This window comes from Eretmochelys imbricata, chromosome 6 (genome assembly GCF_965152235.1).
Source record: "Eretmochelys imbricata isolate rEreImb1 chromosome 6, rEreImb1.hap1, whole genome shotgun sequence".
Classification (NCBI taxonomy): Eukaryota; Metazoa; Chordata; order Testudines; family Cheloniidae; genus Eretmochelys; species Eretmochelys imbricata.
Genome location: NC_135577.1, coordinates 104,969,216 through 105,022,215, shown reverse-complemented (window position 1 = coordinate 105,022,215; position 53,000 = coordinate 104,969,216). Strand labels below are relative to the sequence as shown.

Genomic DNA, 53,000 nt, shown 5'->3' with positions numbered 1-53,000 from the left:
GCAGCTAGGCCATGATGAGCTGCCTATATGCAACAGCCATTTCAACTGCATCTCTAGGCAGCTGGTGAAAATTTCATAGGCATCAGGCAAAAATATTTCTTGGGGTGGGGGCTGAAACAGTTCTGCATTCACCCCTGCAGTGGCAGCTCCTGTCCCAGAGGGCTGGGCCCAGCTCCCCATTCCAGCCTCTTGCTCTGGCCACTCAAAATGTTGGTGCTTGCCATAGTGTCATTTGATGTGCATGTCTGTGTGGAAGTAGGACCCTCCCTCACAAATGTCCCACCCTGCCCCCTTCCTGGCACTGCTGGATGTGGGTCCTCAGGACTTTGCCTCCTCCCCTGGGACTACCTTTCCCCTTACAGTCACCAGCATTCCCCCCTTCCCCCAGGAATCTCCTTCCCTCCCAATCCCCTCAGCAATCTCCCCAATCACGTCATTGTTTCCCCCCTCTTTCTCTGGGACTCTCCTTCCCCCTGATCACCCCAGGGCTCCCCCTCCTGCTATAGTCACCTCAGGATTCCACACACCCGAGACTCCCCCCAATCACTTCAGGATCCCCCCTTCCATTCCTGGGAAGCACAGTTCAGGAGCCAGCACCCCCTGCTGGGACTGAGGAATCTAGCTTCCACCTGTGGGGAATCTACAGCGTAGGTGGGAATGGGATCCTTCCAGTGCATCGCTCCACCTCTTTGCTGGCCCAGCACTGCCAGAGATGGAGTTGAGAGGACTAAGGCCCATCTAGCCCTAGCCACTCACCACCTATGACGTTGGTGGCTGGTCATCTCATTTTTCTGTAGGACTCACTGCTCTAGCTACGAGACATGGTTATAGTACTGAACTGACGGTTGGCACGGGTAGGTGGTTGTATGCTAGCTAAGTGGCTTTTGTGCATGCTGGTTAGCGCTGTAGGTCCTGTTGCCTAAGCAGCTTTGGTGTGCTAAAGGTGATTGTCAGCTGGTGATGCCAGTGATTGCTTGTGCTGATAGCTGTATGATGCCTCACTTCTGACAGGAATATTTCTCATCATGAGACCAGGCTTGCTTCATGGGTTGTGATGAAAATATCCACACCAGAGAGGCTGGGAGTTGCAAGCACCGTCAGGTCATACTCATGGTCTGTTGAAGCATTGTATTGTGAAGCTTGTCAGTAAACAATTGCACAGCACAGTGTTTCAGATGCTGCATGACAAATAGCATATACCAGTTGTGACAAAGTTCTTCCTCTGCCTTGGTGGGTCCTGCACTTTTTGGCGGATTTGCTTGCCTCAGAGGTTCACGGCAGCCCTCAGCTTGGCCGCTTCTGCTAGAAGCTCAAACCTGCCATTCACTCAGCTAACCTCATCACTGGCCAATATGGGATAAACAGAGAACAATCCCCACAGTCTCTGTGTCCCACCTAGTAGGTTGGGGACAGGCCAGATCCCTTTCCAAATTAGGTCTTCCCTTCTGGTGTTGCTCACAGACCAGGTCAACTCCTCCTGTGTCCGATCAGGAGTTGGGGGGATGGAGGAACCCAGGCCCACTCTCTACACTGGGTTCCAGCCAAAGGCCCTGTGGATAGCAGCTGTCTACAATGTCCCCTGTATCAGCTGCATGACAGCTACAACTGCCTGGGTTACTTCCCCATGGCGTTCCCCCAGCACTTTCTTTATCCTCACTGCAGCATCTTCCTCCTGAAGCCTGATCACACTTGTACTCTTCAGTCCTCCAGCAGCACACCTTCTCACTCCCTGCTCCTTGCATGCCCTCCACTAACTGATGGGAGGTCCTTTTTAAACCAGGTGTCCTAATTAGCTAGCCTGCCTGCCATAATTGATTCTAGTAAGTTCTTCATTGGCTCCAGGTGTCTTAATTAGCTTGTCTGTCTTAATTGGTTCTAGCAGGTTCCTGATTGCTCTAGGGCAGCCCCTTCTCTGGTCACTCAGGAAACAGAAAACTATTCATCCAGTGGCCAGTATATTTGCCTTCTACCAGATTCCTGTACAGGGTGAGGAGGTTGGCCGATGGAGTCTCCTGCGACTGCGGGGCCTATTTCCGATCCTCTGTCCGTTCACGCCTCCGAGCGGAGTTCCTCTGGGCGGCGTCCACTGACTCCCTTGACGCCTTTGAGGAGCGGTGGGCGCTGTCCGGGGTTCTCTGCTCGGTGTCCCCGTCCGGTTCCCTTCGTTTGACCCTTTGACCGCACTCCCGTCCCTGTTTTTCATTAGTTGTCCCCCGTAATTAGTTGGCTCTCCAGGCCCTGTGGATCTCCCCCTTAGGCTGTGGGGGGCTCCTTTCGTAGTGGACGAGCTCCGCCCGCCCACTTCCTGGATCCCAATAGACCAGATTCCTGTACAGGGTGAGGAGGTTGGCCGATGGAGTCTCCTGCGACTGCGGGGCCTATTTCCGATCCTCTGTCCGTTCACGCCTCCGAGCGGAGTTCCTCTGGGCGGCGTCCACTGACTCCCTTGACGCCTTTGAGGAGCGGTGGGTGCTGTCCGGGGTTCTCTGCTCGGTGTCCCCGTCCGGTTCCCTTCGTTTGACCCTTTGACCGCACTCCCGTCCCTGTTTTTCATTAGTTGTCCCCCGTAATTAGTTGGCTCTCCAGGCCCTGTGGATCTCCCCCTTAGGCTGTGGGGGGCTCCTTTCGTAGTGGACGAGCTCCGCCCGCCCACTTCCTGGATCCCAATAGACCAGATTCCTGTACAGGGTGAGGAGGTTGGCCGATGGAGTCTCCTGCAACTGCGGGGCCTATTTCCGATCCTCTGTCCGTTCACGCCTCCGAGCGGAGTTCCTCTGGGCGGCGTCCACTGACTCCCTTGACGCCTTTGAGGAGCGGTGGGCGCTGTCCGGGGTTCTCTGCTCGGTGTCCCCATCCGGTTCCCTTCGTTTGACCCTTTGACCGCACTCCCGTCCCTGTTTTTCATTAGTTGTCCCCTGTAATTAGTTGGCTCTCCAGGCCCTGTGGATCTCCCCCTTAGGCTGGGGGGGGGGCTCCTTTCGTAGTGGACGAGCTCCGCCCGCCCACTTCCTGGATCCCAATAGACCAGATTCCTGTACCCCACTGATCTGGGTCTGTCACACAGTCTATAGGCGAGGTTTGTCTGTTCATTGCTATCACCATGATACCCATGCTTGCCCCTTTAGAGCCTCTTCTGAATGTTGGTACAGGTCAGAAAATTAAGGCCATATTTTCAAAAGAGAGTGTTGGCCCCTCTTTTGTGAGGGCATTTCATGCCCGCAAAACTCCACTCTCAGTTTGTACCCAGAGTGCAAAAGAATGGTTGTGGTCCCATTGCCTTAAAACTACAATACTCACCTGCTGAAGTGAAGAACCAGATTGACAGAGCCAGAAGAATACCCAGAACAGGTCCAACAAAGAAAGTAACAGAACACCACTAGCCGTCACCTTCAGCGCCCAACTAAAACCTCTCCAACGCATCATCAAGGATCTACAACCTATCCTGAAAGACAATCCCTCACTCTCACAGATCTTGGGAGACAGGCCAGTCCTGGCTTACAGACAGCCCCCCCCCAAACCTGAAGCAAATACTCACCAGCAACCGCACACCACACAACAAAAACACTAACCCAGGAACCTATCCTTGCAACAAAGCCCGTTGCCAACTCTGTCCACTATTTATTCAAGGGACACCATCATAGGACCTAATCACATCAGCCATGCTAACAGAGGCTCGTTCACCTGCACATCTACCAATGTGATATATACCATCATGTGCCAGCAATGCCCCTCTGCCATGTACATTGGCCAAATCGGACAATCTCTATGCAAAAGAATAAATGGACACAAATCAGTTGTCAAGAATTATAACATTCAAAAACCAGCTGGAGAACACTTCAACCTCCCTGGTCACTCAATTCCAGATCTGAAAGTCGCAATTCTCCAACAAAAAAACTTCAAAAACAGACTTCAATGAGAAATTGCAGAATTGGAATTAATTTGCAAACTGGACTCCATTAAATTAGATTTGAATAAAGACTGGGAGTGGATGGGTCATTACACAAAGTAAAAACTATTTCCCCATGCTAATTTTTCCCCTGTTGTTACTCACACCTTCTTGTCAACTGTTTGAAATGGGCCATCCTGATTATTACTACAAAAGTTATTTTTCTCCTGCTGATAATATCCCACCTTAATTGATTAGTCTCGTTACAGTTGGTATGGCAACACCCATTTTTTCATGTTCTCTGTGTATATATATCTTCCTACTGTATTTTCCACTGTATGCATCCGATGAAGTGGGTTTTAGCCCATGAAATCTTATGCCCAAATAAATTTGTTCGTCTCTAAGGTGCCACAAGTACTCCTAGGTTTTTTTGCTGATACAGACTAACACGGCTACCACTCTGAAACCTGTTAACCACTGTGATCACTGGCCACATAATGATAGCTAGTCTGTTGTTTATAGTGATCTGGCATATGATATGACTGTTTTGCTTCCCATCTCTGTGACATGACAGTGTACAGCTATAATTATTTTTACAGCCTCATAACTGAATGTGATGCTTGTTGGTTAATGGTTGATTTGTGATATATTTTGATGGTTGTCATCGTTCTTGCCTCCTTGCGTAGTACTGAAGATTAACGAGGAGTTTAATGGCAACTTCTTCAAACTACTTCATATTCTTCAAATATAGTGGTGTCTGAAGAGATGAACACAGATTGTGTCCATAAGTGCCCTGTTTGTGTGTCTAAATCAAATATCTGGGTTTACAATTTCCCCATGCTCTTTAAAACTAGTTGACTCACTACAGGTTTCTAAGCAACATGCAGTAACGAATTCCTGCATATAAACAGGAGGCTTAGGAGGTGCTTACTTATTATTATTACCCAATATTCTGTCTAAAGCAAAAAATATTTGTTGTAAAACTTGAGCGTGGGACAAAATATCTGCCAGCATTATTTTGGGGAAAGATTTGTTTTAGTAAGATATTATTGTGAGTTGATTTTTCATTAAGATGTAAATAGCTATTTACTAACAAGTCACAGACACAGATTTATGCTGTGTGCATGAAAGAAAGAAAGACCAGGTATATGAGGCTATACTTAAATCATTACAATATTTAAAGGGAGTTTTATCTCTAAAACACAGTATGACAATTAAAATGTTTTTCTGTCTTTACAGATAATGTATTATATTAGACAATTTTTTTAAACAAGAAGAAATTAGTGGAGTGATGGTAGAATTACTATGAATTATTAGTCTGAGGTGATTATGTACAGTATTATTTGAAAGGTAACTTTATGTATCGAGGTTAAATTTTTAAAAAGCACCTATGTGACTTGGTGGCTAAGTCCCATTTTCAGAAGCAATCTTTTCCTCCTCTCTGCCTTTTTTCCCTTCCTTCCTCCTCTTCTGTTCTTTTTTTTTTTTTCTTTTCTCATCTTGCTTGCTATCATTCCCCAGTGCTTTTTGTTTAAAACTTTTCATTTATTTCCTTACCTCTCTCTTTTGGTATGGTTTGACAGTATTCAGTATTCTGAAAGAATAATACAGTTTCATTGAGTAAATCTAAAAAAGGGTGACACAGACAGCATTGCTGAAATATACGGTGTATGTTATATTTACTATGCAAATTCCTGATTATTGGACAATGCGTATTTTGGTGATCTAATTATTATAACAATATTTCCCTCCTTTATGTTTGTGATTTTGTATTTTCACTTCTTTCCCCCCCTTTTCTGTTCTCTCTTTACTATTAGAAAAAGGGAAAGAAATCAATAAAATATAAATGAAAAAAATAGCGCCATTGGCACTTAAGAGCAGAGCTGGTCAAAACTCAGAATTTCCAAACTGTGAGAATTTTTGACTTTTTTTGTTCCAATTCATAGTGAACACAAATAGTTTCAAAATTTCCCACAAAACAAAATTCCTGAAAAATTTCAGTTTCAAAAAATGTTTGTTTTGGTATTTTGGAATTTTATTTTGGAATTTCAAAATTCTGTTTCAAATTTTATTTTATGGGTTTTTATTTTGATGATATTTTTATTCTTTTTGTATTATTTCATGACAAGTCAGCTAGTAGTAGTGCATAGTACTCTGTACTTTAATATGTACTATTATTAACATGTCGTTATATGACATAATATAATCGTTGACATTTTATTTTAAAAATAATTAAGCAGCAGCTACTTAGTACTGATTGAGACATCTTGTCTAGATCACAGTGTCTTCTGTTTGTATTGTAACAAAGCAGTTTAATACTGTCAAGGTGTCAGGTAGAGTGGGGATTTGAAGCTAGGTCTGTCACATGCAGAATGAGGGCTCTCAGCACTTTTGTTAGGGGGTGGGGGGAACACCACTACCAGTGTCACTGGCATAGGATTGCCAATTTTGATTGGAGGCATTCCTGGAGGTTTCATCACGTGACATAATATTAATCTTTAATTCCTTGAAACTGCAGCACAATCCTGGAGGGCTGGCAACCCTACTCTGGCACCAACTCTTTCTTGCTTTTTCTCAAGCAACATCTGACCTGGCATAGGCCCCCTAACTCCAGAAGAGAGTTCATTGCTGTGAGTGGAGATGACATCTCCATATGACCCAGAGTTAGGTGCCTTTCTCACTTCGAGGGATAAGGCCTAAATCACACCCTCTCAGCATTTCCTACTGGCTAGCTTGGGCAACTTCCCACACAGCGTGCTGGCTTCTGTGAATCCCATTCTTAGGCACCTATACTTGGGCACCTAACTTGGGGCTGTGTATTCTAGTAGGTGCCAGCATGCCCCAAAAGTTAGGTGCTGCAATATTAATTGTTGTAATGCCGAAGTCCCTCTTGTGAATCTAGCTGCTAGTGGGATCTTCAAAAGTGCCTAAGCAGATTAGATGCCTGATCTGCTTATGTTCTTTTGAAAATCTTACTCGGCGCCTCTCTGCATCTTGAGGTTCTTCGATACCTTTAAACACCTGTCCTCCTCAGTGTGTAACTCACTTTTGAAAACTAATTCTCTTCTGGAACTTAGGCTTCTAAGTCACTTAGGTCTGATCCACATTTACAACCTAGCTATGGTGTTGAGGGGTGTGAAAAATCCACAACCCTGAGAACCTTAGCTCTGCCAATGTAACCCATGATATAAATGCAGCTTGGTTCATGGAACTATGCTTCCATGAACCTACCTACCATCACTCAGGGAGGGGAGTTCCTACTGTGATGGAAAAGCCCCTTTCATTGCTGTAGACTGCACCTACGCTATGGGGTATGCTGACATAGCTACAGAGCCATAGCTATGCTGCTGTAGTCCCTGTAATGTAGACTTGGCCTTAGACACTTTTGAAAATGTTACCCTGAGTTGTATTCTCAAAGTTTGCTCCCTTGAGCTGAGGCATGGGAAAGTTAAGTTTAAGGGACTGCTGACAATGCTGTTTCTGTCCCCAGAATGCGTGTTTTGGTAGCCACAGTTTTTCTTTTAGGAAAGTGAAAAAACTGGAATGGTATATTTAGAAGATCTATAAAGGAAACCCCACTTAGGCTTCCAAATTCAGAGTCTAAATGCTTTAAAACTGGCAGGAGACAGGAGTGGAATATGGAATTTTACCCCCTTAATGAATTTAGAAATGTGCATTAATCATGATTTCAGGTGGAAGATGGAACCTCACTATCCTATTATGTGTGAAAAGCTGAACTGTTCTCGGATCAAAAGCAAGAGATACTGTCTGCCATTTGTATGTTTCATATTGTTTGTGTTGGGGTATGGCAGTCTGACTGCTGTCTCCCTGGAACTGACAAAAAATAGAAATGGGTAACTCAGGGAAACCATCCCAGTGAGCAAAATTGTAAAGTAAGACTGGGATTTTGAAAGGCGCCTAAGAGAGCTTGGCACCTAACTCCCCTTGAAAAGCCAAGACAAAGTAATTAAAGATGGAAGTTTCTCTATTGACTTCTAAGGGTTTTGGATTAGGTCCCTGCTCCACAATAACCAGAATAGAATACTGCAATCTCATAGGAATTTGCAGGTAATGCCTACCAAGTTTGCAACAAACAATAACCATGGACATACAAGACTGAATTCACATGACTGTGATCATGGGGCTTTGCACTTGCATGAGCTGTTGGTGAATTTACAGTTTGCTATGTGGACTGACAGGAAGCTGTGCATACCCCAATAGGGGTGTGATTCGAAGAAAGCCCTTTGAAGTCAACAAGAAAGGTTCCCATTGTTTAGTGGACTTTAGATGAGACCCTAGGATGGCGTCCAGAACAGCAACCACCAGCAAACCCCTCAAGAATGTGGGTGATTTGTATCCACACCCCCCACTCCCGAAAACTGCCAAAACTCCACCTGTTTTAGCAGCTGCTGCTGCAAAGGATCCTTTCATCTTACAGCTGTTGAGCAACTATTGCATTTTTATTCTCTTTCCTGCCACAGCCCTCTGTTAGGAAACTTTGTATAAAATATGTAAAATGGCTGGCTGGTGCATTGGAGGAAGAGATACAAGAGATAGGTGCATGGGACAGGTTTTCGTCTTGTTAAGACCTAGAGAAACAAAGCTGTTGGATGTTTTTGTTTTCTTTCTCTGAGACCCATGCTTCTCTCATTATGGCACTTAGAAATATTTGGTGCCAAATTCAGGTCTGAGCTACCCCCATGCACTGGAATCAATGGTGTGGAGTGTGTGTGGGGGGGGGGTGGGTGTAACTGAGAGCAAAATTTGCACCAGATTTTATCTCAGTCTGAAACCTTGTAAGTGCCGGAGAGGGAAATGTGCTCACCCAGTGAGCTGCTCATACACATGCTCAGCAGATGAATGGCCAACAGCGAAATCATGACCTGGTATCTGCAGGGTCTATATGTAGACATGCTGTGGGTGGAGATTAGTTGTGTCCATAGCAATGGTGCTGAGCCTTCCTCCGTGCTACTGAAATGAGGAGTACAGAGGTCATTTTCGTGAGGAACCAGTACTTCTGCATGCCAGTGGTGTGCAGTCTTGCCTCCATGGAATGCCCTAAGCTGAGCAGCCTTCTCATGATTAATGCCATTCCTATTGTACCTCCTTCTGTCTGTGTTGGAGTAAGTGCACGCTGTGCTATGTCTGAAGTATTTTGGAAGGTTGCTGCCAAAAGCCTTTTGTGAAACAAATTGATCTGAATCATTTGGGGACAGAGAATGTGGTCTGGTGCACCGAGCACAGGATTGAGAGCCAGGATCCATTTAACCTCCCTGTGCCTCATTTTTTCCATCTGCAAAATGGGGATAATGATGCTTCCAATAACTCTCTATAGTTTTTTGCAAAATAAGAATACTGTAATTTGAGAGTGGAAGCTACCCTGGCAAGTTGCACACAACAAGAAGTATTTAAAATATGTATATTTTGGAAATGGATTCCTGTAGGAAAGGAGGATGAGTGCTAAGGGAGGAAATAGATCAGAAAGAAACAAAGGAAAGCTTCAGTGGTCATCTGGCATGTCAGGGTATTTAGTATTAAATGCCCCATTGTGGAGATTCACGTTGTGCCAGAGAGTTGCCAGTGATTTGCTGGTGGAGGCTGCTGTTAAAATTCCACAACCAAACTGGAGGGAAGACGAGAGTCATTTTCTGCCTCTGATTCAGCTCGCCCCTAACCTATCTCTAACTACTGCTATAGCATCTCTGGCAAATTTGACATCCTTGAGGCTCTTGGAGTTACTTCTGAAGAACAAAATGTTGCATTATAATGCACCAGCGTGCATCCACTAGCATGTGCACACACCTTGCAAATTGCAGGAGCTGAATGCTCTACTTCACTATCAAGAGACTCAGTATATTTTTCCAAGGGAAAGTATACACAGCTCCAGCCACGTGCAGTTTGGTATAAGTCTGCGTGTCAAATCTTGTTGCCTCCCTCTTTAATTATGGTTGTGGGACAACAAATTAAGAGACTGCTCAATTTCCAGATTAAGAGACTCCTCTGAAATCACAAACATCCCTAATGTATTGGGTTTAACACAGGCTAAGGTGGAGCCTTTTTGGTGCCATCTGTACAGGAAATTTTATCAAAATTCCCCACTATTGCAAACACTGGTTCAGTGCCACAGAGTATATCAAAGTTGGGAGTCAGTCCTAGTGTAGACAGTTCTCTTGTTGACAATCCTATGTTATGGAACCCTTCTCAAAGCAGATATAATCGATACAACACGGGGGGCAGTTGGTGGTCCATCTACACTAGGGCTACTATTGAACCTATGTTAGCTGCAGTGGGAACTTTCAGAACTTTCCCAAGTGTAGACAAGGGCTCAGTGGGAGCACCTTGTTATGTTATTAGCAGCACATCTCTGGCACCTGCCGGCATAGTTTTGGAATATCAGGTCTCAAAAATTGAATGAAATGGTCAAATTCTCTGTGAATCAGTGTTCCTAGCTATCATCTCTCTAGATTTTAGTATCGTGATGGATGTGAGTTTGTTTCTTATTTCCTTATTCCCTGTCCCTGGTAGTTGGATTCTGGGGATTATCCCAGCTGAAACTCAGATCCAGAGCTGGTATGTTAGTGTCAGGAAATTCTCATTCCCAGCATATCAGTATAAATAGCATTGATTTTCTTTTCTCCTCTGTGTGCATGTGTGTGCACCATGTGCTCCATGTAGCAGCTTTCCTCCTGAGAACACTTTGAGGTGTGGTCAAAGTGTGTTTGAATATAGCTTACTCACTGCCATCACGTTGTCATTATCATGGCGTCTATATTTAATTTGGTTTACATTCCTCCATCAGAAATCCGTCGCTGCACAAGGAAAACTACAGCCCAATTCTAAAAGCCAGTTCTGAGTGAGATTGGTGACATTTACACAAAATAAGAAGCACTGAAAATAAAATCATAAATGCTGTTCCAGGTGAATACTGTGCCCTTGTGGGATTTAGATTCATCACATTTGAGTCAGCTTTGTCTCCAAGAAAGCCTTCTATTTCTCAGTCCTTGGTTCAAGAAGCCATTTATGTTTCTCTTTAAGGGGTTAATTCTCCAAGGCACTGAGTACCTGCTGTGAGGTGCTAATCACCCTCAATTTTCATTGATCCAGTCACCATGAATTCAGTGGGTGTTCAAAGTGCCTGGCATTTCACAGGTCAGGCCTTTATATAGTCCTTAGAAAATGTTATCTGATTATTATTATTAATTATTTGTACCACAGATGTACCTAGTGGCCCCAGCTGGGATCAGAGCCCCATTGTACTACACTTTGATCATATACATAGTCAGAAATGGTCCTTGCCCTGAAGAGATTACATAGATAAAACTGACACACTCTGGGAGTAAGGATATATTATTATTCCAGTTTTGCAGATGCAGACCTGAAGCACAGAGAAGTTAAGTGACATGCAGGGAATCTATAGCAGAACTAGGAATGGAAGCCTGTCTCCTGAGTGCCAGTCCAGTGCCTTAACCATGTGTTCATCCTTTCTCTTTAATTGCACATCAGTTGTAAGTTGTAAAAAATAGCAGGTTATGGAGGGACCCTGTAACAGATTCTTTAAACCAATGTCATTTTTGTATATAAACACGCAGAGGAAATATCTGGTTTCATACTCTTATGTCTGGTTTTGCATTAGTTTCTGTGGGAAAGCATAAGAAGAGACAGGCACATGTTCAAACATAGCAGGATAGATTCTCTGAGCCAACTCAGCTACACTGGCACAGAATCAGAAGTGTCTGCTCCCCCAGTCCCAGGCTGCCAGACAACAGCCTAGTCCTCAGCATAAACATAAGAATGGCCATACTGGGTCAGACCAAAGGTCCATCCAGCCCAGTATCCTGTCTTCTGACAGTGGCCAATGCCAGGTGTCCCAGAGGGAATGAATAAAACAGATAATTATCAAGTGATCTATCCCTTGTCACCAGAGGTGAAAGTAAGCCGGTCCAGTTCAGTCCGGTGTACCGGTAAAAGCCGGTACACAGTCAACCGTACTGGCAGGGCCGCTGATGGTGGGTGCGGGCCTAAAGGGGCAGCTTCCCCAGGGCCCGGCAATTTAAAAGGGCTTGGGGCTTCTGCCAGCGGCCGGAGCCCCTGGCACTTTAAGTTGCCTCCAGAGCCCCAGGGCTCCTGGTTGCTGGGGCCGCTACCATGGGACTCCGGTGATGATTTAAAGGGCCTGGGACTCCGGTTGCTGCCACGGTAGTGGCAGTGGCGGCGGCCAGGAACCCTGGGGCTCTGGCAGCAATTTAAAGTACCCCAGGCTCCCGGCCACCGCCAGCGCTATCCCAGGGCTCCGGTGGTGATTTAAAGGGCCCAGGACTCCCAGCTGCTGGAGCCCTGGGCCCTTAAAATCGCCGTCAGAGCCCTGGGGTAGCGGCGGTGGCTGGGAGCCCTGGCACGCTGATGGCGATTTAAAGGGCCCAGGGCTCTGGACCTTTAAATCATTGCTGGAGCCCCAGGGTAGCACTAGCGGTGGTGGCAGCCAGGAGCCCCAGGCGGCGTGGGCCAGGCAGCGCTGAAGGGCTGGCGGGGGAAGTCTGGCCCCAGCCCCACCCCTTCCAGCGCTGCCCCCCCCACACCTTGCTCAGGACCCTGGCCGCCCTGTGTTACTTTCACCCCTGCTTATTGCCCATTCCCAGCTTCTGGGAAACAGAGGCTAAGGACACCATCCCTGCCCATCCTGGATAATAGCCATTGATTGACCTAAAAAAGAAAAGGAGTACTTGTGGCACCTTAGAGACTAACCAATTTATTTGAGCATGAGCTTTCGTGAGCCACAGCTCACTTCATCAGATGCTGAAGTGAGCTGTGGCTCACGAAAGCTCATGCTCAAATAAATTGGTTAGTCTCTAAGGTGCCACAAGTACTCCTTTTCTTTTTGCGAATACAGACTAACACGGCTGTTACTCTGAAACCATTGATTGACCTGTCCTCCATGAATTTATCTAGTTCTTTTTTGACCCCTATTATAGACTTGGCCGTCACAACATCCTCTGGCAAGGAGTTCCACAGGTTGACTGTGCGTTGTGTGAAAAAATACTTCCTTTTGTTTGTGTTAAACCTGCTACCTATTAATTTCATTTGGTGACCTCTAGTTCTTGTGTTATGAGAAGGAGTAAATAACACTTCCTTCTTTACTTTCTCCACACTAGTCATGATTTTATAGACCTCTATCATATCTCCCCTTAGCCATCTTTTTTCCAGGCTGAAAAGTCCCAGTTTTATTAATCTCTCCTCATATGGCAGCTGTTCCATATCCCTAATCATTTTTGTTGCCCTTTTCCGAACCTTTTCCAGTTCCAACCTTTTCCAATTCTGAACCTTTTCAAAAGGCTGCTCTGTTTGGCACCCAGATTCCCATGGTCCCTGAGGACCATTCTTATAACTGGGGACCAGCTGAATACAGCGGCATCCCAGCCATGTCCCCTTTCATCTGGCTACCCGCCCCCTACATGGTATGGAGCCCCTACACCAACCCAGTGCTACCACACGGGGCGGGGGGGATCCTCAATTGGCTCTTTATGCTGGGTTTATGGCTGCTTTGTACCAATACCTTGGTCTCCTAGTGGGATTAGGAGAATATACAGTCGCCTACCTTGACGATATGGCCATATTTTCGGATTCCTGGGCAGAACACCTGGAACATCTACAAAAAGTCTTCGAGCGCATAAGGGAGGCAGGGCTAACTGTTAAGGCTAGAAGTGTCAAATAGGCCTAATCAGAGTGACTTACCTTGGAGACCAGGTGGGTCAAGGATCTATCAACCCCCTACAGGCCAAAGTGGATGCTATCCAAAAGTGGCCTGTCCCAAAGTCAAAGAAACAGGTTCAATTCTTCTTAGGCTTGGCCGGTTATTACAGACGATTTGTACCGCAATACAGCCAAATCGCCGCCCCACTGACGGACCTAACCAAAAAGAAACGGCCAAATGCTGTTCAGTGGACCGAAGAGTTTCAGAAGGCCTTTAACCAGCTTAAAGCAACACTCATGTCTGAACCTGTGCTAAGGGCCCCAGACTTAGACAAACCATTCCTAGTAACCACCGATGTGTCCAAGCGTGGTGTGGGAGCAGTTTTAATGCAGGAAGGACCAGCTCAAGAATTCCACCCTGTAGTGTTTCTCAGCAAGAAGCTGTCTGAGAGGGAAAGCAACTGGTCAGTCAGTGAAAAAGAATGTTACACCATTGTCTATGCTCTGGAAAAGCTACGCCCATATGTTTGGGGATGGTGTTTCCACCTGCAAACCGACCCTGCTGCGCTACAGTGGCTTCATACCACCACGGGAAATAACAAAAAACTTATTCGGTGGAGTTTATCTCTCCAAGATTTTGATTTCGACATCCAACACATCTCAGGAGCTTCTAACAAAGTGGCTGATGCACTTTCCCATGAAAGTTTCCCAGAATCAACTGGTTAAAATTGTCCTTGAGATGTGGAAAATATTGTTAGTCTTTATATACTCGGTAGTATATTTAGAGGTGCATGTGTCTTATTAACTCTGCTTTCTCCTAGAGCTCCAGGAAGAAATCACAGCCAGCGTTTCACCCTAGCTGTGATTTGGGGGGCGTGTCATAAATATAAAGGGAAGGGGAAACACCTTTAAAATCCCTCCTGGCCAGAGGAAAAACCCTTTCACCTGTAAAGGGTTAAGAAGCTAGGATAACCTCGCTGGCACTTGACCAAAATGACCAATGAGGAGACAAGATACTTTCAAAGCTGGAGGGGGGGAGAAACAAAGGCTCTCTCTGTCTGTGTGATGCTTTTGCCGGGAGCAGAACATCAATGGAGTCTTAGAACTTAGTAAGTAATCTAGCTAGATATGCGTTAGATTCTGTTTTGTTTAAATGGCTGATAAAATAAGCTGTGCTGAATGGAATGTATATTCCTGTTCTTGTGTCTTTTTGTAACTTAAAGTTTTGCCTAGAGGGATTCTCTATGTTTGAATCTGATTACCCTATAAGGTATTTACCATCCTGATTTTACAGAGGTGATTCTTTTACTTTTTTTCTTCAATTAAAATTCTTCTTTTAAGAACCTGATTGTTTTTTCATTATTCTTAAGATCCAAGGATTTGGGTATGTGTTCACCTATGCAAATTGGTGAGGATTTCTATCAAGCCTTCCCCAGGAAAGGGGGTGTAGGGTTTGGGGAGGATTTTGGGATTTTGTTTCCAAGCAGTTTCTTCCCCTGTTATATATTTGTGAGACGCTTGGTGGTGGCAGCAATAAAGTCCAAGGGCAAAATGTAAAACACTTTGTACCTTGGGGAAGTTTTAACCTAAGCTGGTAAAAATAAGCTTAGGGGGTTTTCACACAGGTCCCCACATCTGAGGTGATTGATGTAAATATTCAACCTGATTAAGGGAAACCAGTTCAAAACATCAAGGAGAGTTAAATCAATTGTTCTCAAAGCCAGTCCGCCACTTGTTCAGGGAAAGCCCCTGGCGGGCCGGGCCGGTTTGTTTACCTGCCGTGTCCTCAGGTTCAGCCGATCGCGGCTCCCAGTGGCTGCGATTTGCCACTCCAGGCCAGTGCGGGCTGTGGGAAGGGCAGCCAGCATGTCCTTTGGCCCGCGCCGCTTCCCGCAGCCCCCATTGGCCTGGAGCGGTCAACTGCAGCCAGTGGGAGCCACAATTGGCTGAACCTGCAGACGCGGCAGGTAAACAAACCGGTCCGGCGCGCCGGGGCTTTCCCTGCACGATCAGCGGACCGGCTTTGAGAACCACTGAGTTAGACAATCTTGAGTAATATAAACAGCCACATGTGGGACAAGCATATTCAGCAAAATTAGGTGTCCGGTAAAACCAGTTTCACCACTGCTTGCTCTGCCTCATCTCTGAAATTGAGTTCTGAGTCATAGCCCTTAGCTGATGTAATTAGCATTTACTAGCAAGTGCCCTGCTGTATGTTCAGCAGCATAAACAACAGAGCAAGGAGCAGTGCAGACCTGGAGAACACAAGAAGACTCTGTTGATTGCACTGTAAGTAATGTTTTTTCCCTTGGAGAATTGTAATTCATGTTCCCTGTGCTACATGCAAGTTTTGTTCATGGATAATCAATTGTGGAATTATCCCATCCACACACAGGTTGCTTTTGTTCAATCTCAACCTTTTAAAAAGAAATCTGCGCTACAGAACCTTTTTGTATGGAATAGCTCCTTTCAGATAAAGTGTATCTCCAAATGTTTTAAGTAGTTAAATAATTCAAGAGAGTCATGGTACCAAATGTCACGTGTGGCATAAAGAGATTGTGTAGTGAATACGTTAAAGTGTTATGCCGTAAGCCTAAGGCAGAGGGAGAGAGAAAAGAGAGGCTGATGTAAGCAGGAAAAGGTATGATTTAACATGGGACTTAGAGAAAGAGAGAGAGCTGATGAGGTAGAGGGTTACACAAAGGCTTCTGGAGAATGCAGAGCTGAGTAGAGAAGGTTCTTGCACCAGCCGTAGAGGAAGTGCCTGGAGGCAGAGACTGGAAAACAGACTGAGAGAGAGAAACTGGAGCAAGCCTGAGATGCTGTAAGATCAATTAGGACAAATTTAAATGTGTTGCTGACATGACAGGGGAGTCATGGTGGGTTTGCTATAGTTGTACCTCCTAGCATTCTGAGCTGGCTGGGTTTTGGAGAACTGGGGCTTTTGATGGAATATGGTGGAGGAAAATGCCATGGGCAAGTTGAGAATTGATGGAGCTAATCAAATTAAATCAAAGAGAGGTGCCCTGTTCATTCAGGGTATTTTATTTTAAAAACATATCCCCTGGATCAAGTGACTACTGGGCATATTCTGGGTTTACATATATGCAGACCATACATTTATTTGGTCTGTTGATCAAAACCCGGACACCAAATATTAGCACAATTTGTGCCCAGTGATGTCATTTCAGCATTTAAAGATGCTGTTACCACAGGTACATTGACACTGACAGTTCCTACATCACTTTGGAAAACCCTCTCCTGTTGTTTTGGTTGCTATTGTCTTTTCCATTGGTTCTGTTTATTCAGGGTTCCACTATTTGTAATTTCTCAAGATTTTTCCAGTTCAGTCTCATCACCCCCACTATCAGCATCACACTTTCCTTCCTTTTTTTATGATCTCTAGGATCTCCTCAGTTCTCCATGATTTTTCCAAAATAATTGTCATTGGTTTGGTACATTCATTAACAATTCCCCTAACATTTTGGTATGCACATCACCTGGACTTGTTGCTATGTATATATATACACATTTTCTGTGTATTCCCTTACCTATTTGTGTTTTACCAATTGCTACAGTATATAGGGTTTTAATAGGTATTAACTGCCTAGAGCAATTTTTTTCTCCTATTACAGATTTTTTTAAAAACTTGTTCACCCATTGTGGAACCATAATAATTTTTCACCCATTCCTCATCCATTAATGGAGCTATTTTCTCTCTGGTGTATGTATTTCTCCTCAACACACTTGAGATTGAACACAGTTGTTCTTTGTTCCCCTTTTGCTAACATTAATACTGCTTTCTTTCTGCCTTATCATTGCCTGCAAAACTTAACTGAATTATTATTTGGCTCCCTCCCCCTTTCTCTTGCACACCAAATTTCTTTCAACCCTCAGTCCCTCACTGAAAAATGCAAACAAATGGGGAATGACTGATTTCAAATGAATTCTAGTCTATTGCACCTTAATTATGGTGTCTTTTAAGATACTTCAGTCTTCTTCCTCATTCATGGATTTTAACATGTCTTCTTTCACAATTCATTCAATAACATCCCAAAATTTGTTTCCTTGAAATATAATATTGCTAGTACTCGGAACCCTTTCTTCACTGTATTGAATTCAAGTAACCTGTGGTCACTGCTTCCATGCCTCCTCCATAGTATGTTCAGGTTCTTAAACAATTCCTTCCTGTTGGTGAGCATATGTTGAAAATTATTAAGATTTGTAGACCAAATATGTTTTCTTTCTTACAGAATCTTAGAAAAATGAAGTCAATCTTTTACCTGTGTTTTTTGATTGCCGGGATTCATGCTGATAAACCTTGCGAACAGAATTCTAGCTACAACAACAGTCCTGAAAATTACCACAGTAGAAAGAGAAACCAAGTAGATCCAGTAAATGAAAATATGCTGGGTCATAAAGTAGGGAGAAGCATCTGTCAGTTTGCATTTTCTTTTTATAAGGAGGCTTCTTTTCAGAGAAACAACAGGAATGTGATCTTCTCTCCCACGAGCATCTCCACTGCCTTTGCAATGCTGACCTTGGGTGCTAAATCAGAGACACTGCAACAGATTCTTAGCGTGCTGCACTTTAAACCAAATGAGATTCAGCAAAGGGAGATACATGAAGGTTTCCGTCAGCTCATGCAAACGCTAAACCGCCAGAATGCTAACCTCCAGCTGGATATGGGGAATGTCCTGTTTGTGAAAGACCAGCTGAAACTGCAACAGAAATTTTTAAATAATCTAAAAAACTTTTACAGTGGAGAAGCTTTCCCAGAAAACTTCAAGAATGTCAGATTAGTTCAGCAGAAGATCAATAATTACATAGAGAACAAAACACATGGGAAAATTGTCAACCTACTCAATAATCTGGATCCAGTTACTGAAATTCTTCTCGTTAGTTATATTTATCTTAAGGGTAAGACAAAATCATTGGACATCCCACCTCAGGTCATTTGGCTATCCTTGTGCCAACTCTAGGCTTCACCACTTCCTTTGCAGTACTATTTTTGGAGGAGGAATCACAACCTGCCTCACAATTGGCCTTTTTATTCACAGTGTTAATTATGAATAGAACTGGTCAACATTTTCATTGAAAATAATTTTCTGATTGAAAATTACTGGTTTTTGGACAAAATTTTGGTGATATTTTCCCCATTTTCTGATCAAAGCCAGAGCTGATAAAAAAATTAGTAAAAAATTTAAAATGTTTTTCTGATGAAAGGGTACGTAAAATATACATTCACACAGGCCCAGATTCACGAGAGCATCCCTATTCAACAAAATACTTAATCATATACATAAGGTGCACTGAAGTCAGTAAGACTCATTGCTTAAGTGCTTTCCTGAATTGGCACCCTAGACAAATGCTATGAAATTTTCTGCTAAGCAGGTTTAGAGTGCAATTTGCAAAATGCTGTAAGATACCTAAACAACTTATTGAGTGGAAAATTATTTATTCTGTCCCAGCAACAGCAAACAGTACAGAGGCAGGTATATAACAGAACTTCTGCTTCTCCTCAAAGCCCATCTCTTTGTAACTACGGTAACTGATTACACCTTTTATCACATTCTGAAACCTGACCAGGGCCCCCAGTTGTGCCAGTGTTTGCACATGTGAGTCTCTTTACTCACACAAGTTGTCCTGACTTCTAAATTTTGAAATTAATTTTTTAAAAATGAAAAATGTTAATGAAGTTTCTGGAAATGTTTTCCCTTGGTTTGTAACCAGCTATTGAGCTGGTCAAAGTTTTTCAAATGTTGACCCACTCCTTCTCCAAAAAAACATTTTCCCTTTGTTTTTCAAGTACATCTATGCATTTGTGTAAATCTTTGAAGGATTAGCTGTAGAGTGGCAAAACTAGTTGGAATCTAGTTCAATTGATTCACTTGAAAGGCTGCCATAAAAAAATGGAATAAAGTTGTTTTGTCTTGCCACAGAGGGCAGGACAAGAGGCAATGGGTTCAAAGTACCGTTTAGCAGATTTAGGTTAAATCTCAGGAAAAACTTCCTAACTGTGAGAACAGCAGGACAATGGAACAGACTGCCTCAGGAGGGTCTGGAAGCTTCTTCACTGGAGATTTTCAAAAGGAGGCTGGATAGCCATCTGTCTTGGATGGTTTAGACACAACAAATCCTGCATCTTGGCAGGGGGTTAGATTAGATGACCCCTATGGGCCCTTTTAACCCTATGAGTCTATGTTTCTTTGTCCTTCCACACCCATATCCCTCTTTCCCACTCCATCAAGGAAGGTTAGTTTCTATCTCTCTAGTTTCAAGATCTTGACTCATCTCCAAAATAGCATTTTCAACACAGGCTTTTAGTCAGTAGGTATCAGGCTTTCCTGCCAGACTTAACAATAGGCACACAAAATGTGTGGATTCTGCCCACCCCGAAACTCAAACAGCTATGAAAGTAAAAGTTACATATATGTGAAGGGTTTAGTCATAAGTTTCGTACAATATCATACATTATAATAATAAGAGGAAAATACTCACTAAAAATAATATAGGAACTAAAACCTTCTATATCACACATATGAAGGTACAGCTGTCACACATGTTCTAAAATGGATATTTATTTAAAATTAGAGATGCCCCTAGCCACAATGTTCAGTTCCATATCTGAAATGACCTCCCAGCACCCCCAATAGTTTGCGTGCGTAGATCCTGTCTTCCACTTTAAATCCCTCTCTCTTTAAAATGTTTGCTAGGAGTGGATAATTATGCCCTGAGACAAACTGCATTTTGCTTTTTGCTTTTAAAGAAATTGCGAAGAATTCCACTTAAAATCCACACTATTGCTCCTATTGCTTCCACATGGAGAATTAAAATGGGCTAAAATGTGGAATGGTTCGGAGGCTCGGTTTGGTTTGGAGAAGAATCTGAAATTTTAGAAGCTTTTATAAAGTCTGACCTAACATTTAATGGCTATCCCATCCTCTGTACCATGTGATTATTGGCCACCCCAGCAGTCCTGATGACTCCTCTCCCTTTTCCATTGTGCATTGTAGCTTACATTGAGTTGTTGTCTGAGGATGGAGGTTTGGTAGCATTCTATCTTGCATTGTACTGAGGGTTTCACTGGATGATTTGCTACTCTTCTTGTTTGCCTTGGGGCTTAGATAGTGAGCATGTTCTTCCCTCCCTCCCATTCCCCTCCAAAAAACCCATGTCATTTTACTTGCCCCCATAGTTCAGTGAGGAATTATTGTCCAACCCACTGGAAAAGGCAAACTCTGGGTTTCCTTTTGTCCCTGGAGCATTGTAAAGAATTGCAGAGGCAAGACCTCCTTGAAAAGTACCCTGCTAAGAGGAAGGGAAGCACAGGCATATCTGGGTTTGGATGGAGAAGGAGGGAAGAATTAATGAGTGTTCCCAGTATGCAATCTATCTGCCAAATTATGACATCCTTACTCAGTTTTTAACCAAAGCTGTGTATGAAACCAGTAGGAATTTTGTCCGAGTAAGCAACAAGTAATAGCTGCCTGAGCATATCAGGATTTGGGGCTGTGACTTATGAAAAAACGTTGTGACTCATTGTGGAATTTCCCTAAAACATAGCAAGGCAATACTTCTGCCGTGTTAAAGAAGCGTCCAGGGGCTCTGAGCTGACAGTACAAAAATTAGAGACTTCTTTTAACAGACAGACTTACTCTAAAATTACATACATCATGTTTGTGGCTACACTGTTTATGGAGAAACTTACAGTCACAGTGTAGCAATTTTCTCCTGTTTAAAAGAATAATGCTTTCCACTTTATATCTTGAAAGCCCCATACAAGCATTAATTAATAATAATGACACCCTTAAGTACTATATAACTATTATTACACCAGTTTTATAGCTGAGGAAACAAAGGGTTGAGATTAAATGATTTGTACCAGGCCTCAGAGTGACTCAGGGTTGGAGCAGGGATTAGAATTCCAGAGGACTTTGTTCTCAGTCCCGGGTTTAGACAATTAGACCAATTTTACCCAGCAGGGTAATCTTTCTGCCCAGGTACTTTGATTAAGAAGCAAAGTGTAACTTAGAGTTAGAGCGGGTCAGAAAATAGGGATTGGTTTCTGCAGAAATCTCAATAACTTTTCCAACTTTTCATTGAAATATCAAATACCAAAATATTTTGGTGTTCAGGGATTCAGTTTTTCCACAAAAGTTTCCCCAGAAAGCAGATATTTTAAAAAGGTTCTAGTCAAAACCCTGATTTTTCATAAAAAATAATTAGATGGAAAATTGTCAACAACTCCGACTTACAGTATCTCTGTCCTTCATGACATTTTGGCATTGTCTTGATTTGGCAAGAAAACATATCAGAATTTCCTGCAGAACAGAGATACCAATTTTTAACTAGCTCCACTTGGGACCAGCTCCAGTTTGACGAGATTAGTCACTTCAGTAATTCAGTTAAACAAGATTTATTTTGAGCTAATGTCTTTGAGGTATTTTTAAGGCTCCCATCATCATATATCTAGGCATTAACACACACTATTTTAGTATCATTAAGGGCAGTGTCTGAGGTGGGACTAGAACTCAAGGTATCTTGCCTCTAAATTCTTACAAGAAAGGGGTGTATTTTTGGCACTTATATATATATGTGTGTGTATATATATGTGCGTGTGTATATATGCAATATACTTGAAAAGAAAGCTATAGATATTAAGCATTATCTAGTGGGAACATATAGCATTACAGTGGAAGCATATCAATGCATTCTAATGCTCTGTTTTCCATAATTCAGTACTTTCTGAAAAATACATCATTTTGGAAAGTCTAAGCAAAACTGATTAATAGATCAACTGTTTTTTAGTACACAGGGTTGGGAGGACAGGGAACAATTTATATCATTGCAGTGTTTTGTTATTTTTCTAGTTGTTAGTTAACAACTCTATGGCTGCAGTGAATGAGGGTGAATAGTTGCATTTTGGCTTGGAAGTTCTTCTCACTGAGAAGAAGACACTTCTCTGAAACCACTTTGAGCGCTTCAGAAAAGATTGGTTTTGTTTTGACCAAGCTATTAGCTTTTGAAAATCTCATGTTTTCTGCTTACCCAGTAAATTTAGCAATAGGGTTTACACCAAGCAGCATGAAAGCTGGAGTAAACATCTCCTGCCACCCATTGGCTGGGTAGCAGACCAACATGTTAAACATCCCCCAAAACCTAATTTGGATGGGAAAAGCCATAAATAGATTGTGCCCTGCTCCCATCTCTAAGAAACACCCTCACTTCAATCTGGTTTAGGTGTGGGACTAGGTAGAGGAGTTTTCAGCCCAACTGATCCCTTTCTTCTACTTGGCTGAAGTCCATCCCCTTGAACAAGAGCTCGTTTATGGACTTCAGCCAAGTGGAAGAAAGGGATCAGTTGGGCTGAAAACTCCTCTACCTAGTCCCACACCTAAACCAGACTAAGGTGAAGGGAGGTTGTGAGGATGTTTCTTAGAGATGGGAGCAGGGCACAGTCTACTTATGGCTTTTCCCACCCAAATTAGGTTTTCGGGGGTTTTTAAAATGTTGGTCTGCTACCCAGCCAACGTGGTGGCAGGAGATGTTTACTTCAGCTTTCATGCTGCTTGGAGTCACTTGAAAATTGCTGCCAGACATGCAGGATCAACTCATAACTCACGTTAGTACACTGGGGAATGTATTAAGTCTCCTCCCTGAGAATAGTCTGGCAATTCCTTCTGGCATGAGGACAGGCATTGGGGTATATGATGGCTATCTAAGGTGAAAGTACCATCCTTTTACTACAGAGCAGCTTCTGGGTTTGTTTAAACCACTCCCAACCCAAACCATCCATGTGCATATTACAGTTGATTTACTCTAATTTATGCATTTAGGGACAGATCCTCAGTTGGTATGAATTGGTGTAGCTCTGAAGGCAAATGCAGCTACTGCAGTTAATGCCAACTAAGGATGGTTTCTTGTTCCCAGAACATCCAGTAACTCTCTCTTTCTTTGAATCATAAGCCACGTGGAATAAAACTTTCAATCCAAAGTACACTAGAGATGATGACTTCTTTGTGGATGGAAACACAGTTGTTAAAGTCCCTATGATGTTCCGATTGGGCATATACAAACACACCTATGATGACCAGCTGTCTAGCACTGTGGTGCAAATGGATTATAAAGAAGAAAGCACTAAAGCATATTTTATTCTGCCTGATGAAGGACAAATGAGGAAGTTGGAGAATGGCTTGTCATGTGAAAGTCTGTCTAAATGGAGAAAATTACTTTCAGAAAGGTAAAATCTTTCAGCTCTCTACTCTGGTGGCAGGCAGTCCCTTTAGATCAAGGGCGTCGGACAAATTCTTGGAGAAGGATGACTGTATTTTTAACTATGATCCCTGGGCTATGGTATAGAATTAGGACTAATGTGCTACCCTCAGTGATGTTAATGCACAAAGATGAAGGCTAGAATATGGCCTTTATGTAGTTAAATTTTTTAGTTATTTACAAGGGCTTGTCTACACATATAGCACTGCACTGATGCAGCTGCACCACTGCAGTGTAGTGTAACTTTCCCCGTCAGTGTAGGTACTCCACCTCCCTGAGAGGTGGTAGCTATGTTGATGGGAGAAGCCCTCCTGTCGGCATAGCACTGTCTACACCAGGAGTTAGATCGGTATAACTGTGTCGCTCAGGGGTGTGGATTTTCCACACCCCTGAGCAATGTAGTTATACTGACGTAAGTCTGTAATGTAGACCAAGCCCAAGATATGTTATTTGTTCAAAATCCTATTGTCACATTCTGTATCACTCAGTGTGGAAAATCTGCTTCCCTTTAGGACCACTGCCATTTCTGCATTTTGATTCTTTTGCTTCCCTATATGCCTTTCTCTGTAGTCTGTTGTTCTCCCTTTATCTCATCTTTCCCCTTTCTGCGTTTCCCTCCCTGTGGCAGCTTTCATTTCCAGCCCCCCTGGATTCTCTGTCCTATGCTTTCCCCCATCTCACCTGATAAGATGATTATCAATGAAAAAGTTAATGCTAATATTTTAAGTCTCATCATTTGTCTTCAGAATTATCACCCCAGTGAGACTAAAGGAGTGTGTGTGGAGGGCAGAGGGGGGAAAGAGTTCATGCATCTCAAAGCCATTGTTTCAGGCTGCCGGCAGACCCAAGAAGATGGCATTTCATTTATTACATTCATGTCACATTATCTTTGCAACCATGAGAGCTAGAATTTTAACTCACTTTTAAAGGGGCAAATTTAGGTTCACTGAAATTTAGGTCCAGTGCTGAAAACGTGCTTGGCTTCTTGCATGTCTACAGTGGGACTGCTAATGTGCATAAAATTAAGCATGTGCCTGTTGGCGGACTCAGGGCCTTTCATTCTGGAGAGTAAGAATGTGCCACATAAATGCACCAAGCAGGCTGAATGCTTGACAACACTGCCTTAGATTACCAAACCCCAGCTTTAAGACAAAAAACTGAATTAAATTAAATACACAGTTTACAGTTCTTTACGTTGACTAGCTGGCAGAGCTTTTTGAAATGTGGCAACACTTTTTCACAAAAACTTTCATTGAAAAATGTGAACTTGTTTTTCATTGAAACTTCAAAAATGTAAAAATTTAATCTAGCTCTACCAGCAGGAGGATCCTCGTGATCAGTGGTGCTGGAACAATTTTTATAGTCGGGATGATAAGGGCAGAAACCATATATTTGTGTTGTTATTTTACTACTTCAAGCCAGGGGGTGCGGCAGCACCCCCCACTCCGCTCATTTCAGCCCCAATGCTCATGATTGTTCCTAAAATCAGTACTGGGCAATGAAACAGCTTAACCAAAATATCAGTGTTGTTATCCCTGTCAAATAAACATGAATTGTGCAAAGAGGATCTGCCTTAGTATCAGCAGACAAGGAACTAAGCAAAATGTCTTACTTTTTCCAAAACTGAAATAATCTACCTATCAAGCAGCAGTGGGGTTCTATGGTTTGTAGTATAGAAAGACCTCATTATTAGAGACCCCAATGAGCTGGCGTTGTATGGAAATGCTCACTCACTGAAATTCACTGCTGTTTGGCAATCATGCAAACCAATGACCAGTAAATACCTCCTCTCTCCCCACATAGTCTTCAGAGCAGTTGGTTGGTCCATTTTGCATCTTTGGGAGGGTGTAGTAAATCCATTCACTCCCTAAATCAAACCCACTTAAGGGCCTTCAGGGGAGCAGGCTACCTACCTGTTTTTCTGTTCAGCAGTAATACAGTTGGAACTCCTTGGGTCCTGTTCTCTTTTTGTCACCTTCATGTCAATCTGCAGCCTGATGCCCCACACCCCACTTCAGCAGTGAAGAGAGTTTCCAAGGGGAGGTCATTTGACTTTCACAAAGCCAGCTGAGTTATGCCTGGTTTCAGTGAAAAACTTTTGCACTGTCCAGTTCAATGTATCTGGTCTGAATAAATATATGGAGATGACGTAGAATTGCATGCAGCTGGGAGCAGTGTACTTCAGGCCATTTCAGTAGGTTACATTCAGGGAAGAAGGGGTGGCCCTATGGTTAAATCTCAGGACTAGAGATTCAGGAGCTCAGGATTCTATTCCTAGGTCAGTCACCAAATTCCTGTGTGATCTTGGTCAAGTCACTTGACCTCTTTGTGTCTCAGTTTCCCCATCCACAAAATGAATTGATACCACTCACAGGCGTATTGTGAGAAGTGTTCATTACTGTTGAGATTAGAGTGACCGGACATCCTGATATTAGGGGCTTTGTATTATATTGGCCACTATTACCTCCCTGCCCCCATCCCAATTTTTCACACTTGCTATCTGGTCACCCTAGTTGAGATTGTTGGATGGAAGGTGTAGAAGCATGGAGTGTTACCTTTATATATAGCAAGGGCCCTGTTTAACATGTGGGTAATTTGTTGTGTGTCCCAGTGTCTACTCCTCTCTTCCTGAGACTGTGTGTGTGTGCTGCATTCTTCTTTCCCCTCACATTAGCAGTAGATGGGGAATGGCTTATTCTTTATAATGGGAGGATAGAAATGGCCCAATGACAGTTGCGTCATTAATAGGGCAGCAGTCAGCACCTTCTGCGAAAAAAACAGGCAAAGGGAAGAGATCAGCAATCAGGAAAGAGTCTATTGCACCTCCACTAGCATTATTAGCCAGGAACAATCCTAGCATCTAATCTAAGACATGTTCTCACATGCTATCAAATGGCTACTGTGTCTCACTGTAGATGCTAGAACTAACTCCAGAAAAACTAGAGACAGTGGGACAGTGAAAAAAAATGCACCAGAAATGCAGAGCATTGACTAGTTTTACAGAAAGCACTGAAGTATTCATTTTCCTTTAAACTGACTAAATCTTACATAGAGCCAACAATATGATTCATGAACTAGACAGATATGCTTTGTTGTTAGCTTTTATCCTAAACAAATTAGGCACCCCACACTTTTCTGCTCTCTTTGGAATCTGTTTTGTTTGTTTTCCCCCCAAAGGTGTAATTTAATTGTTAAGATAAGGCCAACATTTTCAAAAAGGACTCATTAATTTGGGTGCCTCGCTTTTTGGGTGTCCAGCTTGAGACACCTTAAAAGGGATTGATTTTCAGAGGGTGAATGCTCAGCACTTTCTGAAAACCAGGCAAAAAATCACTAGTCACTTTTGAAAATCTTGGCTAAAGAGCCTTAAAGAGGAAAATTTCCCGAAAAATGGGAACACAGTACAACCTTAGGTATCTTAAGGGACACCGGCAACCTAATAGAAGCTTGGAAGATGGTCCAGCAGGCTCTGAAGTTTATTCTGTTTTTAAAGCCTGCTGGTCAGTTCTCCTGATTATGGACATTGAGATGAGTTGTCCTGAGGGTTGACCCATAGTCCTTTGAAGTCAATGAGAATCTTCCCATTGACTTCAGTGGGTGTCACTGAATCAGGTTATTGGTGGGGCAGATAAGGAATCTCCTGGAAGATGGGGAGGGAAAACAAGCAGGGTGAAGGGATAGTCCAGATGCTCTGTACTTGTTGAATTCAGGAGCACAACCTCAGTCTCGTTGTACTTAGCAATATTACTTAGAGCTTTCCTGAAACTGTCTCTCTCTCTGCATTAGTTCCTTATAGGTCTCATTACCATAGTATCTGAGCACCTTACAGACCTCAATGTATTTATCCTCACAAGACCCCTGTGACGTAGAGCAGTGCTATTATACCTGATTAACAGCGGGGGAGCTAAGGCACAAGATTCAAGTGACAGGGGATAGAATCCAGGTCTACTACGTTCCAGGGTAGCACCTTAACTATGAGCCATCCTTCCTCCCAGTCCAGGCTTCCAATATCACTTATCAGAAACCTCCCGTTCCTCACCAGAAGAAATTTGTCATGGGTCTTCAGTCAAATCTTCTCTATGGGCTAGTGGAAACAATGCAAACAAATTTCTCAATAATCACCACAGCATGTTATGTTGTCAGGAATGAGCCTGCCCTGCACTGTGATGTCTGGTTGAAATGTTTTACCATTTTTTCGCATTTCTCTTTGGACAGCTCAGTCAATTTATATCTTCCAAGATTCTCTGTTGATGGCAAATTTGATTTAAAACAAATTCTGTATAGAATGGGCATCAGAAATCTATTTGCTAATGAAGCTGACCTGTCTGGAATTACTGGGCTGCCCCGGCACAGGATCTCGGAGGTAAGTTAGGTTTCATTCTGTTTAAAGGATCCACGGTACCGGATATTTAAAAACATTTCTTTACAAGTGGCTCCTAGGGGAAACCCACATGAAAGGGCTTTGCTCTATATGAAAAGCAGGGACTAAGGGATGGAATATTCAGCCCAAATGACCTGGGTTGCGTGTGCTGTTGTATCCCAGCAAGTTGCAGCATGTACAACATTTTGGCCCAGCAGAGTTTTACAGCGCATGGGGCCACTTTACTGACCACAAACCTCTCTCTCCCCTCCCCCACTTCCCAGAGAAGACCCCACAGCCATCTTCCCCTTGGTATGAAAGGGGGTGCAAAGGGCTGGTTTTCAGAGCTTCCATTGCTGCTGCTGCCTGTGCATAGCTGCCTTTGCCCCTCCTGTTATTAAAGACAGTGGGTTCAATTCTGTAAGGTGCTATGAACAGCTGGACAAAAAACAGGTTATTTGGTTTACTGGCAATTCTGAAAAATCAGGGGGAAAACATCGTTTCAGGTCAAACTGACAGCATCATTTTTGACAAAGCAAGGAGTCAGAAATAATTGTTCTGGTTTGACTGAAACATTTCCCTCAACCAGATATGAAACCTTTTGTTTCCCTTTACAGCATTTTAATAAAAAAACAAAAAATTAAAGGGAATTTTGAAACAAAAAAGCCATTTTGAATTGAAAAAATCAAAACATTTTGATTTTTGTTTGTTTATAAAATCTTTTTAAACGCACACAATTTGGCAAAATTGACATGCCTTTGCAAATTATTTCAGTGTCTCCAAATCTGCATTTTTCACTGAAAAAAGTTTTGGTTCAAAAATGTCTCCCAGTTTGAGAAGCACCCTTAGCTCCTGTTGGCTTCAGTGCCCACCCCTTGCAAACCATTACCTGCAGGGTACATTCCATTAGTTAACTCCTGTTAAAAAACGATACAGAAACCCTCAACCCCCCTACAAATGAACAGATGTAATCTGATGAATCCAGGTCTGTAAATGTCTCTCAGTGCAGTAAGGACAAGCTTGTGCCCTTTTCTGCCCCAAACCCATTCTATCTATCCAACTTCGGATGCTCTTAACATACAAGACATATGCAAGGAAAGCAATCTGTACCCCTCAGATCTATTTTATGTCCACTCTTGATTGTCCTCCCCTATGAACTATTACTCCACTATATAAATTTGCCAAAGACAACTGGGTGTAATTCTGCTCTCACATTAGTTTTACACTAGTGTAACCCCACTGACTTCAGTGAAGTTGCTCCTGATTTACATTGGTGAAAGCGAGAGGAGAATCGGGGCCAGTGCTTGCGATAGAAGTATGAAATAGTGACTCTGAGAATGTCTTCTTTTAAGGATGAGGTGATTTTGATTCGTGCAGATCACAGATTTTTCTCCCTGAGTTTGCAGTTGCCCTTTTGGTTTGTGGTGTTCACTCACACCTGTTGCTCTGTTGCTCATTCTTTAGCAGTTATTTCTCTCAGCGCTTTTGGTTTAAAAACAATCAAGCTCATATTCAGAAACCTGCTTATGGTCCACACCTGGAATGGTAATGTTTGTTGATCTCCTTGTAGGCTATCCATCAGGCCACGGTGAATGTGGATGAGAACGGCACTGAAGCTTCGGCAGCCTCTGCTATGGAAATAGTGCCAATGGCTGTGCCTGCTACCATTAGGTTCAACAGGCCCTTCATGATAATAATATCTAGCAATAATCACATACTCTTTATGGGCAAAATCATGAACCCTATGAAACAATAGTTACTAAAGTGCTGTATGCGTTAACTATGAGTAATTTACCACCACTATTAAATAAAGAAACGTATTGACCTAACCAGCGTAGAGATGGCTTTAGAGGCCACCTTTTCCCTTGTAATGTTGTATATTCTGCTTCACAACTGAGACCTTTAATCGATTTTAAATCACCATCACTGCAGATTGTTTTTAAATCCAAACTCAAACCAAAGAAAAGAAAAGGAATTTGAGTTCAGGCAGAACCATCAGCAGAGGTGAAAAGAGAAAATCCTTTGTAACGCTGAAAACAGCAAAACATTTTCTGGAAAGTGAGGATCAGAAAAGATGTTGAGATTACTAACCTATGCCTGCTGCACCCCTCCTGTCCACATCCTCACCGTGTAAATTACATTTGTTTTGCATGCTCACTGATTGCCAAATCAGTCCAAGTTACACTCCTTTACCACTTACATCTATTATCTCACCAACCTGAGGCTCAGTCTAGCAGATACCTATTAACAAATGTAGTGTTTACTACCCTGAGTGGCCCCATTGCTGTTAATGAGTCTGATAAATCATTGCCCTGTGGCCCCTTTGTGCCACCCACGTGGGTGAAAAGGGATCACAGGGAAGGTGAAAGGTCTCCCTGGTGAAGAGCATTGACACCTCTGTATTGACCATTCTAGGGCAGGACAGAGGCATAGCAGAATTGGGCCAGAGGAAGGAAGTGGAAGATCAGGAGTGGGAGGAGGCATGATCGGAGCAGAACTGTGCCCCAGCAATTCTGCATCCTTGAAGTGGCCCCTGGGTGACACTGAATCAAAATTCAGTTTAGGTCAGCCCTGTGCCGGGGCCCGAGTCAAGTTCTGGAAGTTCCCAAATAGGGGAAATGGCTTGTGTTTCCCCAATGTCCCTGTGTCAGTGTTTTTGACAGTATAGGATGAATCTAACCCAGTGGAACCACTCATGATAGTAAACATCACTCCAATAGTAAATGTTTGCTGGATCCATCACTTACAGCCTATCTGTAACTTACACCGCATTTTACATAACCACATGTTTTGGCTGTAGTGTCTTGAGGTTGGCCCTGTCTGTTCCCAGATTGTACCTTCACAGGCTATCTGCACTCAGCTCAACACCTGCTTTATATTTTAAAATAGTCACATATAGTTGTATAGGTTTTCTCTTTAGTGTTAGGATACAAAGGGTTCCAAGATCACTTATACTACAGATGCTTATTTATATATTTTTCTTACCTAAATTTTACCTTCATACCATTTTACTCTTGTTTCAGAAGATCTATCAATATTTTTTCTTCTATATTCATGCTGATGGTATATTTTCTGACCTCTAGTGGCAGAAGAGGTAAATTACTGAGTTATTCTGTTAATGGGTATTCTATGTTATGATTTCCAGTCTTTATGTTTGACCTTGAAATATACAAACAAGTTATTATGTTAGAGAAATGAAAATTAATAAACATGAAATTTAAAAGTTTTTAATAGTACTGTGTGATTTCTATAGAACAGGAATTAAGCAATTAGAACATATGATGCAAATAATCTAGCTAATCACAGCATCAACCAGCGTCGTATCTATTTCCTAATTAAGATCTCCATAGGGATGTCTCTAGTGGACTTCACAGAGGCCTCTGCTCTTTGCCATGTATGCATATATTGTTACCCTTTTTGGCCCGAGTGGTTAGCCAATATTTAGGGTCTTGCAGGTTGCTTTAGGAGAAGTTATTGATGATAGGTATTTCTTTGATGCAATCCTTGTTATTTATAAAGAATGTACATAAAGTTCTGTTTCTCCAAACATAGTAGGAAGCAAACAACAGGAGGCAGTTTCTTTGCTCACAGTTCTAAGCCTCTGTTCAGCTAGCACTCTGCCCAAAAAGTTCTCTCTTGGCTCTCTCTCAGGACCACGTTACCAATGCTTTTCTTGATGTCTCATTGTTTTTTCTGCTGCCTTATCTGTCAGCTTTCTACTTCTTTCACATTACACAAAGACATGTACAGCCCCTGCGTTTGCAATTAGTCCCTAGTTCGGTTATGGTGGGAACGCTGGCAGAGTGCCCTAAAGATGGTCAGATTCAGAGTCTGTCTGATCTCCTTTGGAAGCTGTTCCACTGCTGAACTTCCTTTTTTGTATCTGAACCCTCTCAGGAATTCTCGGGAAATTAGATAAGAGCAAAGATGAGTTTTATTCCCTGGCTCCTTCACATAGCTCACATTCTTATTTCTCTTCCTTTTCCCCTCCTCTTTCCTTTCTCCACCTTCACTTCCCATGGTGCATCCTGGGAATTTTAGTTCCTGGACCCAGGGTTACAGGAACCACTTAGGAGCAAACTTAAAATTTTTGCAATCGGGTGTAGCTATCTGCACCTATCTAGATACAACACCCTTGACTGAAAATGCTCCTCTTGCATGCTTCTTCGTGGGTTTTGTAAAACTGTGTTGTACCAGAGAGATTGCCACAGTCCTGGCAGGTCATGGATGGAGTTGCTGATGTAGCTGTATCCTGACCCTTTGGTGGTTCTGAAGATGAACAACAAGGCATTGAACTGACCAAGGAAGCAGAGCTGCCATCAGCGCTGCCAGATACAATGCGTTACAGTAATCCAGACTGGGGCTGGATCTGAATCATTGTGGCCAGATCCTCATCTGAGAGAAAACAGAAAAGGTTTCTAGGAAAATGGAGGTGGGAGATGTTTTTCATCACAGATGCTACCTAATCATCTAGGCTTAGTGAGGATAAAAAAGGAACCAGAGGCAACTTCACACAAAATTTGATGAACATGGAGCAGACATGTTCAAAGTAAGGGAAGGAAATGTCCCAGCTTTCTCTTTGCGTGTTTTCCCCTCTCATCAACACCTCTTCAGTCTTGCCAGACCAGCATTTAGGCTAGTTCTTCATCCAGATGCTGATCTCCTTGAGGTTTGTGACATCTGTGTAGTGATATAGGCTGAGTCTATGGAACCTGACATATGCAACATCAGCTTATTGTCCTATGGAATTAAGGATACCATGGTGGTAATAATACTCCCATGGGTCTATCCCCTCTCAGGGATCTCATGTAGTTATTGAAGAGAAGGAGAAGGGATAAGATAGGTCCCCATGGGTCTCTATACATGAGGGTTTTTGGAGAAGAAGACGGTTGTCCATCATCAGTCTCTGGGTCCTGCTGGAGAGGAATAATTGGAGTCACTCTACTTCTGTGCTGACTACTCTAGCTACTCCTGTAAATGGGCCATCTGTGACAAACAGTGGTCAGCTGTGCCAAAGACCTGTGTTGTAAGGTCAAGTTGTGTGAGCACTGAGATAAAGCCTCTGTGTATGGCAATGAGAAGATCATATTTTAATGCTAGATAAGGTCCAGTCCTGTATTTCTTGTGCACCCTAAACTCCCAGTGACCTCAATAAGGTTCCTGTAACCCTGTGTTCAGGCACCAGAGGATGCACCATTGACCTCCTGGGGAGTTTGGATGTGCAGGACTAGGCCTAATTTTATATGACATTCTATTCCAAGTATTGTTTTGGAGCAATTGAGTGAAGTTCACATACATCCCTGTTTGGAACCAGCCAATCATCCCTAGAGGATTAGAGCAAACATGCTTTAAAAATGTAAACACATGAATTAAAATGAGATCATTTATTTTTGATAAATAATTCCAGACTCAGCTCAATTGAGGCATGAATTAACAGTAACTCGGAGGGCCACTGGAAACTATCCCTGCAGTGCATACGACCAAATTCATTGGTGCAGTACAGGTGTAAATGAGAGCAGAATATGGTCCATTAGATCTACATGCCTTGACAAAGATAATTCTCTGAATCACAACTCAGTGTCTTGAATGGAAGTAATTAAAAGGGAACACTTGGTTAACTGTTCTTCTAATTAAAGGCATTTTTAGTATTATAGTAAGGAGTAACATATGTTTTTAATAATTTTTGGAGGTCTCATCATTTTTATTACTTACATGATTAGAGATGGTAATTCTTAGGTTACAGAAATAATTTTTAGTATGTTTGTAAGTAGTATAATTTTTGTAATATCAGACTATTATTCAATGGAATAGCGTATATCAAATGTAAACCAATCTATTTTTCAATAATATTTTTTGTTTTTTCCTAAGGGAAGTTATTCAAATAAAGCTCACTGTCAGGAAGTTTTCCCTAATATTCATCCCAAATTTTTCCTGTTTTTAATTTCATGTTATTACTCATCGTTAAAACCCATTGTAGCAATCCTAAATAATTCTTCTCCCTCTTTGTTTTCATCTCTCAAATATTTATGAAATGTATGTCTTCTCCCTATATTAAAAAAATAATCCCAAACAACTCTAAACAGTGCATGTAATGGATAAGTGTAACTACTGCCATCTTGGTTATCATTCAGGACCTCCACTTGAAGCATAAATCTTGAACTAAGTGCCTGACCCAAAGCCCTTTGTTAATGATTGTCTTCTCATTGGCTTCAATAGGCTTTGGATCAGGCCCAAAGTCCCCTAGTCGACAGCTGTAGCACGGTTGCCAACCCTCAAGGATTGCAACATTAAGCAGAATTATATGCTTTGAGGATTATAGTGGTCAAAATAATGAAAATTCTGTTCCCAGAGAAAATCTAAGATTTTGAAATTTCATTTAATTCCAAATCAGGATGAACAGTCAAAATCTCAGAATTTTTCATTTTGTTTTATTTGTATCGAAACGTTGAGGCAAAATGCTGAAATATATTGTTTTGACATATATTAAACAAAATCTAAACAATAATGTTGAAATGGAATATTTTGAAATATTTTGAAAATTTCCTCTTGAAAATGTTAACTTTTAGATTTTGTCACATCAACCTTTTCCAACAGAAAATTGCTCCACTGGAAAATGTGACCAGCTCTTCTAAGGAGGAAGCTAGCGCCAGCTGGGAGCTGCAGGGTCCCCAGCTGCCACGGGTAGCAGGTAGACTCCCCGCAGCTCCTGGCCACCGCAAGCAGTGGGGAGGACCACAAAGAGATCCCGGCCACTGAGGGCATCAGGGGAGACCCACACCACTCCCTGCCACCATGGGTGGCGGGGGGACCCCTGCAGCTCCCTGCTGCCCCAGGTGGCAGGGGGGACCTTGCAGCTCCTGGCCGCTGCGGGCGGCAAGGGGGATCCCCACAGCTCTGAGCCACCAGCAGAAGGGGACCCTGGAACTCTGAGCTCCCAGCTGTGGTGGGGGCCCCTGGAGCTCCCAGCTCCCCCGCAGCTGCCCATGCTACCCATTTCGTCATGGATATTTTTAGTAAAACTCAGGGACAGGTCACAGGCTTCCATGAATTTTTCATTATTGCCCATGACCTGTCTGACTTTTACTAAAAAAATCCCTGACAAAATCTTAGCCTTACTTATTAGTCAGTTAGCCAACAAATATGTATTTAACAATTGTAATATTTCTTTGTAAGTCCCTTCAACCCCCTACTTACTTTTCTTATCTGAACTTTCTCCAATTTATGAATATATTTCTAGTAGCAAACTATATGCAGCGTTCCAGGAACAGTAGCATCAAAGCCATGCAGAAAAGGTTCATTACCTTCCTATTTCATGATGTGAGGATGCCTGCAAATATGAAGCCAAAAATTCCACCAGCCATTGCGTATCCATGTCTAATTTGCTGTCTACCAGCCCCCTTACATTTGTCTCCATTAATTTCCAGAATTCTTTTTAATTGAATATCTGATTTGGCTCTTCATTTTCCAGGTGTATTAACCTGCATTTCCTCCCATTCCAAGCTGAATTTCATTTTGTTCTCTTCTGCTCACATTTCTAATCTTAATTCCTGTGATGGAGTGAACTCACCCCACATTGGACAGGGAAGGGTTAATTCCTCAGTGTGGCTGGAGGAAGCCATGTCCCTATCGGGCATGCTCGAGGTGTAGCACTTGTATAAGAATGAGCAGTTCAGCTCAGTCAGGGCTGACCACCAGAGAGGAAGGATGCTCCTTGCCTGCCCCAGCCAGGGAGCAGCTGGAACCACTGACCATGGAAGCCGGAACTTCAGAAAACCAAATGGACGCCCAAGTGCCTGTGGACTTCTGAGACAGACCAGAGTCACTGGGGGACCTCACGTGCCGAAAAGCCCAGAGACCCCAAAGACACTTCAGCTACAGTTCCAAGAGACATGGTAGGAAGTGGCCCGGGATATGTGGGGGGACTAGCTATAGTCCAGTGGGAAGTTGGCGTGACTCAGTGTGGAATACCGTGCCACTGTTAGGGCCCTGGGCTGGGACCAGGTGGAGCAGGGTGGGTCCAGGTCCCCTTATTCCGGTCTCCAGCCCCACCCCAGGTGGTGGCCAATTGATTCTCACCAGTTTGCCTTACCACCCTGCAGCTCACGGTAAACTCTATTGACTCCGGCCGTTAGGCCTTTCCGCCCTGTGGCTCAGGGCAACTCCATTGACTCTGGTCACTAGGCCTCACTGTCCTGCGAATCAGAGTAAACTCTGTAAAAAGGGCCTTGCTGCCCTGCAAACTAGGGCAGCCATATTGAGTCCGGCCCCAAGGCCTTACTGCCCTGAGAGTCAGGGTAACTATATTGACTTTAATCCTTAGACCTCACTGCTGTGAGGTAAAGGACAGTTGAGGGATGGGATGAATTCATTCCGCACTAGACAGGAACTCCCACCCCATCACAGTCCCCTTTTTTATTACTTTTTTTTCCTTAGTAGCATTTGAAATTTCTTTCAATTTACTATGAATGTCATGCATGTCCTCTTTTCCTGCTTTTCTAAATTGTTACTGAAGATATTAAATATCTGAGATTCTTACAGCCTGAATGTTTCTAATGTACCTGTGTTCAGAACCAATAAAGAAAACAGCAGACACAGTTTTAAAGAGAAAGGATTTGATATATGCTAGCAAAATATAGAAACACTAGCAGCAACAATGGAGGCCATCCATGGTCTAGACTGGTGCTTCCCTTCTGGTTATATTTTGGCTTCCTAGCGAGTACTAGTCTCAAACAGGCTTCTTGAGATCTTTCCCGTAGCTTACTTTCTTGGGCTATCTTTCCTCAGACCTTTCTAGATTTCCCCATCCAAAATGAAAGGCCTCTCTTCTTCCAGACACACCTGAGGCAGGAGCCCACAGCAGCAACTTGTCTACTGCCTTTGTCCCCAGAGGAAAACAGATACAGAGAACCAACATAGGAAAGGGTGGAGGTGAAAGAACAGGCCAGCCCCATATATATTTTGAAATTGCAAACAAGATCTTTTGCTGATAGATATCAATACATTCAGGGTAGATCCTCCACAGGGGTAAATCAGCATAATTCTATTGGCTGCAGTGGCGTTACGCAATAGTAGTAGTTATGTGCCATACCACATTTTAAATCTAAATTTTGTTTTATTCTTATTCATAAATAACTGGTTTTCTGGAGAACTACCAGGCAAAACATGTCTGCCACAGAAATCTTTCAGTGTGTACATTCTATGGCCCCGCTAAAGAATCCACAGAGGCAGTATTTATAAACTAGAAATATACTCCAGCTGAAGTTACTTGGTTTGCAATGAGATTCCATCAATCACTATTTTAATTTCTGCATGAATTTCATGTGTTAGTTAAGGCATCAGTGCTCATGGTATAAAACAACTTAGTGAAAATGGCTAAATCCTTTCATAGAACAAGAAGTTGGGAATGGGAACTGTGGGACTCAGACATAGGCCCCAGTCCTATTCCAGTTTTACCTTTGTAAATCTGGATTCAGAGTAGCAGCCGTGTTAGTCTGTATTCGCAAAAAGAAAAGGAGTACTTGTGGCACCTTAGAGACTAACCAATTTATTTGAGCATAAGCTTTCGAGAGCTACAGCTCACTTCATCGGATGCATTCAGTGGAAAATGAAGTGAGCTGTAGCTCACGAAAGCTTATTCTCAGATAAATTTGTTAGTCTCTAAGGTGCCACAAGTACTCCTGTTCTTTTTGTAAATCTGGAGTAATTCTCTGAAGTCAGTGGAGTTACACTGATGTAAATCTAGAGTAATGTAGTGCACAATTGGATCCCCTGTAATTTTCAGTAGTCCGATATCTGTAGAGTATGCCAGTGATTTGTACTGCCTTCTGTCAAAGATGGGTCAGTGGGAAATAGTTATTGTGAAAAGGACCCTAGTTCTTATACTATATAAAGTAGTGTGATGCTCAGAAGCATTGTGTTAGCCTATTTTGCAGGTCTCAGAAGAGCAGATGATTTCATATATGCTGCAATACTTGGGTGTTGAGTTTGAAGTTAGAGTGAATAGGAGTGTTGACGCAAATTAGTAGACCAACTGTGTTTAAGAGATTAATTCAGTTATCATCATTAGCAGGAGCGCTGGAATGTTCACAAGGGTAGGAGGCTAGCTCAGACTGGTTTTCATGAACCCCACCTGCCTAAGATCTACTAAAGGCATAAACTTAAAAGCATTCCATCATCCGAAAACATCTTACTGGTTGATCAATGAACCTGAGGGCAGGACACCTAGAATCTTTAGTGACCTGATTAACTCTTTCATTGGCATCATACCCACTAGGACATATCCTCCCTGCCATGGATCTGCTCCGTGGAGGAGTAGGGGAAGTTGCATAGTGATGTATTGCAGGGGTGGATAGGTACATCAATTCGCAGACAATAAGAACCAGTCCAGACTTTGCCTGTTTTCTGGGCTTAGCTTTTGATAATGAATCTTGCCTTCCCTCCCCCTGAGCCTCCAGTAGATCCCATATACCATTTCTATCCACTGTTGATTAGAAAGTTGTGGTTGGGGACACGGTACAGTGACGGAGATGGAAGCCATCTGGGTCAGTGATGTTAAGGGAGGCAAAGAGAAGAAATGTTCCTCAGTGCACTAGTAAGAGCAAACACTGGAGAGAGTTCCAAACTAGGACTGGCTCAAACTTTGGGGTAATATGATTCCACAAACAGAAGGTCACAGTTCAGACTGATCTCTAACGACAACTAACCAATGTAAAATGAGCAATGGGATAGCTTATCATATGGAAAAATAATCATTATAATTTCACCTCGGATTTTCAGAAGTCTCAGCATTGGCTTAACTCTGCTCTTAAAAACATCAAAGTGGGTTTTACCGTTGACTTCAGTGGGTCAGGTCAATGCCTAAGTGCTTGTGCAAATAAATACATATGTTTTTATTCCAAATAGGAGGCCGAAATCAATTTTATCTGTGTTATTTTCATGCCAGACTCCGGGGCACACAGACCCCGTGGAGGTCTAAGTGCATGTTGTCACAGAGGGCAGCAGAGAAGATGCCACATGCCAGGGGTTAGCAAACAAGCTGGCCACAGCAACTGTCTGTGGAACAGGGCCCTCCTGACTCTCTTGTTGCTTTGGCTCTATTCCCTGTTGTGTGTGGACACCTAGTCACAGGTATCCAAATAATCCAGTTTTGGCATTGTTTGCTTTGCATCCGCTCTGATCAGTTTTATTTTCTCAGTTGAGTATTTTAAAAGTGGGCATTTGGCTCCATACTTTTCAGAACATATAAATAATGGAAAAAGGAGCAGCTCAGATGGATGGTAAGAACTTTTCACTGAAGGTTTTGAAATCATGTATTTTGATTACATTTAAGGGATCAATAAACAAAACCTGGAAAGGGATTTAAAGTTGTGGGTAATGATTAGCACTGGCCTTTGGGACGCAACACCGTAGTTTCCAGCTTTGCCACTGTGGGAACTCAGGGAAATTGGGACCTGTAGTTACCTTAAAGAGAATTATGATATAAACAAATTCAATTCATTTGTTTAATGATGGGATTTATTTTCCCCATTTCATGCTGTCAGAAATACTAAGTAGAACATGACAGTTAATTGTTTTAAAAATATTTTCCTCTGTTATTTATGATGAACAATACTAGGTACTAAATGATAATAACTGTTTACTAACTAATTACATTACTAATTTCTACAGATTTAATGGCTCTTTCATTTTGCAGGATAACTCCTATGAAAGAGAAAACCTACCCTCTGGCTGTGTTTGTTACTTGCTGGGCTACATGCGATCGGCCATTGTCATCCCCAGCCCGGTCCCCTCAAAGGCCATGATGATCGTGAAGATACCAGTCATACTGAGGCGATATCCAGGTTGAAAGAGATAATGTGCATGGGGACATGGTCTTCTCAAAATAGCTCCTGGTAATGCTGACTTTGCCTTTAGATTCTACAAGCAGATTTCTGCAAATGCATCAGACAAAAATATTTTCTTCTTTCTTATGATCATTTCTGCTGCCTTTGCAATGCTGATGATAAATCTGCCACTCTTGTCTACACTACCACTTAAGTTGATGTAATTTAAGTCGCTCAAGGGTGTGAAAAGCCACCCCCCTGTGTGATGTGAGTTACGTTAAGTTAAAGCGGTGTCTACACCGCACTATGTCAGTGGGAGACGCTCTCCTGCCGACATAGCTTCCGCCTCTCATTGAGGTGGAGTAATTACATCGGTGGGAGTGCTCACCAGACGCACTACATTGGCGCAGCTGCAGCACGATAGTGAAGACAAGCCCTAAGGTAGATTCTGGAAAGCTGAGAGAGATTCAAAGAAGGAGATGCTGAAGGTTTTCATCTCCCACATGTGCTAAACGATCCTGACAGTGAGATCCAGCTGATGATGGGAAATGCCCTTTTTGTAGTGCAGCAACTGCAGCCACTAAAGAGTTTATTAGATGATGACAAAAGCTTTTAGGCATAATAAAATCTAGCTCTCATATAGCACTTTTCATCAATAGGTCTCAAAGCACTTGACAAATTCACTATCACTTCCCCCATTTTACTGATGGGGAAAGTGAGCCACGGAAAGGTGAAGTGACTTGCCCAAGATCTCTCAGCAGACTTCTGGCCAAGCCAAGAATAGAACCTAAGCCTCCTTTTTTCTAGTGACAGCAAGAATCCCCACAAGCTGAGCGATAGATCAGTAATCACCCAGAGAAAAAAAGCTATGGAAAAATAATGACTTAATCAAGGCTCTTAAGGCACTCACTGTCATGGTGCTTGTTAACTATACATGCATGTAATCCACGCACACATTTATAGCAATTACACGTTTTGAATTCCTGACTGAGACCTAGGGGAAGGACGCTGTCAATTGTCTTTTAATGAAAGACTGTAATTGCAGAGAAGGATGGTCCTATAATTAAGGTGCTGGGCTGGGACACAGGAGATCTGGGTTTGGTTCCCAGCTGTGCCAGTCTCCCTGTATAAATTGGGCAAGTCACTTAATCTCTCCATGTGTCTCATATCCACAGCTGTACAATGAGGATAAAGAAAAGGAGGACTTGTGGCACCTTAGAGACTAACAAATTTATTTGAGCATAAGCTTTCGTGAGCTACGGCTCACTTCATCGGATGCATTCAGTCTCTAAAGTGCCACAAGTACTCCTTTTCTTTTTGCGAATACAGACTAACACGGCTGCTACTCTGAAACAGTGAGGATAATAATCCTTCCTTTAGCTGTCTTGCCTTTTTAGGCCGTAAATTCCTCAGCATAGGAACTTTCTCTTATGATTTGTATGTATAGCATCTTGCATAATGGGGCCCCAATCTTGCTTGAGACCTGTAAGGGTCTGTCTACACAGCAACTAGACACCCAGGGCTGGCCCAGGCCAGCCAACTTAGGCTCATGGGGCTCAGACTGCAAGGTTGTTTCATTGCTGTGTAGGCTTCCAGGCACAGGCTGGAGCCTGGGCTCTAGGACCCTGGGAGTAGGAGGGTCTCAGAGCTTGGGCTGGAGCCCAAGCCCAGAAGTCTACACAGCAATGAAACAGCCCCACTCCAAGCCCTGGAGCCCCACTCGGCTGGCACGGGCAAGCGGCAGGTGTCTAGCTGCTGTGTAAGTGCTAACATAATACAAACAGTGAAAAGTCTGGCCTGTAAGATCACCTAATTTGAGACTGATCCCATCTGGAAAGTCTTTCGGTAAGGATAGCACATGTTTATTTTGACTCTTCCTCTATACAGCAAAAAAGAGATGAAAAATCAAATGAAAAATCAAAAGTGTGTATCTATTTCACCAACACTAAACTTCATGACCAGACTGTCGCATTGCCCTGCTCGTGTTCCATGTTGCAATCAACTTGGGATGGGAAGCATGGGGTTGGCCAATTGTATCACAGACGTCCATTGTAACCTTGGGAATGTCCCCAAAGTTTGCCCTGTGGTTCTGTATTCTTATCTGTAAAAGGGAGATAACAATATTTACCTTGTTCATTGAAACAAGGTAAAGCACAGAGGGGCCGTGCAAAGGATTTTTAAAAATGGGCTCCGTTTTCCTTCTTTAGTAAATATAATGAAGGTATGAGGGGGTTTTTTTGTTTAACAATTTGCCTTTTAAAGTGTTCTTTTTCTAGTATGCCTTTTACATTAGAAATTCAGGCTTTTCCTGTTGTGCAATATTATGAGATCTGAAATACCAAAGAAGTGAAACTGACTGATCAAGGGCAGGTAGGTGAGGTGCTGATGGGTGGACCTCGCTGAACAGACATTGCATCATTGCAAAGGATGCTGCAGTGTGCATGCTACTCCCATGGCCCCTGGAGATCGGGGACCATTTCTTCCTCAGAGATGCACAATGTCTCTCCAAGAGCTCCTCTACCCCAGTGCAATTCGATACTACCCCACCATGGATCTGTGCCTACTAGCTCCCGGTGGTAGGAAGCATGAAGAAAATGTTTTGCTTTATTAACGACTATACATTTGTAGTTACCATCACGTGATCCATAGCAGTTTTCGGCAGATTTGGCATTTCCAATTTAATAGCAGTATAAGTATTTAATAAAGGGCATTTGCTTCACTCAAAATAATAATTTTAGAAAAACCAGATGATATTTGTTCATTTGACGTTTCATTGTATCTCACAAAGATTTATACAGAAACCCAATGCATCAGAGATGCTGCTGCCAATAGGCTGGTTAGTACATTGCAGATAAAAAATCCCCATGTGAAAATTAGCTTCGAGTTCATTTAAACTTCCAACTGTGGGCTTGTTACCTTTTAATTAGCTTGATTTATACTAATAACTCCCTTTCCCACAAGCACTCAATGGCCTTTTCTTCCTTTTTATCGTAAGACCACCGGGAAAAACCATTTCGTCCAAATTTGATCAAAGAAGAGGGCTTGTTGTTGTTGTTTGGTTGGTTAATGGGAATACATCTGTTAAAGTGAAATAGGGTGGTATGAAGATCAATATGATGAGAAATTGCCTTGCTGGTGGATAAAAATACATTTAAAGGGAAATGCTGCTGCATTGTTCTCCCTGCTTGAAGAAGGAAGCAGGTGGAGGGTGCTCTGTTGAAGGAAACTGCTCAAATGGGCGAAGTCACTCAGAAGGAGGAATCTTTTGTCTGGGGTTGATAGATGCTTGTCTATAGATTGGGGGAGAATGCTCGATCAAGACAAACATTTAGAATATGTTTTTCCAGTTTATAACATATTGTCCACATACTGCATTCTGGGTGCTTATCCCACTGGTTGAAACACAGAAAATACTACAAAAGGCTTTCTCATGACTATAAACCCCCACCCCTCCCAAACCTTTGCTCCCTCCCGCGTACTTTGAGAACATGCATGCATCACATGTTTAATAAAGGAGATGATATGTTGAGCCCACACCTGTATCAGACCATTGTAGTTTGTCTGGCCACCCTAACACCACAGATATGAATAAAGGTGGATGAAATTTTTCGGATGAATAGTTTATTTGGTGAAAAATGCAGTTTCAGCCTACTCAAGACTATTTGTGAATTTTATACACCTTCACTTCATAGGTTTGGGGATTTTTTTTTTCAGGCTGGATTCACAAGGGGACTTTGGTCTAAGGGAGTGGGATATAGGTGGTCTGGCCTAATGGTCACTGCTGAGCTGGTGTCCACAAGTCAAGGACAGCCATGAGGCTGTAGACAGTGCGCAAGGATTGGCGTAATCACCAGGATCAATAAGCTTGAGGCTGGGGTCAGAGACTGGAGATCAGAGGCACAGCCAGGCTGGAATCAGGGGGCCAGAGTCAGACTGAAGTCAGAAGACAGAGATCAGAAAGCAAGGTGCAGTCTGAAGTCACAGCAAGTCAGAAGTGTATACAGCTGCCCAGACAGCTTCCTTGAGCACCCTTCAGGGTTAAATAGTGCACGTGGGCCAATCAGAGGGTCACAGGGTGCTGTCCCTCTGGAGCCTTTGGGTGGTACTTCCTGTGGCACCTAATCTCCACATTGCTCCATGGATGTTGCTTTGCATGGCCTCCTAGTGGTGTTGTGGGAACATCAACTGTCCCCAGGCTCTTAAGACCCAGGTTCTAGTGTCTTACATTTGTTGTCGTTCATGATTCACAAAGCAGCCAGAAGAGAAATAGTCCCTTCCCTTATAACTTTTACCCCAGTGATGAGGGCACTCACCCAGGTTCAGTCCAGTATTCACTCTGTGCCCTTATTGGTCATTTTTATTTGACCTGTTTAATGTGTAATAGTGGAAATTCATCCGAGTATTGCTTAGCAATATAAGTAGTGGTGTAAGGCGCAATCCAGGTCAGATGAATACAGCAGGAACCCTTTGATTATGTAAGTACAGTTATGTATTCATTTTTCCTTAGAGACTTTGAATTGATGTTATTTATGGTTTTTGCCAATTTGGTGCTAGGATTATCTCATTCACATGTTTGGGACTTTGTTCCCGATAGCTGTTACAATGGATTCATTACTCTGAAATAGGATAGAAGCAAACATCCAAAGGAACAGCAAACCCTGCTGTTCTAGTGCAGGTGTACTCAGACTAATATTAGGACTTGTCCTCACTATGGGGGTAAGTCGACCTAAGTTCTGCTACTCCAACTCCGTGAATAACATAGCTGGAGTTGATGTAGCCTAAGTCAACTTACCCCATGTCTTCACAGTGCTGAGTCGATGGGAGACGCTCTCGATTTAGCTGGTCTTCACTAGCCCCGCTAAATCGATCCCTGCTGCATTGATTGCAACAGCATGGGGAGCCCAGCCCTTAGAATAAAATATCCTTTGAAGCCACAAGGAGCCTTTAAAGTACCCAATCAACTAGGAAGCTGTTGAGGTGCCCCTTTGTGCTAGGTCACCCTTTCTGTGTCGTTCACAATGGCATAGCCTACCAAGACACATTCACTGGGGGGAGATGGGAGAAAACAACATTTAAAATGCAGTACATTTATATGTTTTCCTGGTGACTAACCTCAAAATAGCCTAGAACAGATAATTGAATGTCTCGTTGCAGATCCTACTATTAGAATTTGGGAGTAGATAGAAGGTAAGAAAAATGCCATTGTTTCTGAATTTAGTTTCCCTTTTTATTCCCATAGACAACCCAATCTCAGGGAAACAAAGTCTAGCACCGTTTTAATTTCTGGACTCAGATCTTGGGCTTAAAGATGACTCCCAGCTTTTCCAAGGCTATTGTATAAATGTTGCTAGGTTGTATAACACACCTTTTTGATCTCTTCAGTTGAGACATTTCACTGAATCTGTTTAAAAAAAAAAAGGCCTAATTAAAATGGTCTGCCAAAATTTTTCCAGTGTCAAAATTGTGACAAAAATACAAATTAAAATGTTTATGAGAAAGGTAAATGGAAATTGATGACATCTTTGCAGTACAACAGAAGTAGAAAGCAGGGTCCTCAGCCCGGCCTAGTATAAATTTGCTATAGGCAGCATATATTCTGTATTTAACAAGCTTTCTAAAATACTGGATTAAACTCTGCTCAGATATGGGAATTAGACTGGGGGAGATTGTTGACTCAGGCAGACAAAAAAAAAAAAAAGCTTCTGGAACTATTGGAGCCAGTGTGCTACCTCTCAGATAATTAGAAAAATGCAGGTTAAAATGCTGGCCATGCCTTATCCCCTCCAGGTTAAATACAGTAAGTGAGAGCTGTCCTGTGCTGCTGGGGTTGTAGTTATTAGAGTATGTAACTGCATCACTGTCTGAGTTGATTAAAGATTATGATTTGGGGGATGGCAGGGAATGTAAAACAACAAATACTTAAAAAACTGAGGTCAACCTCCCTTTCTACTTGGAAGTTATTTGGTGTATCCCCAAACACACAGGGGCGTGATTACATAGGGAATCTGACTGTCTACTGGGCTGAAAATGGGGCTTAATTTAAAATAAATAAATCGGGTTGGGGTAAGTCACCACTCGGGGCCATGCTCTGACTTTTGGCTTTAGAACATTTAAAATTTAACCTTTCATGGAAGTTACCTTCCCCTCCAGCAAGCAGCTCACTGTCTGGTAAACTTGGGAACACAACCAAATTTTATGTAGGGTACACAAACAAACAAACGACAAGACCAACAAGCTATTAAAGTAATAGGGAATTGTGTTTGTGGTCAAAACCTTTAGAACTGTGGCTCCCAGCTGAAACTCCACCTGGGCCTCCTTTGCAAGTCCAGGCCACCCCAACCTCAGTCAGGTGGGTGCAGGGACTCCTTTCAGCTGGGGACTTGCTCCAGCCTGCAAGTGTCCCTCTAGTTGCTGCTGCTGTCATTGCACTGCTCAGCTCAGTCCTTGCCCCTAGGTCCTATCAAATCCCCAGTGGACTCAAAAAGAAACCCCCTTTCTCTAAGGTAAGACTCAAAAGATATGGGTGTTCCTCTTGCCCATCTGGGCACGGCTACCCAATGTGGACCCACTGCCCAGCTAAGAGTGGCTCAGTGGATAACCTCACCTCCCCACATTCTCACACTTACCTCCTTTTTCATATACCTGCAATTACCCCGCACATTTATCAGAGGTTGTATGTGTGGCACCAGGGAAACCCCAGGTTGTGCAGCTTTTGGTACTTCATGGAACTCCTGACATACATGCAAATTATACCTGCTAGCAGGTAGGGAGCCACTCAGTTTTCCTGTAGAGCAGGGTTCTCAAACTGGGGGTCGTGACCCCTAAGGATGTCATAAGGTTATTACTTGGGGGGTCGCGAGCTGTCAGCCTCCACCCCAAACCCCGCTTCACCTCCAGCATTTATAATAGCGTTAAATATTTTTAAAGTGTTTTTAATTTATAAGCGGGGGGGGGGGGGGGGTCGCACTCAGGAGCTTGCTATTTGAAAGGTGTCACCGGTACAAAAGTTTGAGAACCACTGCTACAGGGGGAGTCAGAGTGGTATATGCAAATTAGTCAGGCCGCAGACTCCCTCAATTCTCCCACTTCACCACTAGAGGGAGCTAAAGAGCTGCAGCTCCAACTCTTGCTAGACCTCTTAACCTTTCTAATTGTGTCCACTGAATAGTGAAACATAGTTATGGTGGAAAAAATTACATCACTGTTACTACTGACCACTACACTCACTAGCGCCAGAATTTTGCTGGAGAAGAACTCATCACATATCCTAAACAGCCGAGGCATATTCCAATCTTTATTATAACTGACATATTAGTAAACTAAACCGAATTATTCCTTAGTGGGATTTATAATCATGTATAGTCACGTTAGATATGCCATGTTCTTTGTTATGCATTATTTTTATATACATTTTATTAATAATTGTTATGACAACTAATGCAAACAACGAGCCATTAATTGCTACCAAAGTCACTATTAATTTTGCCCCTCTAATTGTTTGATTCTATTTTGTGACAGAATAATTTGAAAGGAAAATGAATTCTGCCCTTTCTGTGTGTTTGTTACTTGCTGCTCTTTATGCTCTTGCCCATTGCCATCACTTTCCTCATCACCCCACCTGTGAGGATGACCATAAAGTTACAAATCACACGGAAGAGCATGCACTCCTGAACCAGGCCTGTGTCAAACAAGGTGCTAGCTATGCGGACTTTACATTCAGATTCTATAAGCAGGCTATATTAGTGGAAGCAGACAAGAATGTGTTCTTCTCTCCTGTGAGCATTGCCACTGCCTTTGCAATGCTGGCAATGGGTGCTAAATCGACCACTCGGACTCAGATTTTTGAAGGAATGGGCTTTAGCCTGACAGAGATTCAGGAGGAGGAGATACATGAAAGTTTCCATCATCACATCCACATGATGAATTGTCCTAACAATAAGATCCAGACAAGTATGGGAAATGCCCTTTTTATAGCGGCTGAGTTTAAAGCACTAGAGAAGTTTTTACAAGACGTCAAAACCTTTTATGAAACAGAATATTTTCCTACTAATTTCCATAATTTAAAAGAGGCTGAGAAAAAGATCAATGGTTATGTAGAGAAGAAAACCCGTGGGAAAATTCCGGAACTAGTCAGCTCTCTTGATCCAAACACTGTAATGGTTCTTGTTAACTACATTTATTTCAAAGGTAAGGCATGGAGCACAGCTGGGTATGTATTTACATTATAATCTTTGAATGGCTGATTTTGATCTAAAGCAAAGAAAACATTGTTGCTGCTTTTACTATAAATTAAGAGAAACTGTCATAATATAGTAGAGCACAGAGCTAGAACTGGTCTAAATTGTGCAGGGCCTTGAAGGGAAGGACAAAAAACATGTATTTGATGTACCATAAAAGAGGGATCCAATAGTTTAAAATTCCTTTAAGATCCTTAGTTGGAAGGGACTCTGGAAGGGTAGAAAAGAAATAACAAAAACTAACGGGCAGAAATCAAAGCAAGACAAATTCAAACTAGAAATAATTTTTAACAGAGAGTGATTAACCAGTGGCACAAATTACCAAGGGAAGTGGTGGATTCTCCACTTCTTATGTCTTCTAATCAAGAACGGATGCAATGCAGGGATGACCAGATGATATTCCAAAGCCTGTGTTGTGCAGGAGGTCAGACTAGATGATCAAATGCTCCCTTCTGGCCTTAAACTCTATCCGAGTGGTCACGTTCATTTATTGTGTTTTAGGTACCTATTGAATATAAAACACCTACAAGAAATCATTTTAATAGCTGTTTTATTTATAGAGCTGCTGAGGCACCTGCTAGGTAAATTCTTCCTAATAAAGAATTAAAACAAGAAGTGACTTGAGTCTGATTTCCAGTCCACTGCTAAACCTTGGTGTAAACATTGTTCTGCAAGGGGCTGGAATATTTACAGTCACCTGTCATTATTTTATTTGTTATTCTCAGGTCAGCTTCTACTGCATGTATGAAACAATATGTGCATTTCCCACACTCCTAGCAGTATGGGAAGCCCCAGGGCTGCTGCCTCTTTGCATCACTAGTGGAACACAAGCCAGCTGAGTGGAGCAGGCTATAGCTTTGCTCTGCTTATCACCAGTCAGCAATGGGAGGGGCATTGCTGGTTGTGGAGAGGGGAGCCCATTTTCCATTCTTAGGAATGGTGCAGCATACACTCTTGGCTCTTGGTCCCTGGAGCTGCAAGTGGGATTGTGCCTTCACCCAGTGTGGTTCTGTGCCCTGTTGGCTCTTAGGGGTAAGAAGAATGAAGACAATATTTGGTTTGACATCTCTAGGTAGCAACAGTTTGATTTGGAATAGTTTGGGGGGCCCTGAGCATTACATCAGAATAAATATTTAAGGGACCTATTCTTCTCTCCGCAATAACGCTTTAAAGAAAACAAACAACATTTGTTCATTTCACTTAGTGGTTCTTCATCTTGACTAATAACCCATTTACCCCAAACTCCAGCACATCAATGATGCTGCTGCCGCTCGCCTGCAAAACACACATCGCTTCATCAAAATAAATGTGGAGTTACCCCCATCTATGAGCTTCTTCCCTTTGAATTAGTCTGATTTCTGCCAACAAATTGCTCTCTCCCTCCACTATTAAATTGCATTCTCTTTGTTTTTGATGATAAGCCTCCTGGGAAAATCCTTTCAATCCTTTCCACACCCGCGAGGAGGATTTTTTGGTGGATGAGAAAACCTCCGTTAAAGTCAGTATGATGCGCCAGGATACCGACTATGAAAGCCACTATGATGACCAGCTGTCGTGCTGGTTGGTGCAGATACCGTACAATGGAAATGCCAAAGCATTATTTATTCTGCCTGACGCAGGAAAGATGAAGCAGGTGGAGGCTGCTCTCTTGAAAGAAACTGTGTGTAAATGGGAGAAATTACTTCAAAAAAGGTAACCCTTTGCCCACCGTTATGCGGCTAGATGGTTGATAGTAATTTAAGAGAGAATTCCAGAGCAAGGCAAAATATTAACGCAGGTATCACAGTTCAGTATTCTCCATGTTGAGTAAGTAGAGTTCTCAAATGATCCCCCAGCTGCCTTAGAGGAGAGCATTGCAGAAGGTACAATTCCAACTCTTCTGACAGCCCGGGATGCAGCATCCCAACTGTTGGTCTCTTAGGACTCTAGCCAGGCCACTGATCTGAATAGGTCTGGCAGGTCCGAGGACTGCAGCAAGTACTGATCTTGTTGCCAGTTGAGTGTTTGAAAGTTCCTACTTCTTTCATGTTGCTAATGAGATTTATTAACTGCCATGTGCCATTGACTCCAACCTCCTTACCCTAATCTCTGTCTCCACTCCACCATCTCCTTGTCCCTCCAACTGCGCCTGATCCCACAGAAGTCTGTTGAAAGGTACATACCAGGGCTCTGAAATGAAGTTATGGACTCAGGAGAAATTCATTTGTTCAATGGTCCAACCACATCTGTTCAGGAGCATCCAGGCATGTAGAAAAGGCTCACCTAGACCCTTCTAGGTGCTCAATCCTCACTCAGACACACAAATCACACAGAGAATACAAATGCCACCAGCAGACACCTCAGGAGTCAGAAAAGCACCATGTGGTGTCATTAAATTGCAGGTACTCCATAGTGTTATCTGAGTGCAATGTTTCACCATCATGTTGTGTTCTTTGTTGACAGGAGTATTAATCTGTACATTCCAAAGTTTTCTATTTCGGGGTCCTACGATGTGAAACTCCTGTTTAAGAAAATGGGTATTACTGATGTGTTCTCTAGCCTTGCTGATCTGTCTGGAATTGCTGGGACGTCCGACCTGTATGTTTCAAAAGTAAGTTAGTGAACAAATGGTTTTGTTAGCAGGATTTGTCTGTGCCCATGAGTATAAAGTTTACATCCGAGACTATTTACGGTCTCGATTCTGTTCCCACTGAAGCCACTGGCAAAACTCCCACTGACCTCAGTGGCTGCTGGCACTCAATCAGTTTTCTCTAGACTAGGGCACAAACAGGCTCGTTACAGAGAGCACAAGCCTTCATCTGTAGTTTCTGAAGGTTGTTATAAAAGGAACTTGTCCTAGGGAGCAGCAGGTACATTAAGAATGGGCACAAGTACAAAAAAAATGGCTTTAACTATTCCTTGCCCCCCAGACTAGAATGTCTCAATAGCAGCAATGACAACCACTTCCAAATCCAGAGCTAGGTTGTGATACACTTATGCACCATTTTTCCTCAAGTATTGCCTCAGATTCCAATGAGACGGGTGAAATCCTGGCCCCACTGAAGTCAATGAGAGTGTTGCCCTTGACTTCAATGGAGCCAGGATTTAACTGTGGGTAATAGGCTGCAACTCAAAAGGAGTAAGGTCATCAGAATCTGACCCTAGCTTAGCATTGGGATAATATTATCTAAGTCACATTTGGGACAATAAGAACGTTCTGAGTGGGTTCCACAGCACCTCTGTAAAGAACCCAGTTAGGGTTTGGAGTAACTAAGGTCCTGCAGTAACAATGCACAGTATGATGCTGTACTGAAGAGAAGAATTGTGGGCCTCGGTGCCATGGATTCTTGTCATTGTTCGCCTTGACATTTCTGCTGGAACACAGCTTTGTACTGTCTCAACGTAATGACTGTTTGTGATGCTAAGGAGGAATTGGTGATAGTAATCATTGATAGAAAAAAATCCCTCTCTTTTGCGGAGAACGGCAGCTGACTTGATCCATGCAGGCCTATCTTTTTTTCCTCAGTGGAACTGCAATTGAGAAATAACTGCAACAGCCTCTTAATATTGTTGGGTTTGATCCTGGAGTCCAGACACAGGGGAAACTCCTCTTGAAGTCCAGGGAAGATTTGCCACTCAGTGGAGCTGGTTTCATTGGGCTGTATCAGTCCTGTTTGTATTCTTCCCATTTCCTAACACAACAAGTTCAATATCAGCTGCTGATCACTGTCCTGTACTCACACTGTAACATTTGCCTCATTTCCTTGCAGGCTGTTCACAAGGCCGTGTTGAATGTTCATGAGAATGGCACCGAGGCAGCAGCAGCCACTGCGATAGCAGTTAACAAATTTCTTCATCCTTCAACTACCATTAAATTTAACAGGCCCTTCGTCGTGATGATTGTTGATAAAGCCACCCTTAGCACAATTTTCATGGGGAAAATTGTCAACCCTACTATAAAATAATTGAGGAGTCGCTGGACGCATCAGTACTTATGGTGGGCCACCGCAGGCACTTCTACGGACCACCAGGTGTCAGTGACTATCCCTGAACTTTAATTGAGCTACATTACAAGCAAATCAAATATATATATGGGAATGTTTAGCCTATAAGCAATTGAGATTTCTTCTCAAACAAAATAACCAAATATGTATACAGCACATGTAATAACAAATCACTGATAATCTGCATAGGAAGGCCTATCATCTCTTTGCCCCAGTTTGGTAATTCAGATCATACTAATACATTATCTGAGTCCCTAGGAAAGCTGTCTTTATAAAAGGCTTCTACTAGATCTTCATGTAAGATGTAAAGTTTCCCAGTTCACAGCAGTGTCCTGAATGCCCTTAGTTCTGCGTTATTCACTGGCAGCTTTATCATCCAGGAATCCTGGTAAGGATCACTGTTCTACCAGTCTGTCTCTGGATAGTCCCAGTGTTGAGGTCCAAGAAATTAGCAATCCCTTCCCTTAGTGTTGCCCATGGCCTGGCTGTTAGTCAGCACGCTGCCAAGCCAGTCCTGTCACAGTTCTCTCTCATCAACAGGTTCTCTCAGACGTTAACAGTTATTTCTCCTTCAGTCAACTTGTCTTCACCACATGTTCCAGCTCTTATCTGGAATGTCCCAGAAAGCCAGCGGCTGCTCCAAAACATTTAGAATTGCTCTTCCGTAACATACACTAGGTGCCATGTCACTTCCGCAGTGATTGGCGAACAACTTTTAAAGGCACAGTAATGAAACAGGCACAGAAATTT

At 42.8% G+C, this 53,000-nt stretch overlaps 2 protein-coding genes across 2 annotated transcripts; both read left to right on the top strand.

Moving 5' to 3' along the window:
- The first annotated feature begins 17,838 nt into the window (after positions 1-17,838).
- LOC144266878 (alpha-1-antitrypsin-like) lies at positions 17,839-29,964 on the top strand. Its single transcript, XM_077820424.1, has 4 exons — positions 17,839-18,493; positions 23,543-23,816; positions 28,064-28,211; positions 29,779-29,964. The coding sequence occupies exons 1-4, from the start codon at positions 17,839-17,841 to the stop codon at positions 29,962-29,964; spliced, it is 1,263 nt and encodes a 420-aa protein (XP_077676550.1).
- Positions 29,965-47,565: 17,601 nt separating this feature from the next.
- Positions 47,566-52,211, top strand: LOC144266123 (alpha-1-antitrypsin-like). The gene is made up of 4 exons (XM_077819315.1): positions 47,566-48,217; positions 49,689-49,959; positions 50,710-50,857; positions 52,017-52,211. The coding sequence occupies exons 1-4, from the start codon at positions 47,566-47,568 to the stop codon at positions 52,209-52,211; spliced, it is 1,266 nt and encodes a 421-aa protein (XP_077675441.1).
- The last annotated feature ends 789 nt before the right edge of the window (positions 52,212-53,000 follow it).

Coding starts and splice junctions, on each gene's coding strand:
- LOC144266878 (XM_077820424.1), top strand. CDS start 17,839: ATGAAGTCAATCTTTTACCTGTGTTTTTTGATTGCCGGGATTCATGCT. Junction 18,494..23,542: donor TAGTTATATTTATCTTAAGG/GTAAGACAAAAT, acceptor TTGAATCATAAG/CCACGTGGAATAAAACTTTC. Junction 28,212..29,778: donor CCCGGCACAGGATCTCGGAG/GTAAGTTAGGTT, acceptor ATCTCCTTGTAG/GCTATCCATCAGGCCACGGT.
- LOC144266123 (XM_077819315.1), top strand. CDS start 47,566: ATGAATTCTGCCCTTTCTGTGTGTTTGTTACTTGCTGCTCTTTATGCT. Junction 48,218..49,688: donor TAACTACATTTATTTCAAAG/GTAAGGCATGGA, acceptor TTTGATGATAAG/CCTCCTGGGAAAATCCTTTC. Junction 50,858..52,016: donor CCGACCTGTATGTTTCAAAA/GTAAGTTAGTGA, acceptor ATTTCCTTGCAG/GCTGTTCACAAGGCCGTGTT.